We start from the raw sequence: 72,089 nt of genomic DNA on the forward strand, positions 1-72,089 counted from the left end.
CTTCCTTCCTTCCTCCGTGCCCCATTTTTTGCTTTTTTTTTCTGGCTCCCTGTCCCCCCTCCCCCCCACCTTTTTTCTGTCTTTCTTTCTTCCTGCCTCCCCCATGCCACCACCGCCGCGGAACAGGCTGCTGCCGCTACCGCAATCGGGAACAGGCCGAGATCTCCCTGCTTCTCTTCTGCACGGGGCCGATCAACTCTCGCCGCCCGACGTCAATTCTAATGTCGGAAAGGACGTTCCGGGCAGCCAGGCAGCGATTGGCTAGCCAGAACGTCCTCTCGACGTCAGAATTGACGTCGGGCCGCCGTGAGAGTTGATCGGCCTCGCAGGGAAGAGAAGCAGGGAGATCAAAGACACGGTGCCGGCCTGATCCCCGATGGCAGCAGTGAGAAGGGAAGGGAAGCAGGTTGGGCACCAGTGCTCTAGACGAGCCGCACTCTAAGGAGAACAGTTGACCGCCCCCCCCTTGGTACGCCACTGGAGCAGCAGCGTGTCTGGCCGGCTCATTCGTTCAAAGCCGTGGGTGGCAGCTCCTTGCTAGATCCGCGCCTGCGTCTGAAGCCTTTCTGATGTTGTGACATCAGAGAGGCTTCAGATGCAGGAGTGGATAGCGCAAGGAGCCGCCAACCTGCGGCTTTGAACGAACGAGCCGGCTGCTGCTCCAAAAGGAAGAGAATGATCGCCTCCAGACCACGGGCCACAAATAAAACCTGGAGAGCCACACGCGGGCCACGTGTTTGAGACCGCTGCCTTAGAGGGAACACTGCCTAGGACCCTGGGGGAGCCCGGGCCCCCTGTCACCTCCGGGCCCCTGAATGCAGGACTGGTAGTACTGCCCTGATGGCGGCCCTGGGGGGGGGGGAAGAGGACATAGGCTGGAAGGCAGTGAGGGGAACATAGAGGAAGGAAGGAAGGGACAATTGTTGGGACTGAAGAAGGCAAGAAAGAAATCACCAGACAACCAAAGGTAGGAGAAATTATTTTATTTTTCAATTTAGTGATCAAAATATGTTAGTTTTGAGAATTTATATCTGCTGTCTATATTTTGCACTATATTTGTCTATTTTTCTATAGTTGTTACTGAGGTGACATTGCATATTTTAAAAAGTCATCTGCCTTGACATCTATGCCCTGTCCTTGCCTACCACTAGACCACCAGAGGGGAGACAGGGTACAAAGCCTGTCAGGGAGGGGGGACATGGTACAGAGCCTGGCAAGGAGTGTGGGGTTGGGTGCAGAACCTGGCAGGGAGAATCTGGTTTAGAATGTTTTTTTTCTTGTTTTCTTCCTCTAAATTTAGGGTGTGTCTTATGGTCAGGTGCGTCTTATGGAGTGAAAAATACGGTATATGTCTAAGTGAACTCATATGCCTGCAAATAATAATTAATCCAGCTATGTACTGCTCTGCAACTATGCACCTATCCTCAATAGTGTAGTTTACAGATAGGCATTCCCATACGTGGATTCTGAGTGGAGTTTGGGAAGGACTCACTTTTGTGAGTAATTTACAGAATATTCTAAGATATATGAGCATCTCAAGTTTCAAGTTTTCAAATTTTATTAAAATTTGATATTACGCTTATCAAATTTCTAAGTGGTATACATATAAACTGTTATGAAAGGGAAGAGGGGGAGAGCTAAATGTCAAAATAGGATAGAAAGCCATAATCTAAACATAATCTCCTTAATCTAAACAAGCAGAAGAGAAGGAATCCAAAGGACAGGAAGCCAAATCAAATGAAAAGAGCATAAAAGAACTCCAAACGTGGGTTCGCATCTAAGGCCTTCTTTTACAAAGACGCGTTAAGCATTTTAGCGTGGATTTAGTGCGCACTAAATCAATGCGTGTGCTAACATCTAACATGTCCATAGGATAACATGCACGCATTAGCGTTTAGCGCATGATTAACGTGCGCTAAAAAGCTTAGCACACCTTTGTAAAAGAGGGGGGTAAGTTTCAGCAATGCACCTGCATCAAGGGTTGAAATCACAATCAAATTGATATGTCTTCTTCCTTCAATTGCCAGTTTATAGTGCCAACAAATGCAAAGGTAAAAAGCAAAAGTGCATGGCAGCGAAAATGATTACAGACACATTCTTAAATCTTGGCAGAGCTAACTTCATAGCTGTATTAACAAGTGGTTTTGCTTTTACCCTCACATTTGTTGACAGTACAGATAGACAACTGAAGGAATAAAAGGTATAATTTTGATCATGATTATTATGAATCCTGATGTACTGTAGGTGTTTTGCCAAAACACAACCCATGTTGGGTCCATCAAAACAATTGACATCTCCTTAATCTAGGCATACGCATTTACACGAGCTCTAAGGCTGCTGTAAGTACTTGCACCTAAACTCATATGCATGCATTTATCCACTTACAATAGTTTCTATAATGGAAAGAAGGTTCCTACTTTCCTTTATAGAATAGTCTCCAGCTAGGCACCCTCTAGAATACAGCTGTTCTTTTGTAGAATTACCCTCCATGTTCACCAAGTGGTCATTGTTAAGTTCTTGAAAGAAAAAATGAATAAGTATTTGAGAGAGTGATACCATAACTGTACCTATATATAGGTTCATTTCAATGATATGAAATGAAACAAAAAAGTGTCAAGGAATGTGTGGAATAACTTGTCAGTTTCATGGCTCCACGTCATTCTCTTCCTGATTAGGTTGAGAACTTTTCAGTGGCCCCTCGTAAAAGAGAACGGGTGCCTATGTTCCTTTATAGACTTGTGAAAGCGGATAGATGGCAGTGTTGATGGCAATGTTGAAATCCAAACTAAAATCCCACTTTTAAGAGGCTGCTTTAAATCCCTAACGCCGACCCACCTGTAAAGGGGCCATGTATATTTGTCACTTTCTCTGCAGTTCCCTAACCTGATTGTTCTGGTTTTCTGTCTGATTAAATTGTAAGCTCTGTCGAGCAGGAGCTGTCTCTTACATGGTTAATGGAATGTACAGCACTGCATATGTCTGGCAGCACTATAGCAATGATAAATAATTGATGCAAACACTTACACCAGCCACAGAGCTGGAATGTGTGAACCTATGTTTCCAAGATACACATATAACTTATGCATACATACTTAACTTAGCATTATGTGTTTTGGAAAGGGTCATAGTACTGCAAAATTATTGATCGTCATCGACATTTACAGCACTCATGGTGCAATTTAGCGTTACATGAGACATACCTAGCCTATTTAGAGAAACGTGTTTCCTGGTATAAACCACTTTGTATCTGATTACGATCCCATCAAGCCTTGTTTGAAGAGTACCTTCACTGAAATTTGTAAGGAAGACTACTGTGTTTTTTTTGTGTTTGTTTCAAGAAGCATTTATGGAGCTCATTGTGAAAAGAGGTGCGAGCTATGTTGAAAATTGTAAAATTTCAGAAGATGGGCACTCTTCTCTCAGCCTTTTGCATGTTCCCTAAATTTTAATTGTGTGCTTTTAATTCTGCTGTGTTTACTGTGATTTAGATTAGCACCATTTGGGGGGGGGGGGGGGTTATGCATTGTTTAGTCTGAATTTTTTATTTGTATATTTATCCTGTGTGTATTTTGTATGATGTTTAGTTGAGATCTATTTAGAATAATTGTAATAGGAAGAATAGAAATGTTTTCAAACAAAAATGAGATCCTTTAACTAAGCGGCGATATAAAAGTGGCCTTAGCATATGCTTAGGCATGTTTTTCCTGTCTGCTAAGGCCATTTTTACTGCAGCAGTAAAACTGCCCTTTTTTCTTCGTTTTAATGGTCATGCACTAATGTTAAAAGAAGAACAGACTCCACAGAGTCCAACAAGCATCAAACACAGTTGAGATGACTTCAAGGCGCTGAAGGAATCTTTTATTTACGAGTGAGCAAGACTCAACATGGTCATGTTTCAGTCTCTCAGCCTGCATCAGAAGTCTTAGGGCTCCTTTTACTAAGGTGTGCTAGCGTTTTTAGCGCACACAGGATATTACTGCGCACTACGTGGCTAGAACTAACGCCAGCTCAATGCTGGCATTATGGTCTAGCGCGCGCTATTCCACGCGTTAATGCCCTAATACACCGTAGTAAAAGGAGCCCTTACTTGCAAATACAAATGAGTCAAATTTTCAGATCGTGACATAGCCGGTGATGAAACTACAGTATCTGAAAATTTGATTCATTTATATTTTATATTTGTATTTATGTAAACCATCTAGTTGTAGATGGTATATAAAATTTTAAAATAAACATGACTTCTGATGCAGAGGCTGAAACACAATTGTGTATATAAATAAAATATTTCTTCAGTGCTTTGCGATCATCTCCACTGTGTTTGATTAGTGTATGCCATTAAAGAAATAATATTACTATTAAAAATAATTTGCGTGAGTGCACTTACTGCCACCCATTATGAAGGTGGTAAGGACTTCTGTGCAAAGCAGTTATTGCATGGTAATATAGCTACACTAATAGTAGTGCAGGAATGTCCACTCTCTGCCCCTAGATATGACCCCTCAAAAAAAAAGAAAATATTTTTTAGTGCACAGTTAGTGTGGGTATATTGGCGCTTACTGCAGGACGCCTAAGTCCCACAGTACGCTATTTAAAGCTGTGCTAGGCATACATTAGCACCTAAGGGTAAATTCTATAAGAAGCGACCAAACGTTAGGCGCCTACATAGGCACTGTTCAGTGCGATTCAAGTAAAATTGGGTGCTGTTTAGTGAATCACGCTGAGCGGCAGCTATTTGGGCACCTATGTTGGAGGCGCCCATTAAATAGGCCAGCTCTAGGCACACTTAAAAGTTAGGCGCTTAGCTGAGCACTTAAGAGCAGTGATTCTGTAAGAAGGCGCCTAACACATAGCCACGCCCACGACGAACATGCATAGCACCTATTTTTTTATAGGCCGCCTAAATTTTGAGAGGCGCCTTCTTTCAGAATCAAGTTTTTCTTGATAGGCGCCTATGCTTCAATCAGTGCTGATTAGAAAGCTTAATTGGGTTTGTTATTCAATTTAGATAGGCGCCTGTCTAGATGGGCGCCTCCGAAATAGGTGCCTAACTTTAGGCACTGGTTACAGAATTTGGGCCCTAATTCAGCTTAGTAAAAGGGCCCCTAGTATTTGTTAATGTGCTTTAACTTTACAGGAGTTGAAAACTCTTCTACAAAATGGTATGGTTCCATTGACTTTAGTGAAAGAATTACCTCTGCAATAACTAGACTTTCATCATTAGATTTTATGTTTTTTTTAAAAAAAGTAGTATGTTACTCTTTTCATGGGTTTTTCTATTCCATGGCATCAGATTGCTGCAGAACTCAGTAGCTCATTCTTACCAATTGCACTAAGGATTTTTTTCAGTCTTCCATTTGTAGTAATTGACACCATAATCCTTTCAGAGCTTGCATCTGTTTGACATATACCACCAGCTAAGCTAGGTGGTAACATTTGTCTTAACTCAAGATGTCCTATATCAAATTCCTATGCAATGAGATTGCATAGCTGTACACTTTCTGCTGTCCCTACTGTGTAAGACAAGGTGAGTGTTGGGTATCATGCCTGAAATGAGAACTAGAGGTCAGTTGTGTATTATAAAACTGTCTGCGCTCTTACTTAATTGTAGACTTCAATAGCTGTCCTATTATTTTGACGTGGGATGACCCACATCTGTTACATTTCATGTACACCCAAACTACAACTTTATATTCAGTGATTGTAAATTGCCAATATTTCACCTTAGTGTCTCATTGGGTAGCTTCAAATAAAGCGATCTGTTTCATGTTCACTGGAAATGCTACAGCAAAGCCCAGAGTATGTACTTAACCTTTTATCTTGAAGCTATTTATGATATTGCACTCTAATGCTGTGCCAGGATACTTGACTAGTCCAAAAGAAGACTCAGTTATTTGTATACAGACTTAAAAATAATTTCTGAATTCAACACATTTTTCATCTATTGAATGCTCTTCCATCCTGCTTTGTTTCTTAAATATGTTGCACTCTTTTACATTTTGAATGTTATACTTTATTTATTTTTCGATTTCTACCATGCTAAATAAACTATAAACCATTATTTCTCCTGTTCTTTCAGACTATGGGACTCGTTTTCAAAAAATAAAGACAAAAATGGCATAAAAAGACACTTCAACATCTTAATTTGTCAGGACATCCAAGTGCCGATTTTCAAAGCCAACTTTCTGGATGTCTTGCTAGGCTTCCTAGCTGCTATACATCCAAACTTCAAGGGGGGGGCGTGTTATGGTGAGCTATGGGCAGGCTTTGGGCGTGCTTAGACTTGGACGTTTTGCAATAGTAATCAAACCTTTCCCAAGATGTCCTGGATGGAACTTAGATGTTCTGAACTAGACCTGTTTTAAAAGTGTCTATGTGCTGAAAAGGTACACAAACTGACCAGATGACCACTAAAAGGATTAAGTTATGACCCCTTTCCCCCACACACCCCTAGTGGTCACTGACCCCTTCCCATCCCTCAAAAATCTGAATGAAACAGTGCATACCTTTCTCTAGAACAGTATCACCTGGTATACGAAAGCCTAGTAGAGTAGCACAGGTGTTTTAAGTAGCCTGGTGAGTGGGCTAGTGAGCCATAGAGAGGAAGACTCAAGCCCATAAGCCACTATAACCACTACATTTGTGGTGGAAAGTGTGAGTCTTCTAAAACTCGCCAAAATGTAATGATTGTTGAGTGTCTGTAGACTTCAATATTGCAATCAGGAATCACAACCTATACCGAAAGGATTTTCCTAGATATAATATGTATAATGCATAAAAATGACAATAAACTATTTTGGGCCTTAAACATAGAAACATGATGGCAGATAAAGGTCAAATGGCCCATCCAGTCTGCCCCTCTGCAGCATCCACTATCTCTTAAGAAATCCCAGTAGCCTGTCCAATGCTCTCTTCAATTCAGGCAGCCTTTATCTCCACTATCTCTACTGGGAGACTATTCCATGCATCTACAACCCTTTCTGTAAAAAAACGTATTTCCTTAGATTATTCCTGAGCCTATCACTTCTTAACTTCATCCTATGCCTTCTCATTCCAGAGCTTCCTTTCAAATAAAAGATACTCACCTCATGCACATTTATGCCACATAAGTATTTAAACGTTTCTATCCCCTCTCCTGCCTTTCCTCCAAAATACAAAAAATACTAACTAACAAAGGAGCTCAGAACTGTTGGAGGTACAGAAATCACAGACAGGAACAAGCCCTTAATTGTGTTTCATTCATGTCTATCATTGCTCCTTCTAAAGTTAGTTAGAAGCTTATCTTATAGTGTCTAAAAAGTGTACTTAATCAATTCAAAAGTCCATTTAGCAGTGCTGTAAATACTTCTTTTGTATCACTTTAGTTTGAAAAAAATTTTTTAAATACTTGTGGAGGGGCATAATCAAAAGGGACGTCTAAGTCCGTTTGCATCCAACTCGCAAGTCGTCTAAAATAAGAAACAGCCTAAGACACATTTTCGAAAATACGTCCAAAATTTTTTTTGTTTCGAAAATCGTCTAATTATACGTCCTGCCGATCTGATCGTCCAAGTCGCTAAATCGTCCATCTTTATACCACATTTCCGTCCAACTTTTCGTCCAAGTCAAAAACGCCTAGAACAAGCCCTGTTGGACGTGGGAGGGGTCTGCAAAGTGATGGACTGCACACCCAAACATGCCACCTAAATAGTGGGGTACCTTACAGGGCACTGCTGTGAACTTCACAAAAAGGGTGCCATGTCTTCTCATCCCTACAGCTTCCTTATAGGTCATGGTGAGCCCCCCAAACCACCTCCAGAATCCCCTAGACCCACTTATCTACCACCCTAATAGCCCTTATGGCTGCAGAAGCCACTTATATGCCAGTACAAAAGAGTTTTGCGGGTGTATAGGGGAGTGCACATGTTTCATTATCAATGCAATGACTACAGGGGCTTATAGGCATGGGTCCTCCTCTCTATGGGTCCCTAACCCACCCCTAAAATAGTTTAAGCTGCCTCTGTGCTGAACGACTAGGCTTTCCTATGCCAGGCGGCCAGGTGATGATGGTCTTTAGGCTGAATTTTAAAGGTATGATTAATATTTTTATGGGGTGGGGGGTTCGGTGATCACTGGGGTAGTGTGGGGGTCAGTGTTGTGTCTTTTCAGTGGTTATCTGGTGAGTTTAGGTGGGTTACGTCGATCGTGGGCTGTATAACTTTCGGTTATACATGCTGTACGACTAAGTCTATGCCGGCCCACATCCCGCCCAACCCTCGCCCTCGACACTCCTCCCAAAATGCCCTGTTTAGCTTTGGTCATTCAGCGGCACTATGAAGGCCAAGGTCATTTAGAAATACGTCCAAAACCCGTTTATATTATCGGCACTTGGATGTATTTGGGAAATGTTCGTCCAAGTGCTGACTTAGGCCGGTTTTTGGACATTTTTCTCTTTCGATTATGAGCCCCATAGTGTTTAAAGTCGTCTCCTTGCGGTGGGCTCTGATGTGTTTCGCCTGAACGGCTTCTTCAGAGAACCCACTCAAGCTGGAAAGAGCAGGAAAAATAACTTCACCCTAACAAAGAAAGATAAAAAAAGCCATTTTAGAAACGTTTAACAACATCATGTAGCACAAGCTCAGGGCACTGCTATTGGATACCTTGTATTGCTCTCTTGATCCTCTAACTTCCGGTTTCAAAGACGTCACCCTCAGCTGTTTCCCCAGAATATATTATCAACAGAGCTGTCACTCATCTATGGAGGAACGCCCACCACCCCACCTCCCGGTTTAGCCCATTGGGGACTACCGTTTGCCAGTGATAAATCCATGTTTGCTCCTTCTTCCACAGGAGAGTTGCCATATTGCCACCTCTTTTTAAGCGTGGGGCTTCTAAAACCACAAACTTTAAATCCTCCAGAGAATGTGATTGTGCTTGCCAATGCTGCGAGAGGTGAGCCCCCATTTTGCACTGGGAAGGGGAAGTCCCACCATTTTTGAGTAACGGGCCTGCCAGTCAGAGGGTGTATGCATCCCTCTGGTTGGACTTTCTTCTGGAAAGGTATAGGGGTGTGGGAGGGACATTAGGCATCTGAGCCAATCAGGGCCTTAGACCCCTCTCTGGTGCATCCCAGAATGCACCAGGAAGGGGAAGTCCCACCATTTTGGAGTTACGGGCTTGCCATTTAGAGGGTGTATGCATCCCTCTGGTTGGACTTTCTTCTGGAAAGGTGTGGGGAGGCTTAGGGGTGCCAGGGGGTCTACAGGTTTGGGGGGTCTAGAGGAGGTTGCCGGTTGTTAGGGGTGGGTTGGGAAGTTCCAGGGGTTGGCAGCAGGAGGGAGTGAGCATTCCTCCTGCCTGGCTGCTTCAGGAGTGGTTTAGGGGCTCAGCAGCATGAGGGAGTGAGCATCCCTCCTGCCAGGGTATTCGGGAGGGGGGGAGGGGGGGTTTCCCTGCTGTAGCTGCTCAGTTGATTGTGGCAGGGGGCTTCCCTTGCTGTGATCAGCTCAGCGGCCGCATCTATTTGAAATGTAGGCCAGCATTTTTCTGTCCTACATTTCAGGCATTTGTCACGGCCTTAGAGAGATGCCTAGGGCCACCTAAGTTCCCCCAAGGCTACTTCTGGGTGAAACCACGCTCACACCCAGTCTTGGTCGAGCTTAAGTGTCCCGACGCGTCTCCCTCAGTTGTGACAAATGCCTACATTTAGGCGGCCTGCCTTGTTATTTTGTTTTTAATGTGCATCCTGATTGATGCCTACCGCTGCCTACAATCGGGACACCCGTTTATAGAATCTGCCTCTTAGAATCCTCAGAAAAGGATAAATAAGCTTTTGGTGCAGGAATGTCTTCATTTCCTGCAGCTTTTGTCTTTAGCTGAGTGCTACTGTTTCTGGCTCTCTCTCCTGTGACAGGGCAAGTTCTATTATTCCCTGGCTGAAATCTAGAGATTTCTTGGGTTGCCAACTTTTCCCTGTCACAATATACATTCTATTGGTTCTGTTCTGTTTGTGCTATTATGTCATGCCACATACTATCATTCATTATCATTTACTGACACTTCCACACTTTGCCAGACATTCCATGCTGTACCAAACTTAGCTTAAATTATCATTCATAGTTATGTATTGTCCTACTAGGCCATGCACCGTTATGTCTGCCATACCATGCATCATAATGCACTGCAATGCTCTGTTATATACTGCCTTACCATGCTTTGTACTGTTAGGCAGTATAATGTGCTGTCAAGCTTTATTAGTTACTGAAGTCATACCAGACTCATAATATCACCACCCCATACTGTCATATCCTATTAAGTAATGCCATGGTTTTTGAGTACTATCATGCTCCTCTATATATTGTCCTATTATGTACGATCTAAAATGTACTGTCATGCTCTACATTATACCCTATGTTTTATTATGTAAGTAAACTTGTAACCCATTCTGAGCTCTTCTGGGAGGATGGGATATAAATCCAAATAAATAAAGTAAAGAAGACAGGGGTGAAGATGGACTTGGTCAGTCTTTCTCATTTGGAGAGATACCATATTTTTCGCTCCATAAGATGCACTTTTTCCCCCCCCCAAAAAATGGATGGAAATAATGGTGTGTCATATGCAGCGAATACCATCCCCCCTGCCCCTCTCGGTCCAGCGCTGCATTGGCAGGCTCCCCTGCTGGATGACCACCCGAGTCACCATCTGCTGCGGCAGGCACGAGCTCCGAGCGCATCTGCCTGGTCCTGCGCTGCCGCCTGAATGGTGACGTTGGTTCTCGCAGGACTCGTGGGAGCTGATGGCACCATTCGAGTGGTGGCGCAGGTCCAGGCAGGCGCGCTCGGGGCTTGCGCCTGCCTTTCACTTCCGCGGCAGATGGGGGAGCTTGCCGATGCAGTGCTGGACATTTGGGTGGTGGCGCAGGACCAGATTTTACAAATTTTGCACTTTATTTCTGTTTCAGTTGATGTGTGAAACCTGGCACCACCCATATGCAGAACTATCAAAATTTTGAGTAAAATCAAACAAAGAAGCTTGCAGTAATGAGATTTCTCTTCATGAAGATTTAGATTGGCTCTCTCAAAATGCTTTTATAAAACCCCTCTGCATTTTCTCCACCCGTGAATACAAAAATCCCCCCAAATTCTTCAAGGGCCAGTTCATAGAGCTTAATAACTTTTCTTAAATGTGTAAACTAGAAGAAATACCCTTGATAAATCAGTTTCAAGTATTTCAGTGTTGAATTTGAAGTTGATATACAATATAATTTTATTTTATTGTTATTCAAAATTGTTTTCATAGAAATGCAGAGAAGTAATGGCAGATAAAGATTATATAATATTCTATTTAATCTTTCCAATCACATGGAGTGGATGGAGGAGTAACCTCATGGTTAATGCTATAGTAGCTCCTCATGACCCTGGGCAAGTCATTTAAACCTCCTCTACTTCTAGGCTCTATAATCCCTTTCATAGCCATGGTTTCTTGAATTCAGATACTATCCTCGTCTTTGCATGTCCATTAGAGATGTGCATTTTCCAAAGCTGAGCAGAAAACAGAAAGACTTCCCTGCCTGCCCTGTGCCCTCTCCCTACCTGCCTGCTAGCCACTAGGCACTGCCCTGTTCCCTGTCCCCGCCTACTACTAGACCACAAGAGGGTGGACAGGGTGCAGAGCCTGGCAAGGAGTGTGGGGTTGGGTGCAGAGCCTGGCAGGGAGAATTTGGTTCAGAATGTTTTTTTTTTCTTGTTTTCCTCCTCTAAATCTAGGGTGAATCTTATGGTCAGGTGCGTCTTATGGGGTGAAATATACGGTATATTTGTCTTCTCCTAGGTTAGTGGAAATAGTGCTGGGGTACGTGCCTATTCTCTCCTCCGAATACTCTTTACAGTATTTATAGAGTGTTTTTCCACTGACAGAAAATATAACAGGATCTACAAACTGATAGTGATCTGTGATTTACATATTCTGCTGCTGTTATCACAATGCTGATTATTTCTGTTTTTGCTTAATAATTGGGTTTGAAGATTATTCCATTAATTGAAAAAAAAAAAAAAAAGCACACATCTTTTTGATCAAACTCTGTTTGCAATTTATGGAGTTTAACTTTCTGGGAAAGAAACTGCAAGCAAACAGAAATTGGCAGCATCCTCTTAAACTATGTGGCCCCCACATTTTCTTCTCTGGGAGGGTGACGGATAAAAGGAATTAATTCCCAGTGCAGGTGAGGAAAACAAACACAGGATGAGAGTTCAAGAGAGCATACGATAAGCTGAAAAGATCCCTGCTTACAAAAAGTGAAGGGAAAGCCTTAAATGAACTATGTCAGTGGCACTGTACTGGAAATGAAACGGTGGTGATCTTACCGACTGTCTTATGTTTTAATGTTTTATTTCTGAGCTGCTTCTTTCTTTTTCTTTCCTTTTGCCTTTTTGCTTGTTTGTAGGCCTCTCCCTTTCTCTTTGTGGCTTTTCCCCTTTTTGGCTTTTCTTCTCTGCTTTTAGCCCCACCCCCATACCATACCATACCATTTTTTTATCCGGCAAATTTTGACAAGGATTCATTGCGGCTTACAATACGATTCCTGAAGATTATAGTACAGATACAGTAGGGTCCATTGAGTACAACTGAATGTGGATCATGCAAGTTATAAAGAAAAGAAGTATGTCTTTATTTTCCTGAAATTGTAGTAATAAGAGATCTGATGCAGACATAATGGTAGATTATTCTATATTTGGGGCTTTGGAATTCAAAGGTGGGATCAAATAATTTTTTCTGGTGAACTTGTTGGGGAGCAAGAAAGGGTAGCTTGAAGCGCTGTGTTGTTCTGGAGTTAAAGAATGAACATGTAACCTTAAGGCCTCGTCTATTAAACTGCGCTAGCAGTTTCTAGCGTGGGGAGCCATGCTGAATGGCCCGTGATGCTCCCGACGCTCATAGAGTTCCTATGAGCATCGGGAGCAGCGTGGGCCATTCAGCGCGGCTCTCTGTGCTAAAAACTGCTAGCACAGTTTAATAGAAGAGGGGGTTAGTATCAAATGCAAGTCCCTGTGAGTTCTCTCCATATATGGTTTTGTGGACCATGCAAGCAATCTCAAACCGAGTTCTATTTGTCATTGGCAACCGGTATAGCTCTCTCAATAGTGGACTTGGCCTCTCAAAGGGCTAGATTTACGAAGCCTACCTTTGCTGGGTGATCCGTGGCCAATCCGTTTACGAGTCTTCTTGGGCGACTGATTCAGCAAACCTCCTCATGCAAATTAATGCAATCGGAGGCACGTCCACACAGTCACTAAACGGATCGCTGCAGAGTGATTGGGATGCATGAGCAGACCATCTTATTTTCCTGTAGATGGTCTGCGCATGCGTTGGCTCTCAGCACAAGTGTGAGAGGGGGAGGGAGGGGGGATCGAGGAGACTAGAACTGTCAGTATAGGACGTGAAGGAGATTAGCCGGGGCTGGTGGCGAGAAGTGCAGCCCCGCTTTTAACCCGCTGCAGAACTTGGGAAGTTGGAGGGGAGGAGGTGGTCATCAGTTGGTGAGGCTTGGGGATCCCTACTAGCTACAGCAGGGGAGATGTTCATTTTGAGGGAGCCTAAGCTCAAAGTGGGAGGCCCAAAAAAGCAGTAATATTTACCCTGACTGATCCTCCACGTGCGCCGTGGACAGCTGATGCAGCATCCCCGCTATGATGAGGCTCACCTCTGAAGAGGCTCACCGTAGCTGTAATAGAAGTGAATGGGAAAACCAGGAGCATGCATCCCTGCTTATCAGAGTGGGGATGTGGAAGCCTGTGGCTGCTCCCACTGTCAGCAGTGCAGGTGGAGGATCACTCAGTCAGGGTAAGCATTACTGCTTTTTTGGGTTCCTCTCCACAGTGTTCCTTTAATGAAGGTTTATTATTATTATATACGTACATCTTCTATATTAGTGATTGCAAATTTGGGACCTGCTCAGCCTTTTTTTTTTTTTTTTGCTCATCAGCTAATGTTAGTGTTTGTGCGGCCCCAGAACAATTTTTTCATCCAATGCGGACCAGGGAAGCCAAATGGTTGGACACCCCTGTTCTACAGCCTGAGGCAACTAAGACTGATCCGACCATACTTCAACAATCACAACTTCACCATCCTAGTCCAAATGCTTGTCCTATCACAACTAGATTACTATAACTCATTCTATGCTGGCTTGAGCTCTTCTCTAACACACAAATTATAAATGATTCAAAACATAGCAATCAAACTGATTTTCAGATTTAAAAAAAAATAAAAATACTACCACAAACTTAACTGGTTACCTATATAAGCACGTATTACATTTAAATTATCCTGCATCGTGTTCCATACCCTCCATGCCTACTCCTCAGAGCAAATAATTCAACTCTTCTCCAATTCCCACTTCACTTCTACCAGGATCAATGAGAAGAACCTATTAATGCTCCCCTCAACCAAAGGAGTCAGAACCTAACAATGTTCCCCCTCAACCAAAGGAGTCAAATACAAATGTATCCATAATGCCCTATTCAACCAACACAGCCACCAAAACTTGAAATGGTCTACCAATTACCATTAGGACCAAACCAAATTACCTCAAATTTAACAAAAAATTGAAAACTTACCTCTATCAAAGCAGAAACAAGTGGGTCAATTGGGATGTTTCCAAATGAATGACTCTACGTTGCAGGCATTTTGGTATAGCGTACTATACCTTCTTCAGGAGTCTATACCAGATTATAAAACAAACAAATGTGTAAGTAAAATAAAATAGCAATCAAAAATATAACAGCGATCAAATATAATAGCGATCAAAAATATAACAGAAAGACATAAAAAGTACAGGCAACGACTCTAGACTGTAAGCATTTCAGTATGACATACCTCAATAATCTGTAACGTGATCTCTACTACCAGCCCACAAAATCTTCTACAAACTTCATGATAATACTCTGTCACAAATTCTTTTCTGAACTACCACAAATTCTAATAAAAATGTATGTTATAATAATGTATAACAATGTATGTAAACTTTTAAACTTGTACTCAAAATTGGTAATTATCATGCCATTCCCCATAATAATATATGGGCCTCTTCTCATATAAATTGCCTTCAACCTGTTTTGGATATGAGCGATTCAGAAATTCAGATTAGATTAGATTATTTGAAAATGTAATGTTGTCAAATAACAAAAACCGTGGAGGGGCATAATCGAAACGTCTAAGTCTGTTTTCGCCTAAGTTGCAAGTCATCCAAAGTCAGACACAGCTTAAGACACATTTTTGAAAAATATGGCCAAAATATTTTTTTTCCAAAAATCGTCTAACTATACGTCCAGCTGTCTGATCATCCAAGCTGTTAAATCATCCATCTTTATACCACATTTTCGTCCAAATATTCATCCAAGTCAAAAACGCCTAGAATAAGCCCTGTTGGACATGGGAGGGGGTCATCAAAGTGATTGACTGGACACCTTTGCTTTTTAATATTTTTTTGGCTCCACTACTGACACTATGCCAATCCATTGGATTTCATGTTTTTGCCTATGCCGATGATATACAATTACTGCACCCATTAATTAATAACAACATAAAAGAAATTTCGGCTATTAATGAAAAACTAGAGCAAGTGCATAATTGGCTGGACAAAAACAGATTAGCTCTTAATATTAATAAAACTAATGTCATGCTTTTTCCCTGGAAGGATAGTTTTTCTCTTATTACTCCTATTTCAATTTCAAACGTCCCTCTACAATTAGTTAAAAATATAAAAATTTTAGGAGTAATTTTTGATAACAAACTTAACTTTCACGATCATATCAGCAGTATTGTGAAAACTACCTTTTACAGATTGCGGAAAATTCGTTCAATTTCTAAATTTCTTTGTCCTAAAGCACTAAATATACTTATTCACTCTCTGGTGATATCTAAAATCGATTATTGTAATTCCCTATTTAAAGGAATTGCTTTACAAGAAATAAAACGACTACAAATCATTCAGAATGCATCAATTAAATTAATAACAAAATCCAAAAAGTTTGATCATGTAACACCACTCCTTAAAAAGGCTCACTGGCTTCCTGTTATGCACCGAATTACGCATAAATTATGTACAATTATTTTTAAAACTTTATATAATAAGACCCCAGCATTTTTATTTAGATTACTTATCCCTTATTCTGCAAAGAGAACCTTGAGATCTAGCGAACAAAATCTTTTATCCATTCCTTCCCTAAAAATTATCAATACTAGGAGACAATTTATCTTCTCCTGTACGGCACCGCAAACATGGAACGCCCTCCCTATGTTTTTACGGGAGGAGAAAGAGTTTGTAAAATTTAAAAACGAATTAAAAACTTTCCTTTTTAGAGATGCATTTGCAAGTTAATCTTTTATTTTATTGCTTTGCTTATTTTATTCCCCTAAATGTCTTATTACCCTTTTGTATTTCCCTTTGATGTCTCCTCTTTACTTTACAAATTGTACTTCATCCCTCCTTTCCTTTTGTTAAACAATGTTAATTTTTAGTATAATAAGTTTATTTATTAATTGTATGAACTGTTTTGTTACCTAAGCTATGTAGCTTTTTAAATGTTCACCGCTTAGAAACTTTGTCTAAAGCGGTTAATCAAGCCATCTAATAAACTTGAAACTTGAAACTTGAAACCTAGACATAGCACCTGAATAATGGGGTACCTTATAGGGCACTGCTGTGAACTTCACAAAAAGGGTGCCCCATAGACGTCTCACTAAAGCTCCCGTATAGGTCACAGTGAGCCTCCCCAAAACACCCCTAAAATGTACTATACCCACCTGTCTATAACCCCAATAGCCCTTATGGCTGCAGGAGCCACTTATATTGTAGTACAAAAGGGTTTTGGGTTTTTTGGGGGAGTGGACATGTTTCACCATTAATGCAGTGATTACAGTGGCTTATGGGCCTGGGTCCTCCTCTCCATGGGTCCCTAACCCACCCCCAAGATGACTTAAGTTGCCTCTGTGCAGCTCTACTAGGCTTTCCTATCGCAGGCTGGCAGGCTGCCAGGTGCTGATGTTCTGGAGGCAGATGTTTAAAGTTGTGATTATGATTTTTATGGGGGGGGTCGGTGATCACTGGGGTAGTGTTTGGGGGTCTGTACTATGTCTTTGCAGTGCTTATCTGGTCACTTTATATAGGTTTTTGTGACTTAGACCATGTTTTAAAGTCACAACGTCCAAGTTCCGTCTAGGCTCTGTTATAAAACTTTTGGTTATACATTCAGTACGACTAAGTCTAGCACGTCCCATGTCCCACGTCCCACGTCCCACCCAAATCCCGCCCTCGACACGCCTCCTGAAATGCCCCGTTTAGCTCTGGTAGTTTAGCGGCACTGGGAAGGCCTAGGTCATTTGTAAACATGTCCAAAACCCATTTCGATTATCAGCACTTGGACGTCTTTTGTTTATGATCATCCAAGTGCCGACAGGCAGTTTTTGGACGTTTTTCTCTTTCAATTATGAGCCCCCTAAAGTATTATTTGAACAGAACAGTTCAAATGGCATTTGAACTTTTTAGTGTCAGGAATCTGTTAATAGAGAAATTTTTGTTGTAATCCTAGCATTGTATTTTTACTTCATGTGTAAGGTTAGAAACTGTATTTCAAAGTTGTCAGAAAAACAAAATGTCATGAAACCTAGGCCACTCAGAAAAGAACAAACTAGTTTGTCTGTTGCTTATATGGAAAATAGGCAAGCAATAATGTATCCCATCCTAGTTGTGTGGCAGAGTTGTTTCAGGAAAAAATGGGACCCCAACATTTTTCCAAATAGCCCCAAAAATTTCCTGCTGTAGTAGAAACTTCTAACTGAAACTTGAGACATTTCTGAGAACTTTAATTTTTAACAGGATGGAATGCCAGGTATTGAGCTTGCAAAACAGTTGAACTCTTATGCTGGCTTTTACAAAGCTGTGGTAAAGGTTTGTACTGCGGGCCAGTGAGGTAAATGCTCCAATGCTTATAGAATTCCTATGAGCGTTGGAGCATTTATGCGGCCTGCAAAAGAAACCTCTACTGAGGCTTTGTAAAAGAAGCCCTTAATTAATGAAACCCCAGAGGTGCTGAAAATTTTGTGTGTGTCAGGGTTGAAGGACAATACTTTGAACACAAATTATGAATTAACTAAAATAACCCATTATATTAATGTATTTTCAAAGTTCATACTAAATATTTAAACAATTGCAAGGTTTTTTGAAGCTATGTAAGTTGTCCCATTTTTTGGGATACCGTGTACAGTACAGCTGCTTTTCTGATTCTTGGCTTCTGATCCTGCATGATGTTCAATGTCTATAGATGTTAGACATGGCTCTGGGGTAAATCACCCATGAACATGTTTTAGTTTTGTAGAAATATTTTTATTGTCTGCTTTGATAATTGACTTACCTACCCAATAAAGTCATTTAGGGCTCCTTTTACAAAGGTACGCTAGCGTTTTTAGCACACGCACCGGATTAGCGCGCATTATAGCACGCACTAGCCGAAAAACTACCGCCTGCTCAAGAGGAGGTGGTAGCGGCTAGCGAGCACGGCATTTTATTCTGTGCGTTAAGGCCCTAATGCACCTTTGTAAAAGAAGCCCTGAGTGAATATTTACTCCTATTCATAAAGATTGTCACTCTTATAATTCCAAGGGGGGTCTATTGATTCTCTTTTTCTCATCTGGTATTTTCTGACATTTTATAGTGATTGCTATAGATTTTTGCAAATTCAGTAGTACAAACATCTACAAGAGTGCTTAATTTACTTGTCATTTGCTTAACTAATAAATATGTCAGCCATTTCCTTCCAATCTCTCAGGATCTTATGGACTTACTCTCAAAGAAATGGCATCCTGATGTTAACGTAGAAGGAATTCACAATTACAGATGTGGAAGATTTGAGCTTAGGACAGGGGTGTCCAATGTCGGTCCTCAAGGGCCGCAATCCAGTCGGGTTTTCAGGATTTCCCCAATGAATATGCATGAGATCTATTTGCATGCACTGCTTTCATTGTATGCTAATAGATCTCATACATATTCATTGGGGAAATCCTGAAAACCCGACTGGATTACGGCCCTCGAGGACCGACATTGGACACCCCTGGCTTAGGAAATCCCATACTAACTAATGATGTATGGAAGATTTCTTAAGAACAGGCTCAAAAACGATACTTAGAGTACTTCAGTAAGGGAGTCTTTTATGAAAGGGGGTGTTTCTATGTTATGATAGCATGGTTGTTTAGTTATTCCAGGGGTAGGCAATTCCGGTCCTCGAGAGCCAGAGCCAGGTCAGGTTTTCAGAATATCCACAATGAATATGTATGAGATGGATTTGCATGCACTACCTCCTTGAGATGCAAATCAAACTCATGCATATTTATTGTGGATATCCTGAAAACCTGACCTGGCTCCAGCTCTCAAGGACTGGAATTGCCTACCACTGAGTTATTCCATAATAAGGGGTGTTCACTATCAGTGCATTTTGGTAGGTTCTTTTTCTTTGCAAGCAAGTAGGATTTGGAATGATTTAGCATTACAGATTAGATTACAAACTTCTTATATTTATTTTCATAAGCATTGGAAGACTTTATTTTGCTAATATTTGATTAAGCATGGCATTAACCCAAGCTGTGTTACTTTTGACCTTTAATGTGCATTAAAGGGCATTAACACAAGCTGCATTGTTAAAAAAAAATAAAATAATGCCAGTAAAAAGCCACAACCCAATATTCCCAAGCAGCGTATTAAAGAGGCCATCTGTACTGTCTCATTCCCCCCAATCAAAGACTCCCCATCAGGGCCCTCCCAATCAAGACCCTGTAATGGAGACCTGTGAAGATCCCCATTCCCTAATCAGGCTCCCCCATCATTCACCCACCTTAGCCCCCCTGAGCCTACCTTCATTCATCCAGTGGGTTCTAGAGCAGAAGGGATCCCCAGTCTCTCCTTCCCTTGCCAGCACTGCGTTCATAAGGGGCTGATTTTTTTTTGCATCTTGAAAACCACCACTCTTATTGCCTTAATCTATGTTTGTGTCTTTTACCATATATATATATATAATTTTTTTTAAAATTAATTTTGTTGTACCTTCCCAGTAATATTTTTCTGGTTTGCTCTTTGGTAAATCACCTTGGACCTTTTGGGTTTTATTGGGTTATAAATGCATAGATTAGATTAGATAAAGTGTCAGTAGATACATCAGCTTTTAAGTACCCATAGCACTATTGTAGAAAATGAGAGCCCTTTTACTAGGGATAAAACTCTGTACAGCTGAAGGGGTTATGATACGTTCCATTCTATAATGAAACAGACATGTTCAACAGAGAAAATACTGATCAGTATATAACAGAGAAACACCTCAACATATATGTTCAAACTTGTGTATCTTCAAACAAGATTTCCAGGAATAGGGCCATCATATATTGTTGAGATATAAGTTTTAAAAAAATGCCCTGGAATTAAATTACAGACTCTAAAAGTTATCTCAAAAGCATTTAACAGCCATTTGAAGATATAAATAGAGAGACACTGGGCTCCCTTCAAGGAATCCCCCTTATGTCATTGCTCTTCACTGAAAATCTTTGGTCACAGACATTCAGTTTTCAAATGGACAGCGGACAAGCAGGTTGATGGATTCTCCTCAACAGGCAGTATCGCTTGAGCAAAATGCGTTTCTCATAGCCTGATTTCTGTATCCTCTCACCCTCTTGCATCTAAAGATTATCAACAGCAGCAGGATTCTCTTTTCTTTCTCCTCCCTGCTAGGATTTTCTTTTTTGTAATTTTTATATCCCCAAGGTAGGAGAGAGGGGTACTGGGCTAAAATTGCAGGGAGGGACATTTATTTACATTCTTACATGCAGGATCAGCCTGTAAATTTTGTATGCAGGGGGAAGAAAGTATACTAGAATTGGGCTGCAAGATTCTTTTTGGAATCTTTATGCAGGGAAGGAGGAGTGTGTCTGACTCAGACCTATATGTGTGAGCGAAAGGGGTCCTCACTGGCTTGGTGATCTTTTTCAAAAGGTTCAATTAGCCATGGCAGATTTTCAGTTCTATCTAGCAAAATTTAGTTAGGGAACATAGCTACACTGGGCTGAGAACATGAGGAACTGGCAGTTGAATATCTGGGACAGACTCAGCCTACTGCGGGTCACTGGGTCACAGCTTAAAAACCACAGAGGATGGATATCATCTTGAACATCAATATCGGCACACACAACGTAAAAGAAAATCAAGCGAACCCTTAATGACCAGTTCACTCCACAGAAACCAGTCAACTTTGCTTTGCACGAAGCACTAGCTAGAGCCCAACTGACTGCATTTCAATCATCCCTGCCATGCACAGTGTCTAAACAAAATCTTGAATGAACAAGAATGCTTTCAGCTGCCTTTTAAAGGAAGGTATATCAGCCCTTCAACCTTAAAGCTATAGGCAGCTTGTTCCACTTGGCAGATCCTGCTCTTGAAAAGTAATATAACTTTGTGTTTTTCTTATGGATGAAATTGAGAATAACTGGGTCCCTTCTGTGTGCAAGAAGAAGTAAAATTTATAGATCTTTAATACCAAATTTGAATATATCAGGGCATTGTTCTTTAACACCCTGTGAATAAACAATAAAATATTATATTTGACTCTGTTAAAAACCAGCAACCAGTGTAAATTAGAGAACAGGAATGGTGTGCTGCAGTCTACAGCCATGCAGCAGAAATTTGCACCAGTTGTAGAGCTTTGATGCAACATTGCAGAAGACCGAAAAATAGTGAATTACAGTAGTCCAGTTTGGTTAACACCAATCTAAAATCATCAATTGATAACAATGGCTTGAGCCATGTCAGTCAACAGATCTGAAGAAGTCCAAGCGAACCATTTTGATTTTGGTGAAAGACCAGAGCTAAGGAAAATCCCAGGATTGCAAACCTGCATTAAGATTTTAATATGAGCATCCTTAAGCTTAAATATTTCTCACTAGTAAATCCAATATTGTTGATGATTAAACAGTAGAATAAAATAATGAAAAATTCATTTCTTAATCTGATCAATATATTTGTTAAAAGATATGGGTTTTAAAAACTTTTTATGAAACATCTGGTGATTTTGATTCAATTTAATATCTAAGGGTAAACTATTCCATTCTTTTGCTGCTAGATTGCAATATTAAAAACAAACAAACAAACAAAATAATTCTTTAAATCTAATCCCCTTTCAAAATTGAAAAGCTAAGATGAGACCATTATAGGATTGACCTACTCTTCTAGCAGACAAAATACTCACTAAAGGAACAATATACTGTATATTGGTACATGCCCATGCAGTATTTTACGAGTCAAAGTAAGTAATTTAAAATTTTCACAGGATGTAAAAGGCCACCAGTGAAGGCCACGTGTTTTGTATTCATGAATTTGTTTATTCATGTAAAATAAAGAGTAACCCACTTTTGCTATTCACGCACATTTTCACTTATTCATAGCCATTGCAAGTGCAAATGAAAGTGTGTTCTCATGAGGGTGAAAATATTCATAGAGCTGTGCACTAGTATTGTTATTCTTAAAGATTGTGCATACTGTCCTTCTACAAACATTTGAGGGAATTAATGAAAGGGCATTAAGGGGCTGAATCTACAAGGCACTCAAGTTAGATGGTGGTAGGCATCGCACCACCGCCTAATTTAAGTGACCAAACCTACCTTATAAGTCCCCAAAACAAAAAAATTAGCCATCTGCCGGCACCTCCTTAACCAGTACTCTAATCATGGCTATAGAGGTGCCTAAAGTCAAAGAAGGCATGGCTAACTCTTTTCTGGCACCTGTGTTTGACTTGGCCAAAATTTTGTAACCGGCCGATGCATGATTGACATGTGACCAGCACCAGTTTTGGAGGCGCCAGCCTATACTGGCACCGGTTGCAGAATTTGGCCCTAAGTGTGTTAGTGCACGCTAACATGTTAGCACGAGCTAACCACTAAAGACACCCATAGGAAAGACGCCCATGGCTTGTGCGTGCTACTGTGTTTAATGCCCTTTCATGAATTCCCCCCCATAGTGTACAAAATACATTTATAAAATGCACAATATAATTAAGCTGTTCTTTACAAGAAAGATACATGATATGATGAGTCTATATTGTTAGACACCAAAAGTGTGCAGTGAACAGGGTCACACAGGAACTTAATCCCTTTTTTCTCATAGGATCAATGGTTCCGTATTCACATTTTTGGTATTCATGGGGTTTTCTAGGAACCTAACCCCAACAAATAGCAAGAATACAATGTACTATTTAAGGCTATATGTAGCATCCTCACTTAGTGTTCTGTGTAGTCTGCAGTTTCTTTCTAATCTTGTCTGAAGTTCCCACATAAATTACTTTACAGTAGTCTAATTGCAACAGGATATAAGCTTGTACTGAATGAACTGAATTAACTCAGGATATTTTGTTTTTATTTCCTTAAGGGTAGGGCCTAGATTTCCAGATACCCCTTCTCAGGATTCCAATTACCAGGACTCTTTGCTTCTGTTCTTCCTTCTAGAAATCTATCAACTCTCACCCCTTGGAGTTTCCACCATTCCCTATAAAGATTCAATTGTGTAAAATATAGATTTTGTCACATCTTAGATCTTTTTCACTGTTGTGGGCTTTGAGCTTTGATGGTGTGGACCGTTTATCTTGATTTATTATCCTTTTATATGCTTATGAAAAATAAAAATAAAGGAAAAACAATAAATCACTGTCAGGCATATTAGTAAAGGAAAGAGATTGAATAAACCACTATGACTCACTGAAGAAGTAGGAGAAAAAGTAAGACTAAAAAGAATAGAATTCATTTTGTAACACTCATAAAGTCCCCTTACTAATAATAGTGGTTGCGGAGATTTCAGTCTCTATAGCAGAGTGACAATGAGAAAGGCTATGTGAATGGAAGTATCTAGAGAGGAAGTATCAGTGATGTAATGAGATACATAAAATCCCTTATGAAAGAAGGGAATGTGTGAGTCCTTGGCCAGAGTGCCTGAGATTAAGGAAAGGAGATTCATCACTGTTTGTTAAGAGTCTGTTTTCCGCAGACCCCTGGGAGAAGACTCAAGGATTCAAGTTTTGAGGAGAGGTTCATTGAATCAAAGAAACAAGACAGTTCCATGAATTGAGAGTAGGTCTCTTTTTTCTAGTTTATAAAAGAAGCCCAATGACGTGAGAAAGGAGTACCAAAACATCTGCTTGGGATGAGTGAAGACAATGAGTAGGAATGTAAGAATGCAGTAGATCAGCCAAATATGAGGGTGAGTTGGAGATGAAGATTTTGTGGACTATGTCCTAGAGCAGGGGTGCCCACACTTTATGGGCTTGCGAGCTACTTTTATAATGACTAAGTCAAAATGATCTACCAACAATAAAATTTAAAAAAAACACAAAACACAATGAAAGGCAGAGAAAATGTTAATTATTCATATTCCGGGTTTTTTCAAAGAGGTCACGGCAGATGACTCTATACAATGTCACCTCGGTAACAAAATACAAAAATAGAGAAATACACCCCCTCCCTTTTTACTAAACCACAATAGTAGGTTTTAGCACAGGGAGTTACGCTGAATGCCTCGTGCTGCTCTCAATGCTCATAGGCTCCCTGCACTAAAAAACGATACTGCGGTTTAGTAAAAGGGAGCCATAGTGCAAAATATAAACAGCAGATATAAATTCTCAAAACAGACACATTTTGATCACTAAATTGAAAATAAAATCATTTTTCCTACCTTTGCTGTTTGGTGATTTCATGAGTCTCTGGTTGCACTTTCTTCTTCTGACTGTGCATCCAATCTTTCTTCCTTTCTTTCAGCCTCCTGTATGTTTCCTCTCCTCCAGACCTCATTCTCTCCCCCAACTTTTTCTTTCTGTCTCCCTGTTCCCCCTTCTTTCTGTCTCCCTTTCTGCCTCCTTTCTTTCTTTCTTTCTCCGTGCCCTCCCCCAAGCTACTCGGTTTTCTGCCACCGCCATCAGGGAATAGCCCCCAAGCCACCGCTGTCCCAAGCTTTCCCTGCAGAAGCGTCGCGCTGACCAGCATTCCGCTCCCTGACGTCAATTCTGACGTAGGAGAGGAAGTTCCGGGCCAACAAGGCATTTCTCCTCATTCCATCCAGCCTGAGCCCCATCTCTCCTTGATCCAGCATTTCCCTTCTGTGTTTGTCAGAATTACCATTCCACCTATTTTCCAGCATCACCCTTCTTTGTGTCCATCTCACCTATATCCCTATCTCACCACTTTTTCAGAATCTTCATTTGTCTCTGGCCTTGTCTTTACCCCATGTTCACCATTTGCCCTTTCAATGTCTTTATCTCCCCCCCCCCACACTTTTTCAGCATTACTTCTATGTCTCTATTTCACCTTCTCTTCATGTCCCCTCTGTATCTCTATCCTTATTCAGTAGGTCCTGCTTACCCTTTCTCTTCTTTGTGTCACTATCTCCATTTTCAGCTTTCCCCCCTTTTCCTTTGTTACTGCACCCGGTAGCCAGAATCTTTCCACCCTCCCTCCACTCCGGCCCAGCCCAGTATGAAATATTTCCTTTTGTTTCCCTCCCCTCTCTCTCTCTTCTCCTCCCTCACCCACGAGTCCTGCATCTGGCCCTCTCCCTTCTACCTGCACCTGGCAACACCCCCCTGCTCCGCGGATCTCTTCAGCAACTCGTCAGCAGCGGTGATCAACACAAGCTGCCGACATCGAGGCCTTCCCTCTACGAGTCCCACCTTTGTGGAAAAAGGAAGTTGAAACAAGCGGGACTCGCAGAGGGTAGGCCCCGACGTCAGAAGCTTGTGTCGATCGCTGCTGCTGAGTTGCCGAAGAGAGCCGCGGAGCAGGAGGTGTGGCCGGAAGCAGGTAGAAGGGAGACGGAGATAGGAAGGCTGTAGAAGCTCTGGAGCATGACACCGACCCCGGCCAGGATGATTTCTTTTTCAGGCTGCTGCTGCTGCCGCTGCCACCCCCCACCCGAAATGACAAAAACAGCCTAATGCCTGCGTCGGCGTCTTTGAGGTCGGGGAGAGGAAGGCTGATAGGCCCGGTAGATCGGGACGGCAACACGAGTCTATCACGGAGCCCGGGATGGGCTCTGCGATCGACTCACGTTGCCTTCCTGAACTACCGGTTGATCGCGAGCGATGTGTTGAGCACCCCTGTCCTAGAGAATGACATGGGGAAAAAATCTGTCCCCATCACTGCCCCCTCCCCGGACCACTGTCCCCTTCACCACCCTGTCCCCTCTGTCCCCTTCACCTCCCCGTCCTTGCCGCCCCTTCACCGCCCAATCCCCTCAGCATCCACCCTTCCCTCTCGCCACCTCACCACCCTTCAGTGGCCCGAGAATCTCCCTCCTTTCCCCTTACCTTCGCGGCACTTTAGTAAAGAAACTTACTGAAGTCTGCGAAGCCTGCCTGCCTGCAGTCACGTGTGTGTGGGCGGAAGCTTCTCCTCTGATGCAACCAGAAGTTGCGTCAGAGGAAAAGCTTCCTCCCAAACACACGCGACTGCAGGCAGGCTTCGCCGGCTTCAGTAAGTTTCTTTACTAAAGTACCTTGAAGGTAAGGGGGTGGGAGGGAGATAGATTTGGCCTTAGGTAGGGAGGGGGCCGCGCACCTTCCTTCCCTTAACTATGGGGACAAGGCTATTCACTGCTCCACGGGGCAGTGGATGGCCTTGTCCCCGTGCCCGCAGTGAGCACTTTTTCCCCCCCACCATTTCGGCCGGCTACCCGCAGCTAGCCGCGGGTAATTGCCACCGTGTCATTCTCTACTATGTCTCAGATTTTACATGTGATCTTAGTCCAAAAGCTAAGAAGCAATTCACAAAACAAAGGAATTCTTTAAATGAAGCACCCGTTTATTGAACTCACCCAGAGGAGTAATAAGATGTATTCTTCTATTTGCTCTGTAGTTACTCCTTTCATTGATGAAACAGCCCCTGAAAGGGGGGAGCACTCTTAAAATAGTCATTTTATAAAAATATGAGTGAAAAAATTCCAGATGAATGGGTAACGGGGGAAGGGGGAAGTTGCAATACTGTCATTTGATATGTTCTGACTGATTTTCTTATGAGCACCATTTCATAATTTAGGATCAAACAACCTTTGTAAACCAACTGCAAAGAAATGACATGTTTCAGTGTACAGAGCTTTACAAAATGATATTTGGGATTTGAACTTTGTGGATATCCTCTAGATTTGATTTCTTGCAAATAAGTGACAGATTCATATTTAGAAAAAAAAAAAAATCTAAAGCCTCTCATTTTTGTGCCTGCTTTTATTAGGTTTGTCTTGCTTCAGGCTCCAACATATCAAAGTTATTCTGACACTGCATTTGAAATAGGTAGTCTGACTTCCATTAATAAATGTTTCTCAGTGCTTGCAGTTTGCATATTTTACTTTATGTTATAACAATAGAAAAGACCCTGAATTTCAGACAGACTTTTAGATGTATTCATAGTTTTTAACTTAGAAACAAGAAAAAAGAGCCACAGTGGGCTCAAAGATCAATGACAGTAAACCAAAATGCTCAAACCAAATGTTTCACTACAGTACTGTTCCTATTTAGGGGGTCTTTTTACAAAGCTGCAGTAAATGTACTGAAGCCTATATGAATTGAATGGGCTTTGGTGCATTTACCTGTAAACTGTATATTATGTATATTGGTATTAGATCCTTAGATGTGTCAAGTTAGGATAAAAACTTGTACCAACCCCCCCCCCAAAAAAAAACAAAAAAAAACAACAACTTGTACAGTACTATAACTATGGCAAATTGTAACCTGTTAACTGTATATTATGTATGTTAACTTGTAACCCATTCTGAGCTCTTTGGGGAGAATGGGATAGAAAATGAATTAAATAAATAAATACCACAACAGCATTGCTACTGTAGCTTTGTAAAAGGGGCCCTTAGAGGTCTGTTTACTGATCTGCATTAAAAGCATGCGCTGATCTGAGTTTTTAATGCATATTATTGTCACCTATGTGACTCACTATTTAATCAAATCTTTGCAGATAATTCTATGAAATGGCACCAAAATGTGGGCTCGACCAAGAAGTGTGAATTCTGTAGCATCATCAAGGTGTGCCTAACCTGTTATAGAATAGTAGTGAAAATCCGCTTTGGCATGTTGAAATTTAGGTGTGACAACTGATACCAGGTCAATGGCAGGCATAGAAACATAGAGCATGATGGCAGAAAAGAGCCGGTGGCCAAACAAGTCTGCCCACTCAAGAACCCTCCCTCCTTGAGAATCCATCTTTTAAGCATTCCTCTGGAGCGACCCCACCAGACGGTCCCATCGTCCCTTGAAGTCGAGTGTGGTACTGGCCTCAACTACCTGACATGGAAGACCATTCCATAAGAAGTGGTCCTAGCATACCATTACTTGGGGTTTTTCCTGAGCACTAAGGCCATTTGTAGTAGTAGTAGTAGTAGTTATTGTAGAAGCTCTATTCTTGTTTTGGAGTCTAAAAACTAGATGTTTGACATCCATGTTGTATGCATGTCCAAATCCCAATTTTACAAAGGTAGGATATGGGCATCTAATACTGAGGTCATCCTTATGACAAGGGGGTGTGTTTTGGGTGGGACTAAGGAGGGCCTAAAGTATGGACATCCAATTACGATCACAGAAGTTTCAAGTTTATTTAAATATTTGATTGCAAAATCCAAATCCAATGCGATTTACATTTAGTTAAAAATTAGGATAAAATAAAAACCAAGACAATTAGTACTATTTTAATCAAATAATATAGGTAATGAAACAAGAGCTGGGGAAGGTTACCCACTTAATTTTCACTTAGCAGTACAGTGTTCCCCCGGTCGTTCGCGGTCGACGGTCGCGGTCCCAGTCATTTGCGGTATTTTCTGACCGCGAACCGCCGACAAGGAGAGAGCAGCGGGAGAGGCAGGAGAGACAGAAGCAGCGGGAGAGCCAGAGTGCTGCGAATGCAGGAAATCACTTGCGGTATGCTCCAACCGCCTCTTCTTGCACTAAGTCGGGCCTTATCCAATCAGGAGCTGTGTGTCAAAGCAGCTCCTGATTGAATAAGGCCTGACTTAGTGCAGGAAGAGGCGGTCAGAGCATACCGTGAGTGATTTCCTGCACTCGCGGCACTCCGGCTGCTCTCCTGCTGCCCTTTCCCGCTGCCCTCTTCAGTCTCCCCCATGAAAAACTGTATTTGAAGTTTTTCAAGATTCGCAGGGGTTTCTGGAATGGAACCCCCGCGAATATCGGGGGAGTACCGTACTCCTAGTCCACTGTAAAATAATAAAATTTAAATGTATCAGTTAAAAGCGTCCCTAAAAAGCCAACTTTTTAGAAGACTTTTAAACTTACTAAGTAATTTTTCTTCTCTTATGTTGATCGGGAGCGAATTCCAAATTTGAGGGGCTGTAACAGAAAAAAATCACATCCCTCCTTGAATAAATGAATTTTAGTGAGGGGACTACTAGTAAAGATTTTTCATCGGAAGGGAAAGGGATATCCAAGTCTATAAGATGGACGTTCATATTTAGACCTGGTACTTGGCAAATCCAGGCTACAGAAAGGTAGCAGTTCTCCCCGAATGGAGATAAAGGAAGTCACAGTAGGTATTTTTCTGTCTCTGGAGTGCTCGCAAGTAAGTAAAAAAAAAAAAAAAAAGAACCAAAAATGATAAAAAAAACACAAAAAAAACCTGCAGTCGAATCTGAACCAACAACCATTTGTGACAAACTGACTTGGACGTCCACATTCTGAGTTGGACTATCTTTCTATAATGCCCCTCCAAATGATTTTGGATAACTGAAGGGATTTTTCAGAATAAGCCTAGAAATCTGATTGTTCATAAAAATATTGTCTTGAGATATTCTGAAAATTGTACTACATGGCATTTTGAGTGGTCATTTTAGTTTATACTAGTTATAGCAAATCATATGCAGGATAGAAGGACATTTGGCAGGGCAGGCGGTACAGGGAAGTCCTTATGTTTTATACGTAAAGATTATGGAAGGAGCTTGAATATGAAATAGATTAGAGAATGACACGGGGACAAAATTTTTCCCGTCCCCATGAGTTTTGTCACTGTTCCTGTCCCTACCCCATTCCTGTAAGCTCTGCTTTAACTGCACAAGCCTCAAAAATGAGGACAGAGCTTGCAGGAATGGGACAGAGACAGGAAAAGAACTCTTCAGGACAGGATGGGGAAATGAGTTCCTGCAGGGACAGCGAAAAATGTGGCCCCGTGTCATTCTCTAAAATAGATCTCAAATAAAAGGGTGCTTGAAAAGAGGGGAGATGATTAGATATTGATCAAAAAAAAGAAAAAGTAATATTTGTAACAAATTCACTAATTTAGGTGTAGATTACCACACATTAACACACTTTAATGCTCCTTATTTACTGCAGGTCCCTTTTAATGCAGTAAAACCGATTTACTAATAAGAGGTTTTAATGGCAATAGTGCTCTATAATGCTATAGAACAGTTTAATGAATCTAACAATAGATCACAAAATGTATGGAAGAAAGTAGATAGTAATATAGGAAGATAACGTTAATACCATAGTCATGATTTGGAGCTGTTAGACTGTGACACATTAAACCAACTCACAATACCCACTTAAAACAGGTAGTGGTGGTTTGCTGGTTGCACTTAATACCAGCTGAAGAGGTAACATCAAGTGCAGCCATGTTATCAGCAGCACAGTAACGAGGTCGTTCTGGCAAGAAGGAGTTTCCTGGTGGCCTCTTCCTAGTCCAATTCCCCCTCAAGTCACAACCCTTCAAAAATTCCCCTCCAGTCGGAACCCCTCCCCCCTTCCAAGCCCAGTCATAAAACTCTGCCCTTACCACAGAGATCAACCCAACCTCCACCCTGACACCTCTTCAGAGACCTGCTTGGGTTTTTCCCTGATGTTGTAATGACCCAAGATGGGAGTAGCCCCCATTTGATCTCTTCCTGGTTTGCTACCATGTTCAAAGAGACATGGATGATATTCTAGTAGTACTCTTGAACTATTATCACTAGGGATCTCCTTCCATATAAGGAGAAATGGATATGTGTTTGTATCTATTGTATACATGGGTATCATGTTGTTGTTTTTTTTGTGTATATGGGTATCATATTTTGTGTATGTATATATGTATGTGTATGTTTTTGTTTGCGAGCCAAGGAATCGAGGGTGAAATACTCACGTGGATTAAAAACTGGCTGGCGGATAGGAAACAGAGAGTGGGGGTTATTGGACAATACTCGGACTGGAAAAGCATAACGAGTGGAGTGCCGCAGGGTTCGGTGCTCGGAGCCGTGCTGTTCAACATATTTATAAACGATCTGGAAATTGGTACGACGAGTGAGGTGATTAAATTTGCAGATGATACAAAGTTATTCACAGTAGTGAAGACGCGGGAGGATTGCGAAGACCTACAACGTGACATAAACACTCTCGAGAAATGGGCTGCGACATGGCAAATGAGGTTTAACGTGGATAAGTGTAAGGTGATGCATTATGGTAACAAAAATCTTATACACGAATACAGGATGTCCGGTGCAGTACTTGGAGAGACCCCCCAGGAAAGAGACTTGGGATTACTGGTCAACAAGTCAATGAAGCTGTCCGCAATGTGCAGCGGTGGTGAAAAGGGTGAACAGAATGCTAGGAATGATTTAGAAGGGGATCACGCCGTTGTACCGGGCCATGGTACGCCCTCACCTAGAGTACTGCGTCCAGCACTGGTTGCCATACAGGAAAAAGGACACAGTGCTACTCGAAAGGGTTCAGAGAAGAGCAACCAAAATGGTTAAGGGGCTGGAGGAGTTGCCGTACAGTGAGAGGTTAGAGAAACTGGGCCTCTTCTCCCTTGAAAAGAGGAGACAAGGGGGGGACATGATCGAAACGTTCAAGATAATGAATGGAATAGACTTAGTAGATAAAGACAGGTTGTTCACCCTCTCCAAGCTGGAGAGAACGAGAGGGCACTCTAAAGTTAAAAGGGGATAGATTCCGTACAAACGTAAGAAAGTTCTTCTTCACCCAGAGAGTGGTAGAAAACTGGAACGCTCTTCCGGAGGCTGTTATAGGGGAAAACACCCTCCAGGGATTCAAGACAAAGTTAGACAAGTTCCTGCTGAACCAGAACATACGCAGGTAAGGTTAGATTCAGTTAGGGCACTGGTCTTTGACCTAAGGGCTGCTGCGTGAGCGGATTGCTGGGCACGATGGACCACTGGTCTGACCCAGGAGCGGCAATTCTTATGTTCTTATGTATGTGTATTTGTTTGTTGTGTGCATACTTGTCTGCTTTTGATGTGTGTGTGTGTGTGTATATATATATATATATATATATATATATGGATTGTATATATATATATAGAGAGAGAGAGAGAGATTGTATAAGTCTGTATGTGTATCCGTGTGCATGTTATTTGTGTTTATGAATGCATATATGTGAATGTGTGTGTGTTTTTATCTGTGTATATTGGCTCTGTTTGTGAGACAGAGACAGGCTGAAAGGAGCAAGTTCCCAGCTGCTCTGTTTTATTTTAGCAAAGCTTCTATGCTGCTGAAGTTGAAACTGCTTCACGCAGAGAAATGCATGGCTAATTTTTTTTGTGGAGCCGATTATCTCCAGAACTCACAGTCCAATCTCATCCATTTTTAACTTAATTTATCTTGTATCAGCTTTTTTGCCCCCATCCCCAGATCAATGAGTTCTTTTACTAATGTGCAGTAAGTTTTTACACTTACCAGGACTTAGATGCAAAAGCTAGTGCATGCTAATTGCAAAGCTGTGTGGTAACTGCTGGGGGTCTATCCAGCATTTTTCCTGCAATACTACACAGACAATTTACTTTTGTTAGGTGCCATCGACTCATGTTCGAGTTCTAGCGACTTGATGAAGTAAAGATCTAAAAAGAAAGGCAATTTACTACACTGTTCTAATGTGCAGATGTGCCTAACAGTACTACCTCTTGAGGAGGTGATGAGTTCGCACTCACTACGATGCTTGGAAATGGACAGTTTACACCCAAGTCTTCACCCACACACAGCCGAGTCCATGCCCCATACCAAACTAAGCCAGTGGCATAGAATTTTTAGCACAGTAACCGGTATTAGCATGCGGTAGCTATTATTATATAATAAACATAATAGTAAATGACGGCAGAAAAAGACCTGAACAGTCCATCCAGTCTGCCCATAAGTTATACCCATTAAAAAATACGATTAGATTAACTTGTCTCTTCTTTGATATTTCTGGGCCTTAGACTGTAAAGTCTGGTAGGTTCCAAATGCTGAAGTTGCCATCCGAGCTCACTCCAGCTTATCCAACCATCCCATTGTTTGCAGGATATCTACCTTAAAGTCTGGCCAGTAACATCCTCATGTTCCATGTTAGTGGAGTTCACATTGAAGCCCACTCCAGCCCATCCTACACCGAATCATCATATATGGAACACAGACCATGCAGGTCTGTCCAATACCGGCCTTAGTTCTTTAATTTACATCCTTTTCTAATTTACATCGTTTTCTAAGTAGAGATTCTCTGTTTTTATCCCACCCTTTTTTGAATTCCATCACCATTTTCCTCTCCACCACTTCCCACACTAATTGCTTGTTAGAGATTAGGTGAGTGAGTTTAAAGTTATCAATGTGAATTACCATTAAGATGGGTTATTTTACCAATTAACTCCTGCTATTTAAAAATGAAACCCAGTTACTAATAAACCAGGTTAATAGTAACATGACCTGTCTTAATGGTAGCCAAAATTATAACTCTTCCCACCCACCCCCACCTCGCCATCCCCAATTAACCCTTAATGGAACACTGTAGTAAAGTGATAACTACTAATTCAAAGACAGACTTCCTTCCCTTCCTTCTGCAATTTGCAGTCAATGCCAGTGGCATAGTTAGGTGGGGGCAAGGGGGGCAGTCTTCCCTGGGTGCCATTTTGGTGGGGGCGCCGGCACACTTTCTCCTCTTCGCCTCCTTCTGCCTCTTCCCACTTCTCCCCTCACCACGCGCGTGCCCCCTTCCCTTCCCCTACACCTCCAGTTGTTCACCGCTGCGGCTTCAACGTGTTCCTCACGACCATGTCAGCTCTCCCGCTGATGTCACTTCCGAGTGCTGCACATAGGAAGTGACATCAGAGGGAGAGCCGCTGGGGTCGCGAGGAGCATGTTGAAGTTGTTACTCGTAGCTGTGAACAGCTAGAGGTACGGGAGAAGTGAAGGGGGAGCACGCGCGGCGGGGGGAATCAGGGAAGGAGCGGAGGGCAGAGACGAAGGGTGAGGGGTGGAAGCCTCTCACCCTTGCTATGCCACTGGTCATTGCAGAATGGACCATCTAATAAAGTAGCACTTTTCCTATAAGCTGCTTTTTGTGTCTTTTTCTTTATCACGAGTGCCTAATGGCAGCCATGTTTTTCTTCTCATTTCCAGAGTGAGGCATGTGTAAAGTGGTGCGCTGCTTTATTTACTACTGCTGACCCAGCTGAAACCCTTGGGAAGAGGATATCTGAGCTGCAGAGAGGATGAGAAAGAGTTACAGCCTAGAATTGGGATAAGGGGCAAATGTAGCTACAGGCTATGATTTAGAGGCTGTAAAAGGCTGGAAGATGTTAGGAAAAGGGACATGGTATTTGGACAGTGGCATTTTTATTATTGTTTTTACCATAAGGCACACTTTTTCCACACCAAAAAAGGGGGTGGAAATAAGGGTGCATGGTATGGAGCGAGTACCCCCCACCCCCGTTGCCTTATCTCAATTCCATTGCCCTCCCTTGCTGGACGCAGCTCCCCATTGCCTTATCTCAATTCCACTGCTCTCCCTTCCTGGACACGGCTGCCTCTCCGGCAGCAGAGTGGAGCACGGGACTGTCTGCCTGGTCGGCTGATACATAGTAACATAGTAGATGACGGCAGATAAAGACCCAAATGGTCCATCCAGTCTGCCTAACCTGATTCAATTAAATTTTTTTTTTTTTAATTTTTTCTTCTTAGCTGTTTCTGGGCAAGAATCCAAAGCTCTACCCGGTACTGTGCTTGGGTTCCAACTGCCGAAATCTCCGTTAAAACCTACTCCAGCCCATCTACACCCTCCCAGCCATTGAAGCCTTCCCCAGCCCATCCTCCACCAAACGGCCATATACAGACACAGACCATGCAAGTCTGCCCAGAACTGGCCTTTGTTCAATTTTTAATATTATTTTCTGATTCTAGATCCTCTGTGTTCATCCTATGCTTCTTTGACCTCAGTCACAGTTTTACTCTCCACCACCTCTCTCGGGAGCGCATTCCAGGCATCCACCACTGCAGCTGCCTCCTCTTCTCTAGCCATAAAAAATATACAAGGGTAACCAATTCAAACCGTTGGTATGATGGAGTGACTAAAGTGGTCAATGGAACAAAATAAAGTCACTGCTAAATCATTAAACAATATACTTTGTGCATTCAAAGACTTATTGTGATACTTAGAACTCTGCTCAGAGACATGAAGGCTGATTACTCCGCCTCACCTACCAATCATTGCAGTGTTCAAAAAATAGTTTTTTTGTAAGGTTTTCAATGAATAAAGTGCTAGCCTTGAAAGCTATGCTAACACTACAGACACTTCCATAATTTTTATATTTGTGAAGAATAACTTAACTTTGAATAGTGACTGGTTCCGACGTGCACGTTTCGTTGCTGCGTCAGGGAACCGACAGTACAGCTGGATTTAAAGCTGGAGGTGAAGTCACATGCAAAAGAAAAGATGGCTCGCTCAATAATACGTTTCTTCTGAGAGTGGAAACACTCTCAGAAGAAACGTATTATTGAGCGAGCCATCTTTTATATCATTACTTCTATATCATTACTAATGACTGGTGAGTTAATTCAGAGCGGTCTACATGAGCCTCTGTAAAGGTGCTACAATACATGAGCTGCTGTAAAGGTGTTATAATACATGAGCTTCTGTACAGATGTTACCATACAGAGTTGCATAGAGCTTCTGTGAGGTATTATAATACATGGGCTCTGTACTGAAATAAAGGGAGTGGTGTTGCAATACAGAGTTATCAATACACTATTTTTACACACTTTCTAAGGAGGTTGACCATTTCAACTAAATATAATCTATTTATATGATAATTTCAGTTGCAGTATTTGAGAAAATGATAGTTTTTAACTGTTTCTTTTCTAACTTTAATTCCTTTGGTAGGGCATTCCACCATGTCAGGGCTATTACTGAGAACTTTCTTGCCCTGGTGCTTTTGTATTTGATGTATTTGAAGGAAGGTATTTGTAGGAATAACTCTTGGCTCAAGTGCAGAGCATGCCGGGGTGTATGGTTATTTAGTCTGGCAGCTAGGTATTGCTGTTCTGAGAGGTGAACAGTTTTGTGTGCTAGCAATAGGATTTTGAATTTCACCCTGCTCTCAATTGGGAGCCAGTGTAACTCTTTCGGTAGTGGGGTGGCACTCGTCTGTCTCAGTTTACCTAGTAGAAACCTAGCTGCAACATTTTGTACTGTTTGGATCTGTCTGATCATGTATTTTGATAAACCCAGGAGGGTTACATTGCAGTAGTCAAAGATTGTGAGTACCAGGGTTATTACTACATTGGACATGGCGTGATGGGAGAGGTAGGGTTTCAGTCCTCTAACCCATTAGAGTTTACCATAAGTATTTTTGACCATGCGTTGGATCTGCGTTGTCATGTCTAGGCTGTGGTCCAGCCATACACCTAGGTTTCTCACCCCATTCTTGGACGGTTCTATGGTATTGCCGTTTAGTGTTATTTGGAAGCTGGGGCTGTTTCCTCCCCATTTGTTTATGAGAAGTAGTTCTCTTTTTTGGCTACTAGGCCTTTTGCTTGAAACCATCCAAAGGTTTTCTCTAGGCCTATCTTGATCATGCGTTTAGTCATTGCGTCCCGTGTCCTCAGCAGTATGATCAATTGGACGTCATCTGTATAAATGTAGCATTCCCATCTCAGATTTATGATGAATTTTCCAAGTGGTTGGAGGAAGATGTTGAACATCATGGGTGACATGGTGGGTCCATGCGGTACTCCTATGACAGTTTCTTTCCAGTTGCTGGTATCCCTTTGCCATTCTACTCTTGTTAGTCTTTTAGATAGAATTGATTCTATCCATGCCATGGCTTTTCCCTTAAGGCCTATTTCTCTGCAACGTGATTTTAGCAGCTGTGTTGGACTAGGTCGAAAGCTGCCGATAGGTCTAGGAACCCTAGCAGCATGTCTTCACCATTTGCCTGGTGTTTAAGGACGGAGTCCTGCATTGCTACTAGCATGGTATCCGTGATCAGGTGTCTTCAGAATCCTGATAGAGCTTGGTCTAGTTTGGATGAGTTTTCCAGGAAGTCTTATATTTGTCAGCATGCTAGTTTGTCCACTAGTTTGGATATCCATGGCTCGTTTATGACCGGTCTGTAGTTGGAAAGGTTTTCTAGATCTTTTCTTTATTCTTCGGTATGGGTTTAATGATGGAGAGTTTCCATTTAAGTGGAACTTGTCCACACTGTAATGAGTCATTGATGAGGTCTGTGAGAGGGGAGAGTCCAGGACTTTTGAGCTCTTTCATCAGCTGAATCGGGCAGGTATTGAGGGCCCAGTTTCTCTCTTCTCAATAGTTTCTTTACATGGAATTCTGTGGGCTCAAACTCATTCATTTTGTCTCCAGTTTCCCCTTTGTGTTTGTCTATACTGTAGATATGCTGTAATTTAGTCTGTTGTCTTCCTATAGTTTTCTTATTTTCTCAGTGAAGAAATTGCTGAATTCTTTACTGGTTAGTGAGCATTTGGTATCAGTCTCTTTCTGTGTTTTTCCTAATACTGTATAGCAGTGGTCTCAAATTCAAACCTTTTGCAGGGCCACCTTTTGGATTTGTAGGTGCTTGGAGGGCTGCAGTCTTATTAAAGAAATTACAATTTGGCATGAGGTAAAATTCTTTATAGTTTACAAATCTTTCAGAGGCAGGATAGCAGCAGAGGGAATGTGCTGCTGAGGACGACGGCAGCCTGCAAGGATCGCTACAGCACTGGCATTGCTCTGTAGGCTGCAGTAATTATTTGAAGGTAAAAGCGGGAGGCTAGGGGGGAAGCTGGAGGACGTTGCAAAGAGCGGGCAGCACTAGTACAGACTGCAGGCCGCAAAATAGTACCTGGCGGGCCGCGAGCTTGAGACCACTGCTCTACATCATTCTCTAATCTAATCTACAATTTGTGAATCGCTCTATGCCTATATAAGTTCAAGGCAACATACAATTCAAGTGACAGGTAAAATCAAAAGAAGAATTAAGAGTGAGGAGAGAGTAAACAGGAGGGGGAGAGGGTGAAGAGATGAGTAGACAAAAGAAGTACAGCTTACATTGGATGAGGGAGAGATCTTTGAATTGGTCAGGCTGATAACTTTTCAGTAGCCCCTTATAGCATTGGGATTCATGCTCTACTTTGGGCACATGAGTTATACCAATTGACAATAGGTATAAATCCTAGCATGCAAGTTGGGCATGGATCCTCCAAATTATACCCTACCCATGCCCTTCTATGCATATCCACATGGAAACACATTCTATTCTATAAATGAATGTGTATGTTTTTGCACAGATTTGCTGTTTCTGCCCTGTTTTGACACCTTGCATCAGATTGCGTTTTTGTGCCAAAAATTCAGCAGCACCATATATAGAATTTCCCTTAGTATGTGAAAATCAGTTTTATTTTCTAACATTGGAAAGGGAAATATTTTTGTCAACCTGCACTGTGTAGCATTTAGTCATGGTGTTGTGCATATTCCTTTAATGGACGATAGTTCATTTCATTCTATTAAGTTTATATCTGTCTACTGTCAAGTTTAACCAGTCAAAATTGACAATTTTTTGAATCGCCAGCTGTTCAGATCATCCTTCATTGGTTCCATTTTTATTTAATTCATACATTCAACCAGTTGGCTTGTGTAATTGCCAGAGGATCATAATTGAGATTGAACTCTTTTTCTTCTCAAATATCTAGTATCGTTAAATTGGGATTTTATGCATTGCATCAAATACGCGCTTTAAAGGCCCCTTCCGATATACCCAATAAAGGTATTGGGCATATCGGAAGAAACATTACCACCTATAGTGAGAATGTAGTATGTCTCAATCCTACAAGTAACACGGGGTGACCAGGAAAGGGGAAACGCAAACACTTTGGACTTGATTCATTTTTTGGAGTCTTCATTAGAAGTGGTAACTCAGAGACTGATGTTAGTGGTCACTTTTACCCTGAAAATAGACCACAACATGCACAATGAAGCACACATGAAATTAGGAGGCTTTTCTAGCCTATGATTGAGTTCTGGTCCGAGTCAGCAGCGTTCATTATATCTGACGCCTTGCTTCTGAAACCTTTTCCTCCATAACCACTATTTATGCTGATCTCTCTGATATGAATCTGTGGCTGTCCTTTCCATTATTGTAGGTTTTTCCTGTTATTTGGTTTGATTATTATATATTGCAAACTACTTGTTCTGTAAGTTAACTTCTATGTGGTTTACAATGAACCTCCACCTTTTACAAAAGCGTATCACAGCTTTTTAGCACTGGCCATGGCGGTAACAGCTCCAATGCTTATAGAATTCCTATGAGCGTAGGAGCTGTTACCACAGTGGCTGGCGTTAGAAACCATGCTACGCCTTTGTAAAAGGGGGAGTAGGTGGGTAAATATCCACAGCAGTTCATGTAAAATAATTAAACCAAACACTAAAATATAAACAAAAAACATATTATGAATAAATAGATAAGAATAATGAGGCCTTTATCTGTTTCTGAAATTTTAGTCTTTTTTACTCCAGAGTTTTAAAAAGTAAACTATTATGTGATTACAATATTATAATTAAGTAATTTAAATCCTCAAAATACATCATATGTCTTATTGTATTAATAATTGGGAGAAGGATGGGAGAAAATGATTGTTTTATGTATTACTTGTGTAGTTAATAGTGTGTTTTAAGCAGTATTTTATGTTTAATTAATTGTATTGCACTGTCGAAGTTTGAAAATCAATAAAGACAAAAAAAAAGTAAACTATTTCACAGCTGAGGATCACATATCGGAAATACATACCGTATGACTGAGTAGAGTCTTTCTGTAAAGGCAATAAACCATACTCAGAAATCATGGATATATCATGACTTTCTGAGGTTAATTTTCTCTAAATATTGCACACACAGGTTTTATCTTCTTTTCAGAGATACATAGGGGCATTCTCAATATGATGCCTAAATCTAATTTTGGACATTTTAGGGGGAAATGCCAAAAATCCTGTAGAGAAAAAGCCATTTTCAAACTAGAAAAACTTTCAACTTTTTGTTTCAAAAATGGGCATTGGTTAGATGATTTGAGTTCAGTGCACCTATTTTTTTTTAGAGCGATTTTCAAAACAATGAAATCAGTGGTGTAGTAAGAGGAGTGGGGGGGGAGGGTGTCTGCCCCAGGTGCCATCTTGCTAAGGGCATGGTCCTCTCCTCCTTTCTTCCCCCCCGGTTCCTCTCCTTTACATCAGCCTTGGCGTTCTCTCTGACGTCACTTCTGTGACCTGCGCCTAGGAAGTGACGTCGGAGGGCGAGCCAACTCCGATGTGGGCATGTTGTTCACACCGGAGAAGTTAAAAGAGCTACGGGGAAAGGGAAGGGGGCAGGTGTGCAATGGGGGTAGTGGGGGAGGGGCGCCACTGCCCCAGGTGCCGCTCACCCTTACAACACCCCTGAACAAAAGCAAAACATTCAAAGGAAAACTAAAAAAAACAAGCCATTACTATTTTGTGTGTGTGTGTGTGTGTGGGGGGGGGGGGGGAATGAAAACAGCATTCTTAGACATCCCAGCAGAGCAGTGGGTCATCTCGCCAACCCACCAAAAACCTACCAACAGTACACCACAACAATAGCCCTTAGGCCTGCAGGTGTCACCTATATATTACTATACATCTTCATATTGATGATTTGTCCTTTTTGAAGGCTTCTTAATTTCTGGCTATGTCGTCTGATTTGGGGTTGCAGCAGCATGTTTCTTTTCTGACTTACTAAACTGGTCATACATTGAATCTATTGATATTTCATCTTTATTCTTCTTTTCATATTAGTAATTTTTTTTCATCTCTTGTCTCTTGGTCAGATCACTTCTTAGTTCATTTTTCAATTTTGTTGCTTGATGATTTATCCTCCAGTAACCATCAAGGATATTGGACTCATCATCTTCACCGTCTTGACTGCTCCCAGGTTCCACCTTTGTTCCACCTAGTATACAGTAGGTATAGTAGATTTTTGGTGATTTTGGAGTGCCTACACTTTCCACCACAGCTGTGCTAGTTATAGTGCAGGGGTCTCAAAGTCCCTCCTTGAGGGCCACAATCCAGTCAGGTTTTCAGGATTTCCCCAATGAATATGCATTGAAAGCAGTGCATGCACATAGATCTCATGCATATTCATTGGGGAAATCCTGAAAACCCGACTGGATTGCAGCCCTCAAGGAGGGACTTTGAGACCCCTGTTATAGTGGGATATGGGCCTGGGTCCCCTTTTCTGCAGTCCACTGTACTGACCACAAGGCTGCTCCAGGGACCTGCTTACTGCTCTAATAGGACTGGCCATAACATCTGCAGCTGTCGTACAAGATGGTTTGTACTGTTTGTTTCACATCATTGAGGGGTGAGACGGGCTTAGTGACCACTGGGGAACTAAGTGGAGTCATGCCTTAATCCCTCTAGTATCGTCTGGTCAGTTTGGGCACCTTGTTGGTAATTAATCATTATTGAGGCAGGTCTAGCCTGAAACATCCTATTTTTGCCCTGAACATTTTTTTACAATGTTCCATTATTGCAGAAAACGTCCAGATCATAAGCCCACCTTATTCCCATCCAAAACAAACCTATAACATGCCCCTTGAGATTTTAATGCACTACAGATCACCTGCATAGAAAAGTGTGTTAAAAATGGATTTTAAAAATAGCAATTTGGACATTTGGGCATCTGGGACACTTTTTGCGACTCTTTGGATTTTTTTTATTTTTTCTGTTTTAAAAATGAGCCCCATTAAAATACTGAGTACATTCCATGTTAGACCTCTGTTGAAATTGGGAAAAGCCTGGGACCCTTTCCTAACTACAAACCAGTAGTGCCAACTGAGCTGCTTGAATTACTCCCTTTGTGTGGTTACAAATTGTTTGATATGTCAATATGTTTAGATTACAGGGTTGCATTTTGTTTGGAAGGTCCCTTTACAGGGGGGTTCGGTGAAGGGATTCTTGTTTTAGGTTGAGGTAACTGGGGTCTGTAATGGTAAAGAGATCTGAAGTTATTAGGGGAAACTGTGGGATAGGTTTAGGAGGAAAAGTTAAAAAGAGGAAAAAGGGGAGATTTATTTTTGCATATTTATGAGTATTTTAACCTGTTCTGGCCTCTTCTGGGAGGATGGGCAAGAAATTTGACTACATAAATAAATTAATAAGTGTATTGAATAAGCAGGAGCAGAGGAATTGCCTAATGGTTAGAGTAGCAGGCTGGAAACCCAAAGGCCTGGATTCTGATCCCACAGCAGCTCTTGGTAGCCTTGGGAATATATTTATTATTAATAATAATAACTTTATTTTCATATACCGCAATACCACAAACAGTTCAGAGCAGTTTACAGAGGAAGAGACTGTATACACACAGCAATATTACAAAAAACTTTCAAAATTACATTAACATGGTGAGATTAATCAAATTTTTCCTGGACATGTTTTGGAAGTACATCATGGTAGAAATGGAGTCAGAGAAATTTATCAAAGAGATACGTTTTGATTGACTTCCTAAAAGTTTGGTAAGAAAGAGTGTTTGAGATAAAGTTGGTAAAACATTTATTCCATTTGTCTGCTTGGAATGATAATGTTCTATCAAGGAATCTCTTGTAGATACAGCCCTTCAAGGATGGGAAAGTGAACAAGTAGGTACTACATGTACAAGCTGTGCCTGGAAAATCGAAATGATGAGATAAATTGGGGATGAACTTGTTATGGTTTTGAAGCAAAGGCAAGCAAACCTATAAATAACCCTTGCTTCCATGGGCAGACAGTGTAGTTTTTTGTAATATGGGCTTACATGATCCGATTTCTTGAGGTCATAGATGAGATGGACTGCAGCGTTCTGAACGATCCTCAGTCGTTTGATGGTTTTCTTAAAAGATCCCAAGTATATAATATTGCAGTAGTCTAAGATACTTAGGGCTCCTTTTATCAATGTGCGCTACGGGGGTTAGCGCGTCGGACATTTCATCACGCGCTAACCCCCGCGGCACACCAAAAAATTAACGCCTCGTCAATGGAGGCGTTAGCGACTAGTGCGGCAGGCGGTTGAACGCGCAGTATTCCGCGCATTAACCGCCTACCGCAGCTTGATAAAAGGAGCCCTTAAGATCAAAGATTGAACCAGCAGTTGAAAATAGAAGAAGTCAAAATAGTGTTTAATGGAGAAGGCAATGACAAGCCACTCCTGTATCATACCAAGATCAAGGGGTGGGGGCTCGCTCCCTTACTCACTCATTGTTTGGTCACCAGGAGTGTTTGACTTGAAGATACATTGGATATATTGAAGTTTTATCAATAAACACTGAGCTCACTTGCTATAGGGGTACACTGGCTAGACCAGTTTTCAGATGGCATATGACATTTAAAACACTTGTGGCCTCTTCTTCATGGCTGTTAAGAAGAGAATAACATCCAGTGACCAACTCAGTTATGGTGAAGTATCCACAAAGAAGTGAATAAAAGGTGTTCTCCAGGAAAATCCTAGCTGGTAGTTTAGTGAAATCAAGACCAGAGAAATGATGGGGAAGGGGTAGGAGAGCTCAGATGCTAGTTGAAATTTCCAAGCCAAAATATCCCACAAACTTATTAAGTCAAAACACTGAACAAGGGCATAAAGAAAAGACAATTTGAAGCTCTAGACTCTTTTGAAAACATTTAAATAGTCTTTTTCTATTATTGTAGTTTTACTTATCTTAACAAAGCAGAGAAGGTTCAGAATTAATCTTGTGTAAATTATAGAACAAGAAAATAAGGTTTTGTAAATCAACAGGCATTATTAAATGCTTATTTGTGTTTACTGACGGTTGTTGATTTAACAAGCTGCAGATGTACATGGAAGTATCAAAGGAAATATATTGATTTTGTTTGTTTGAAGATTAGCACATTCCTTTATAAAAAATTTAATATCACACCTGTCATCAGATTAATCCATGGCGGTCCAGTGATCATAGCAATTGGTAACTTGGGATTTCATTTTTAACCCATTTTAATGAGGAGTCCGATCTCCTGATGATGCAGTGCATATTTTTGTGGTGTACGAAGAGATGACTTGCGGTGGAAAAACCTTACAGAAAAATCTGTTTTCAGTAAGCCAAAACTTGTGATTTAGTGGTGTTTGTCAGTAGAGAAATTGCTTGCAGTTTCAAATACACAGGAATTAGTTTTGATTTGACTTATTGAATTTGTTTCTGTTCTGTACTCTTTATAAGGGGAAGTATTTTTAATAAAGCATTTTCTGCTTGTAACACATGTTTTTCATATAGAATGGGCTCTTATCAGTTTATGCATGGTTACGAGGGGGGTGCTGAAAAGTTATCAGCCCAACCAACCAACTTCTTAAATTCTGAGCGTTATTTTGCCATTGTAGCTGAAAAGAATGCTATCTTATTTCATTAAGTGCCAATTTGCAAAAATGAAATTCTGTGTTTTGGCATTGTTTCAGATCATCGCTTGAACCATATCCATGTCATTCTCTTGGTTGTGCTGGAGTCCTTGTGGACAAGCCCTGCTAAGTGGTTTTACCTCACACTTTTTTGATTATATTAAACATATTTTGTGAAGTGATTTAAACAGCACATAGTTTGTGGCTATCAGTATCTAGAAGGAAGAGAACCAAATGATTAAAGGTTTGGATCGGTGGAGCAGGCACTAAAATGGCATTGTGCTATAGGAAGAAAGTACAAGTCTGATAGTTCTCTCCTAAGATATTGGGAGTCCTTTTTGATTCCTCTCTTTCCTTTAAGGACCAAATAAATTCCTTGGTCATGAAAAGCTTCTTTAGTTTGTGAATGCTGAGGAAGGTTAGACATCTTTTTCATCACCATCATTTTTCTATCTTAGTTCAATCAATTATATTATCTCGTCTTGATTACTGTAACACTATTTACCTCGGCATTACAAAAATTTGTCTTCATAGATTACAATTAATTCAGAATACTACTGCGAAGTTGATCTTTGGAAAACGTAAATTTGACCATGTGACCCCTTTGCATCAGAGTCTTCATTGGCTCCCAGTTTATTTTAGAATTAAATTTAAATGCGCTTGTATTTCTTTTAAAATTCTACATGATATATTTAATCCTCTTATGCTTTTATTTTGAAATGTTTACCAGTTCTCCTTTGCAAGAGGAATCCAACAAATTAAACTCTCCCTTCCTTCTGAAAAAGGGATTAAAGAAGTCAAGATCTTCAGTCAATCTTTGGTCTTTAAACTCTCTCAACTCTGGAATGATCTCCCCTTTTTTTAAAGGAGTTCCAGTTCATTTCAATTTTTCCGTAAATCTTTATAAACTACTCTATTTGCCAAATATTTTGAAAATTAATTCTTTTGAAATTTTGCTATTATCTTCTATTTATCATGTGTAAATCATTCCCTGTTTATTTAAAACCGAGTCGAGCCTTCTCAGAATGATAACTCGGTATACAAAGTTAAGCTTTAGTTTTAGTTTAGTTTATTTGTACTTAACTTTCGGCACCATAAGTCTTGAGTTGGCGTCAGTAGGCACATTACAGAGATGGAATAGACATTGATGTCCTGACTGGAGCTGCAAGTCTAAAACAAGTACATATAAACAGACCGCATTGCACTTGATCTTCCAAAGCTATTGATAGAAAACCCTTGGGACAATCCTGAAACAAAGGTGGAACCTGGGAGCAGTCAAGACGGTGAAGATGATGAGTCCAATATCCTTGATGGTTACTGGAGGATAAATCATCAAGCAACAAAATTGAAAAATGAACTAAGAAGTGATCTGACCAAGAGACAAGAGATGAAAAAAGATTACTAATATGAAAAGAAGAATAAAGATGAAATATCAATAGATTCAATGTATGACCAGTTTAGTAAGTCAGAAAAGAAACATGCTGCTGCAACCCCAAATCAGACGACATAGCCAGAAATTAAGAAGCCTTCAAAAAGGACAAATCATCAATATGAAGATTAAAGCCACCCATAATCAATAGATTTGAATAAGTGATAGAAGCATCTGACAAAGTCTGATAAAAGTGATCTCAATTTACAAAGGACAATGAGAGAAGACAATAAAATGTAAGGATACGAAAGGGTGGCTGAGTGGCCACCTTTACCAAAAGAACCTTAGAATAAGAGAAATTAATACCGGTCAATACTGCTATCCATAATCTATCAGAAAAAATAAGTGCAATACTTCCACCATGCTGAGAACTTCTGGTTTGGAGAAAATAGAGTATCTAGGAGGGAGACAACTGAACAGATAGCACTCTTCACCTGGCATGAGCCATGTTTTGATAAGTCTTTCAACAAATAAATCTATGATTAAGAGAATGACATCATAATTGTAGTTCAGTGCTGCGCCCAGTAGAACTGGAAGTAATAGGGCAAGAACTCAAGTGTCTTACCTCCCATAAACATAGGAGTTGAAAAGTCATGATGGCCTATGTTCACAAAAAGCGGTAATAGGATGAGACATGGTTAGCATAAGCCAGGTGACAAAGAAAGCCCCCCCCCCCCCCACAAAAAAAGCAAAAACATTGAAAAACAGAGACAAATATACAAGAAAAGAAACCGAACCAGCAGCTTACCCAAACAGCATAACCTGAAATACTACCAGTAGCTTGAAATTATAGTTACACTTCCAGGTGTATTTAGGGAAAGGGGATGGGACTTCTAAACTGTGTTTTTGTGGTAACACATTCAAGGTGGTTTACCGGCACTTTTTTTGTACCTAGGGAAATGGAGGGTGCAGGGTCACAAGGAGCAGCACTGGGATTTGATCCCACAATCTCAGGGTGCTTATGTAGCAGCTTTACTACTAAGCCACACCAGGGTCATGTGATGCTGTGAGAGCAAGGGGCTAGGCGGCAGGATGCAGAGAGGCAACCAACATTTCCGGATGTGTCTGGTGATGTATAATTATACGTTAAGCACATAAACTCACACACTTATGCCATATGGCTTGCATATGTGTCTATTTGTAAGTGCATATGGAAATATCTACCCAATTAGACTAGTGATGCCTACTTTCTTTTTAGACTATGTGCCAATCAAAAGTACCTTTTTAGAATTACAACATTCAAATTTTGTACCTGTCTTGACTGGAATTGTATTTGGGCGATTGTGTTGTGGATGTCATCCAATTGGTTTATATTAAATTTAGAGAAAGCTGAGATTACTTTTATTAATCTTGGTCTTGAATATACATGTCATCTGTGAATTGATAGCCATGTCTTGCTATTTTCACTAAAGAATTGATACTTAGATGTCATCGTCGACACTATGGTATGTTTGAAAGCAATATTAAAGCTATCAACAGAAGTGCTTTGTGCAAATTGCAATTCTTATGGAGATTATAATCTTTTCTGTGCCAGATAGTTTTAGAACTGTGCTTTAGACCTATTGATTACTGTAATTCTGTATTCTTTGGCCATCTGTTAACTTTTTTTAAAAGCTTTGCATAGCTTATCTTCTTTCTGGCTGCTTTCAGTATAATTACTATTCACTTGTATTATATGCATTTCACTGGCTTCCCATTATTTATTTATTTAAAAATCTATATACCGTATATTATCTATACAGTTTACTTAAGGCTCCGTTTACGAAGCCGCGTTAGCGGCTTTATCGCACGCACATTTTTAGTGCGCGCTAACCCCTGCGCTAGCCAAAAAACTACCGCCTGCTCAAGAGGAAGCGGTAGCGGCTAGCGCGGCTGGCAAATTAGCCTGCGCTATTAGGTGCATTAAACCACTAACACGGCTTCGTAAAATGAGCCCTTCATCACAGTCATAAATGTTGGACAAACAAACATTTTAACTAATTATAAAAACTGTACCATAAAATTTGATCATTAATCAGATGATACATTAGCAGGTACAGTGGTACCTTGGATTACGAGCATAATCCGTTCCGGGAGCATGCTCGTAATCCAAAATGCTCGTTTATCAAAGCGAGTTTCCCCATAGGAAATAATGGAAACTCGCTTTGATAGGTTCCCACCCTCCAAACCCCCCCCCCCCCGAGGCCAGCAGCGCTGCTCCCCCCCCATGAGAACCGGCATTGCTCCCCCCGAAGGCCCCCCGTGAACTGGCACCCCCCCCCCCCGCAATCCGGCACCCCCCCGCCGCCATCAGGCACCCCCCCCCCCGCTGCGACCTGAGGTCCCCCAACCCACCCGAACACTCTTCTTACTTCAGTGTAGCCTCCACATCGGCACCGGCACCAGCATGTCCTGCTGGTGTCCGAAGATCTGCTTCCTGTTGTCACGACCCTAGCCCTAAAGCTGGACTCGTGCCTAGCCTTGCTAGGACTAAGGTCACCCCTAAAATACAAAACACTAATGGAAGAGGTAGGGTAGTGAGCTGTAAGAAAGAAATTACTGACTGCCCCTTTAAGTCTGAAAAAATCCAGTTGCAGGGAGTGGAGGTTGATAAGAAGAACAGCCTGGAACAGCCTCTGAGACATACCTCTCCCTCTGCTAGTCCCCAGCTGAAGGTGATAAGCAAGAATGCAGGTAAACCTAAGCAGGCAGGACAGATAACTCCTCCCCCTCTGAGAACAGGGCGTGGAAAGTTGTGCAATTTAGAGGCTGCCCCCAGAAGGAGAAAGTCAGTCTTTCCTGGGCCAGCTGGAGGAGAAGATCCTCCTGAGGGAGCACTGGAGTCCCAAGATATAGAAATGACTGAAGCTGATACTGACCTTGGGACCAGCCAGCAGACAGTACCTGAACCCATGGACTGGACACAGACAGAAGGATTGCCTGAAGATTCCTGCATGGACTTGAGTTAAGTGGCAGTTCTGTATGGACTATAAGATAGCAGTGATAAGCTAATGGGATGCTGTTCAAGGTAAACTGCCTTGGGTCAAGAATGAGGCTAGTACTGCTATGTTCATTTGGAACAGAGAAAAAAAAAAAACGTTTGTTTTGTTCCAAACTTTGAGTGACTGAATACCTGAAGCTTATGAGCTATGTTTTGGCTGGGTTAAGGTACCTGAGGGAAGTAAGCAACTTTGGGGAGAATCCACTTACCATTTGGGTGGGTTAGTGGAGCCATTCGTGGCATTCTGTTTTGCAGAAAAGTTTAAAAGGTGGATTCACTTACTCCCCTCCCCCCACATTAGCTTAGCTAAGCTGATTGGGAACAAGCCAGCAGAACTTCAAGGCTTGGATATAGCACTAGTAGGAGTGCTAGCTTTATTGTTGCAAGCCTAGTGGAGTTTCATGGCAGCAGCATTTTTGGTGTGAACGTTATTGGAACCAGCTAACAACAATGACTTTTGGACTATGTAATGTTTTCTTTACTTACCTGAGTTAAGGTGATAATTGAGCTCTTTTCTTTTTGAGTTCTGTTGAACTTTGTTTAGTGACTGGACTTTCCTTATTAATGGTGGAGTCAGGACTGGCTGTACATAGACTCCCCCATGTCACAATAAAGTGCTTTATTTTGAACTAGGATTTGATTTTCTTTTGTGACAATTATGGTTCCAGTTTTATCAAAGCTGTTCCAGCAGGACTTCCTACTTGAAGGAAGCACGTGAAGGTTGCAATGAAGTGAGCAGAGTCTGGGGAATACTGAAGACACAGGTACTGGCTCTGTTACACTGTGCACAGATCTTCGGGCACCGGCAGGACATGCTGGTGCTGGTGCCGGTGTGGAGGCTACACTAAAGTAAGAAGAGGGTTCGGCTGGGTAGGGGGACCTCAGGTCGCGGCGGGAGGGGGGTGCCCGATGGCGGCGGGGGGGTGTCGGATTGCGGGGGGGAGGGTGCCAGTTCGCGGGGGGGGGGGGGCACTTGCAAATCGAGGTGCGCTCGGTTTCCGAGGCGCCGATTTTGCAAATGTTTTGCTCGTCTTGCAAAACACTCGCAAACTGGTGCACTCATAAACCGAGGTACCACTGTATTTACATTATGGGCGCTTTTACTAAGGTGCGCTAGCGTTTTTAGTGTATGCAGGATGTTACCACATGCTACGTGGCTAGAACTAATGCCAGTTCAATGCTGGCGTTAGCATCTAGCACGCGCGGCAATGTAGCGTGTGCTATTACGCGCATTAATGCCCTAACGCAGCTTCGTAAAAGGAGCCCTATGTAAAATCTCAACTAGCTGGTGAGTGAAATTTAAGTGTCCCACAGTGGCATAGTGAGGGTGGGAGTTGCCTGTGGTAGTGGCATCCCCCTGCCCTCTTCTCCATCCTTCCCCACCCCTTGCCACATATGTGCCCTTTCCCTTCTCCAAGTAGCTCTTTAACTTCACCAGTTGCCTATGCTGGACTCAACTCTCCGTCTGATGTTTATTTATTTTAAACATTTCTATACCGTTTACAGCTAAACGGTTAACAGAATGTACATCCATTGTTTTAAAAACATAATAAAATAAACATACAAACAAGCGTTAAAATTCATAGCTAAAAAATACTAACATAACTTTGCATAAAAACAGAGCTTAAGAGACATGGGTAAAAATTAATAGCATATCATAGATACAGATTAATAGCGTATCTGTAGATCATAAACAGTTTATCAGGTTTATCCAAAAAAAGATATGTCTACAAGAAAGCATCAACAAATAACTGTGTTTTAAGAAATTTTTTTAAACATACCCCTCTCACAACAGTTCCATATCTACCCTACCAGGGAGTTCCAAATTTTAACTCCTGCACAACTAAAGGTCTTTTTGCCAGTATCGACCAACCTTGGATTCACAGTCATCTTCAGTAAGGCCAAGTTCTCAGAACGCAAAGATCTTTTTGGAATATAACTAGATATGTTATTTTTAAATTCTGGAATATTTCCGTACAGAAATTGGTGACAAATCATTAAAACTTTGTACTGTATTCTGAAGGCGACTGGTAGCCAATGCAATTTTTGGAGATGAGGCGAAATATGATCTTATTTAGCCAAACCCATTATCAATCTTGCTGCCACATTTTGTGTATCCCACTTATCCTACAATTCTGTTGCTTCCTGGTCCTGCAACTGGTTGGAGGTGCTGCTCATGCCAGTGAAGAGTTGGAGACATGGGTGACGGGAAGGTATGTGTAGGACGGGGAAGGGCTGAAAGGAAAAGAGGTGCCAGTGCTCCACCAATATGGTGCCTAGGATGGTCCGCCCCCAGCTCCCCTTACTATGCCTCTTCCTCAGTTTTCATGGCCCCAACTATATTCATTGTGTTCTCCCTGGCCCTAATCTTATAAGCCCTATTCACATTTGATACGTGCATAAATCAGCACTTAAATGTTTTATCTTGCCTAAATGTTTAAGTCCCTATTTACAAAGCCTCAATATGTATATAATAAACCTAAGTGGGTGCAAATAGCAAGGAGGTGTGGCCTGTACATGTTTGGGTAGAACATTGGAATGACAAGTTCAGACATGTAGACCCTGATTCTATAAACAGCGCTTAACAGAGAGGCACTGTTCAGCATAGTTGTCAATCAACTGCTAGGCATCTTTTATAGGATTGCGCCTAGTGGCGCCTGACTTGACTCAGGCACTGGTAGGCGCCATAATGTTAGGTGCTGGTATATTAGGCCAGAGTTTTCCTGGCCTAATTTACCAGCACCTAACACAGATGCCTACCGATGCCTAAATCAATCTCTGCCCCTAACCATGCCCATTTTTTAGGTAGGAGCAGATAAGCACCACTAGGTGCTTTGCCAAGTTATATGCAGAACTTAAATTTATTGTTTTCTTTTTAATTTGGCTTTTAATGGCAATTTAAATCACCACACCAATTAAGCCAATTAAAACATTTTGAGTTCAGCTACCGGGAGGGGGACCTATCAGAATAGAGAGGCTCTCAAAGGGCACTTCAAGTGTAATGCTTGTGTGTATTATGGTTATGCCATGGAATGTGATCAAGTGATGGTAAGCGATTTCAGTTGCGAGCCTACATGGATTATAACACCCAACAGGTAGTATATGGCATTAAATGCCCTTGTGGAAAGTGGTATGTGGGCCAAACTAGAAGGAAAATTAAACTCAGAATTGCTCAGCACTTGAGTAATCTGAGGCTTGGTAAGGTTGATATGCCATTGATTAGCCACTGGGTTGAGGCGGGTCATCAAGTGAGTGATGTCAGGTTTGTAGTACTGATTCATGTGAATTTGAATAGCAGAGGGAATGTGACTGATGCGTTATTACATAAAGAACAGCGGCTGATCCATCAATGGAAAACTGTTGAACCAGCAGGATTAAACAAGGAGGTGGAGTAGCATGTGTTAAGAACAAGCTCCGAACCACATAGGGAGGAGCAATGACAAATCGGCCGAAGCCTTGGGGGCCAATCGGCTAGGTGCAGGGGGGGGGGGGGCGAAGGGGGGTAGGATAGATTAGGGTGAGCGGAGGGGAGGTCGCCCCTTTCGATCCGGCTTCACACGAGGCGGACGCGGCTTCCCCTTTCCGCTCACCCACTACAGCAACATTTTGTCTGCCTCTTAACTTACAGGAGCTCTCCCGCAGAGATGGAGCCTGGAAGGGCGTCTTTGGGGCGCCTCCGGCTCCTGTGTCCTGTGAGCGACTGGCCTGGAACGTGGGAGCCGCCCTGGGGAGCGGAGGGGGGATCGCTGCAGCATGCCTCCTACTTTGCAGGTTGTCTCCCCATGTGCTTCACGTGCTCACTCTGCTCCCGGCGTGCACTGGCTCCTACGGAGTCACGTCGCACCCACCCCGACTCCTTATTGAACCGCGGCATGCTAGAGCCCGCCGAGACTCTTCCTCGGTTCCTGCGAGGTTAGAGCGTCTCAAAAGGGCCGCCGCATACGCCACGGGAATGGGGGTTGTGGGGTGGTGCGTCTCGGGAGGCCCAGCACCTTGAGGGCTGCACGCCACAGTGCAGTGCCAGCTTGCACTGAAGGGAAGAAGCTGCCGCTGCTACATAGGAGCAGGAGAATCGGGCCCCGAACATGCCTGCCCTAACTGCCTGTATCGCCGGGGGGGAAAGGAGAGTATGGCTGCCGCCGTCTCATCCGCTCATCGTGGCTGGCGTCCTTCCCCTCCTTGAGCAATCCGGCTGTGTGCGAGGGGGGATTGGGGTTTCCGACCTCTGGCGGCCGGCTTCTCGGCGCTGGGGGGGGGGGCATTAACAGGGTAGGGACACTGCACAGGCGGCCTAGGAGCGTCGCTGGCCCGTCTGTGCCGAAAACCGCTGTGGCCGGGAGCTCCCATCCGGCCGCGTGGGCGTGGATCGGAGTGGTCTTCGGCCTGGTAGCGCCAGCCGACTACTCCTACTCACTGCGTCCGGCGGTGGGGAAAAGAGGGATTGGGGTCTCCGTCCTCTGGCGGCCACGCGGCCGCGGTCTCCGACGGAGCCCTTTGCTGTGTCCCAGCCGCTCGGGCGCGTGTGATCGGATGGGGGTTTTTCTTCGGACTGTAGCACCAGCCACTTATTGGCCCCAACGCGGCCTGTTTTTCTTTTTTTTTTTTTCTCTTCTCCTTTTTCTTTCTTTTAGCTGCGAGGCCCATCTCTGGCCGTGGCGAGACGGCGGTCTCACCCGCTCCGCGTGGCTGGTGTCCTTCCCCCCCCCTGAGCACTTCGGCGGGGAGGAGGGGGGGATTTGGGTCGCTACCTATCCATAAAGTTCATGCAATGAATCCCGTTAATTAAAACATGAATATTTAAAATGGTTTCCATAGGCAACAGCAATATCTCACCAGAAGCAGAGAGAGAGAGAAAGAGAAATTTAAGAAGGAGCAAAAAAAAAAAAAAGACCAGAAAACAAAGTTGTGTTGACCAAAAAAAAAAAAAAATAATAATTGGCTGGTGTCCTCGACTCCACTCCCCAGCCGCGGGCTGCGTCGGGGCCAGCGGCACCGACAATCAGCGACCGGCGCTCAAGGCCAACGACTCCCCTCCTCCTAGGCCGCGGGCCGCGTTGGGGCTAGCGGCTCGCGGCACCGACTGAATCTGACCGGCGCTCCGGGGCGGCACGCCCCCTGGCCGCGTGTGCAGCGGCCCAACTCCCTCTCCGCCAGGACTCCCCCATCCGGCAGCTGCACCAGCGTCTCGTGGGGAAACCGACACCATTCCGAGACACTCCGGTTTGCACCTGCCGGAGGGAGGACGCAGGAGAGGAAATTGTGCACAGTACAGAAACTGCAAATACCTACGGAAACTAAATATATTAGTTACCTGCACCGAAGCGAGTACATTCAGATTCATTTTATATATATTTCTCTTCTTGGAACTCATAGTTACAAAATAATAGTTAATTTGAATTTTAACCCTGGCACCTTGGTTTAAAGTCCACTGCATTCAGCTGCCCCTCTGTACTAGAGAATGTGTCGGCATAATTTAAAAATTATAAAAAAAAAAAAATAAAAAAAATTCATGTCTATACATATGCCTGGATATACGTCCCATGGACCAGGTACAGGGGTGGGTACACTTTCAGAGTGGGAACATGAGAGTGGCCATACAGGGTCGGACCAATGATCCATTTAGCCTGGAGTCCTGTTTCCACAGTGGTCTATTTGGGTCACAAGTATCGGGAGGGCACCCAAATGGTGACAGTATTCCGTGCTGCCAAATCCCAGGTTTCTCCATGTCGGTCTCAGTGGCAGCCATGAGCTGTTCCTCCAGGAACTTGTCCTAATTTTCTTTTAACTATAGAAAAGTGCATTTGCACATCTGCCTGTGTCCGACGAGGCAGATGGCGGTTGACCGCTCTGGGCACCCGGGAGGCTGCCAGCCGCGGCCACAGGTCTCGGCACGGCCATTGCTGCTGTTTCTTTAGGGACAGCCCCGGCTGCCGTGGGGAAAACGTTGTTCCGACCCCTTCCATAGCAAGTGGAGGGATCAACAAATTTAATTATCTTGACAATTCCCTGCATTCGGTGATTCCCCTATTGCTATCTGAGTGTAATTCTCTCCATTCTGTGCTTTCCTTATTGCTACCTGAGTCTACTTCTCTGCTGCAATGCGCTGGGCAAAATATAAGACCTTGCCTTCAGGGCTGTGAAGTTATGCTTCACGGGTTATTTCTAGTCTTCCCATCTATCCAATCAGCTAATTTAATGATCCGATAATTCTTATCATTGGGATGAGAAATATTAAAAGCATTTACCCTTCCAGTTATTCCAATTAATGAGACAGCGATGACACTGGACTCATCACATTTCTTCATTCAATGAATTTTCTTTAACTATAACTTTCTTATTTCCGGAATTATCTTATTGATAAATTTCTTATTTCCGATAATTTAACTATAACTTGCAATAGGGAATAGCTGTTGCAACTGGATTTGACTGCCGACAACCTACAAATGTACTGTGTTTTCCTTATTAATTTTCTGCTATATAACTTTACCTCATAAAACAAGGAAGACACTAGTTGGAGGCCGCTCTGTTTTCCTTTGACATGACATGCTGATATACAATCATGTTTCCACTCTCCTTAGGCCGGTATCATTCTATAAGTATTTCTCGACAGCACAAGTCACGATCCATGCCGCCGTGCCGAAGAAGCCACCAGCACCAAAGAGGCGCTACCACCGCGGTTTCTATGGCCGTACGCCTAATAAATTCCACACTAGTTGAAAACGCTTGTGTAGTGTCTTTGTTTTCCGGACCAAGGGGTAGAGCACCAAGTGCTGAGTGCACGATTTGTGAGGAGGAAAGTGATAGGAAGAGATAATTTAAGTAAATGGTGTTGAGCCTATATAAGGCAATGCATGGTGGGAAGGTATAATCTGTCTTTAGGTTGGAGGAGGAGAGAGTTGCTATGGAGATTTTGAATCACATGCTGCTGCTGTTGTGATATGATAAAATGAACTATGATAAGGTAAATTTCATTCATATATGTTGAGATAGTTATGTATAAGTTAAACTGTAGAGTATTAGGATAATAAGCAGATGGAACCACACTAGTAAATTGAAATTTATTGCAGAGGTGAAATAACTCAATGACTGAAGCAGTCGTAGCTCCTGAAGGCGCTGATCCAGCGAAACACAGCCCTGTGTTGGGCCGACTGAACAACATGATTGTAGAGTCCAATGGTGATATCAGAAAGCATAAACTATAATCATTGTGGTTGAGCAACATGAGACTGTGGTAACAATTTACAATACAGCATGAGAACGTGTGATAATTTTAAAAAAAATGGGACAATGTGGTGTTGAAAGGAACTAAAACTGAAAAGGCTTTGCTCCAGTCCAGGTATTCTGGCCCAATGGGGTATTCCTGTTGAGCTATTTTATAAAGAAAACAGTTGTGTAGTGTGATTTGTTCACAGAGAGTGTGGTTTGGTAATATGTTATTTAAATCAGTGTGTTATAAATATATTTATTATGTGGTAATAAAAAAACAAAACATGATAAGTGCAATAGAAGGCTTCTTAAAGTTAGTAGGTAACTATATCTTTCTTGAGATAAGGAGACCAGAACTGAACACAATACTCCAAATGAGGTTGCACCATGGAGCGCTACAGGGACATTATAGCATTCTTAGTCTTGTTAACCATACCTTTTAAAATAATTCCTAGCATCCTGTTTGCTTTTTTGGCTGCCACTGCACTTTGGGTGGAAGGTTTCATTGTATTGACTACGATGATACCCAGATACTTTTCTTGGGTGCTAAACCCCAAGGTGGACCCTAGCATCTGGTAACTGTGAATCACTTTGCATTTATCCACATTAAATTTAAACTGCCATTTGGATGCTGAGTCTTCCAATTTCCAAAGGTCCGCCTGCAATTTTTCACAATCCGCATGATTTAATCATCTCACTCGTCATTCCAATTTCAATCTAGCAATCGGCCTTAGAAAACAGAAACAAGTTTGGATTATTTAAGCAACTTGATTCTGAAAAGACAAAGAACTTTCAAGCAACATGCCCAAGTTCCTTATCATAGGTTTTATATTCAGTCTAGGTTTATTTGAGACATCCATGTAAATGTGTAATCAATTATCGTTCACATAAATTTGTTTTCTTTGAGCCATCTCAACTGACAACCTTTCTTTCAACTTCATGTTTGGAGAAAGATGGAACATGAGTGCTAAGTTTAAGAAAGGGTGTACTACCTCAGTCAACTAGTATATCTTTGTAATTCAATTCTTCTTATTATTTGCCCATCATCCACCTTGGATCCCATTTGAGGACTTGAGTAGAGATTTAAGCTTATATTTGATGTTTTGATGTTTTATAATGTCTATTTACTTATTTTCTTGCTGAATTTCCTTTCTGTACAAGTTATGCTTGATTATATTGAAAATTCAATAAATATATATAGAAATATTCAGTCTAGGTATTGGAGTTGCCAACTTATGACTAGGCTGAACTCCCATCTGTTTACTAAATAGCAAAATTTTGGATTTGTCAGTATTCAGTAAAAGTTTATTGGCTGACATCCATTTTCTTACATATCCCATATAATGAGTTGCTCAAGCAGCTACATTTTCTCCTGCAATCTATACTCTCACCCTATGACTTTTATACAGTAATACAGGTGATGGTACTATCGAGATTAGACTACTGTAATGCATTATATCTTGGAGTAACAAAATCAAGAAGCCGGGCACTACAGTTGGAACAAAAATGCAGTGGAACGCCTTGTGACAGGAACACCTAGACATGCCCACATTACACCGTTATTGGTTGCCTGTGATGTTTAGAGTATAATAGAAAGTGTTGACAATTCTACATCAAACATTATAGCATACCATTCCAATGAACTTTAAGGGGGGGGGGGTGGCCATTTATCAGCCTAGTTGGTCATTGAGATCAGAAAATGTTGCACTTTTGAAGAGCAATGTTCGCCCAAGATATGCAGAAACTGATGCAACTGTTCTTTGTTGTGCAAGGGTTAAATTGTGGAATTCATTGCTAGGTCAGTTGAGGATGCATGCTGGCAGTGGGATTTAAAAGACTGTTAAAGACTCAGTTATTTGTAACGGCATTCTTATGAGGCATTGAAGGGACTTCTAGAGTGAAAACAGTACAGGCACAGTTTTAATTGTATTCTTTTATTTCACTATGTATGTTTTGTTTTTGTAAACCATTTAGGTATAGACAGTATATAAATTTTAACATAAATAAATAATAAGGAAGAAGAATTGAATACTGTCTGCGTACATCCAGTTTAAGTCCTTTATATTACAGTCCTGTATAGTGAGTTGTTCCCTAGCTGACACTCTGCTATTGCTGCTGTCTGTCTCTGGAGATGTTGATGAACAGACGCCAGAGGGTGGTGGTTAATGGAATTCGCTCAGAGGAGGGAAAGGTACATAGTGGAGTGCCTCAGGGATTGGTACTGGGACCGATTCTGTTCAATATGTTAGAAGATAAGGTTATTTAGTTAGTTAGTTAGCTAGTTTTCTATCCCGTTGTCCCCAAAGAGCTCAGAATGGGTTACAGGTTAAACATACATAGTAAATAGTTAACAGGTTACAGGTTACATTTACACAGGATTTGTCATGATTTCAGTACTAATTTCTGATACGGATTTTTCCTAGCTAGACACATATTAAGGGTCTAATACTAATATACAGTTTACTGATTGCAGTATACCATGCACGTTTTCCAGTTCAAGTTTTATCCTAATTGACACAGAGACAGTTTACAGGTTGGATTTGCCATAGTTGTACAAGATTTTTATCTATTTATAGTTATAATACAAGATTTAGCCTATTTGCGGATGATACCAAGATTTGTAACAGAGTGGATACCCTGGAGGGAATGGAAAACATGAGAAAGGATCTGCAAAAGTTAGAAGAATGGTCTAACATCTGGCAACTAAAATTCAATGCAAAGAAGTACAGAATGATGCATTTGGGGGGTAGAAATCTGAGGGAACCGTATGTGCTGGGAGGTGAGAGGCTGATAAGCACAGACGAAGAGAGAGACCTTGGGGTGATTGTGTATCTAAACAGTGTGATACGGCAGTGGCTGTAGTCAGAAGGATGCTAGACTGTATAGAAAGAGGAATAACCAGCAGAAGAAGAGAGGTGTTGATGCCCCTGAATAGGTTGGTGAGGCCGCACTTGGAGTATTGTGTTCAGTTTTGGAGGCCATATCTGGCAAACGATATAAAAAGACTTGAAGCAGTCCAGAGAAAGGCGACAAAAATGGTAAGGTATTTGAACCAAAAGAAGTACAAGAAGAGACTGAAAGACCAAAACATGTAAACTCTAGAGGAGTGAAGGGACAGGGGAGATATGATATAGACATTTAAATACTTGAAAGGTATTAATATAGAACCAAATCTTTTCTAGAGAAGGGAAAATGGTAAAACTATAGGTCATAACTTTGGGTTACAGGGAGGAAGACTTAGGAATAATGTTAGGAAATTATTTTTCATGGAGAGGGCGGTAGATAGCTTGAATGCCCTCCCGAGGGAGGTGGTGGAGAGGAAAATGGTGATAGAATTTTAAAAAGTGTGGGAAAACACAAAGGATCTCTAATTGTAAAACAAAGAAATTATATAAATTAAAGAACTAAAGCAGGTATTGGACAAACTTGTACGGTTTGTGTCACATATGTGATTCGGGTAGGATGGGTTAGGGAGGGCATCAATGGGAGCTCCACTAACTTGGAACATGAGGACATTATTGGCCAGACTCTACGGTAGATATCCTGCAAACAACGGGATGGTTAGATAGGCTGGAGTGAGCTTGGACTGCAACTTCAGCAGTTGGATAGACTTTAGTCCATAGCCCAGAAATATCAAAGAAGAGACAAGTTAACTTAATCATGTATTTCTAATGAGAACAACTAATGGGCAGAATGGCTGGACCGTTCAGGTCTTTATCTGCGGTCATTTACTATGTTACTATAAGACACTTTTCAATTTCCTTTGGCTCCTCCAGATAGATCTATTCACTATTTCTCAGTCTTCTCCTTTGAAGTTAGTGCTGATGGTCTGGTCTCCATTCCAGTATCCACCATGGATCATTACAGCAGCTTGGTGGGTTCTGACACTGATTCTTTATTCCTTTTCTTCCCTTGCACATTGGCTGCGTTAGTCACTTGTTTCTCTTACTTAAATGGTGGAGTGGCCAGGGAGTAAAAAGCCAAAGTCAAAACTTCTCCCCTGGGCTGAGTATTTATATTGCCTTGACTTTCCCTCCGAAGAGCTATGACCTGCCAGTCAGGCAGGAGAGCTAACCCCCTGGTCTGGAAAATATAGGAATTTTCTATGTCAAAATTTCAGCAGGTACTATTTCTGGTAGACACACAAGAGGTCTCTGCTGAGCACTTTATAGAAGCAGAACCTGAAGTTAGTCTTTTTATGTTCAGCAGTACGTCACATAGCCTTCGGCAGACATAAGTATAATTCATTGGCTGAAGTCTGTTATATAACACAGAGTAAGCCTTATGGCATTTTGAGACCATTTTTACTAGGATGGTTACAAATGTATTATCTCTGTCCTTTTTGAGTTCTGGATATAGATGTTAGAAAGATGAAATAATTTTCCTGTAAATAACCAGTTTATTTCAATATTTGTACCTGAATAAATTAATTTTCAAGATATAATAAACTTTGCCTGTCCATTTATTTACTCAGTTTCCTTTACACAAAAATAGAGTACATAAATACAGCCAGTGGTAATATTTTAATGTCTTCTGACCTTGACATTCAACTTCTTCTGCTGTTGGGAGACTGAAATTACAGAACCTCTTCTCAGCATGTAAAGGTCCAGAGTTGCCCTTTTGTCCTATTTAGAATGAAGAAGAATTTGAAAGGCACAGCAGAAAGCTCATTTGTAGTAATAGTTAGTGATAAAGCACCATAGAAACTCAGAGGATGGTAACAGATAAGGGCTATAAGGCCTAGTTTAGTTTATTTCTTGATTGATATGCTGATTTTCAGCCTAAACAGTAAACTCCAAAGCAGTTTAATGTAATAATAAAAAATAAGGAGAAAGAGAAAAACAGACTTAATAGATGATGTCCCTTAGGGTGCTCTGATGAGAAGGGGTGGGGGCTGGGGGTGGCACTTTGACGTGGGCAGTCTGAAATCCCCATATAGATATTTAAGTGCTGAGCCTTATATAGCTATGTAGCAGAGTGGTTGCTACCGATGTTATAGATATCTACATTTCTAAAACGGGTTCTCATTTTAGACTTAGCTGCCCAGAGACATTCAGTTCTAGGTAGAGACTTGGTTGAGACATCCAGACTTGGACATCTCAATTCTAGTTTGTACATTATATGACAAATCCCTTTCAAAGCAGGATAATGACATTTTTGGGTTAAGTTTCAACTTGCTCACTTGAATCCACTTGAGTCAGGACAAACATCTAAGATTATGAGTGTTCTGATGAGAGATCAAAGAAAGTGACAATTAGGATTGAGAGAAAAAACCAAGATGGCGATGGAGAAGGTCGCATAGTTGGAGGCTCCCCGCTCTAGGCTTCTAAGACTAAAGTTTCCTAAGGCCTACCCTGTTTGGAATACCTTTTTTGGGATATGCCAAAGAGAAGAGAGAGGCAGAGGATAGTTCCTCCCGCTTCAGCTGCTACTTCAATGCCGCGGCAGACAGCAATCACCACCTTTGCTGTGCCTGTTATTCAGGGCGTATCCGCTGCCAGGGGTGGGCAGACCCCGTCTTGGACGACGAGACATCATTGAGATGGCGGGACCAGGAATCCCTCCATGGCCCGGAGGAATGCAGGACGATCTGACAGTGCAGTGGAAGGCGTTGGGAATTTCTTCACCAACGGCACTGCTAGCTTCTCCTCTGACCCCGGAAGGACTAACACTGTAGAGGAGCGCGTCTCGCATGGAGGATAGGGCTCTCAGTTGGCATTGGGAGGGGTGGAAGACTCTCAGAATATGGAATCGACTTCAGCCTCAGGAATTTCTACCATTCCATCCCTAAAGCCACTTGTGAAGCCTATAATCGTGGACATGGATGCACTCTGGGGAGCTATTGAAAATCTACATCAGGTATGCTCCCTATTTATTGTTCCTCTCATTGACTCCACAAAACAAATAAAAGCTTTGGAGGAAAAACTTCAGCAACATTCAGGTAGATTAGATCAAGCTGAAAAGTCAGTTTCTGAAGTTAAAAATCAATTTGGTCAACATTTAAAAGATAGAAATATGCTAATTAGGAAAATAGAAAATCTGGAGAATGCAAATCAGAATCTCAATTTGCGCCTTTTTAACTTCTCTGTCTCCAGATTTATTCTCCTAAGGAAATGTTTCAACTATTTTTGACCTCAGTCTTGAAGTTTTCAGAGACAAATATGCCTCCACTCCAGAAACTGTATTACCTTAACCTAAGTAAGGAAGAAGTAGTGGCTGAAGAACCAATTGAACTGGACATTACAGGATTCCTGGAATCTTCCCAGGTAGAAATTAATACTAGAGCCACATTAGTGACATTTGTCTTTTCTCAAGACAAAGAAGCTATTCTTCGACTATTCTATAAAACTGAAAAAGCTGTTTTTTGGCTCTAAGGTTGCAATATTTCCAGATGTTTCTAAATGGACACAATCTTGACGAAAGAAGTTTTTAACCTTTCGTCAAGCTGTTTTGAATTTGGGGGCTACTTTTCAACTGCGCTTTCCATTTAAATGTTGTATTTCCTATCAAAGTAATTGTTATGTTTTCTATGAACTGGAACAATTACAATTTTTCCTGGAAGGCAAGGCAGTTTCCAGAAAACCAGATAGTGAAGCCATTGTCCAGGAACTTGGCCGAACATAAAATTTGATTTGATTAACAGTCTCCATATTTCCTCTTGCCTTTTCTAGGTTCCAACTTCCCTTGGTTGTGACAGGTTTTTTCTCCCTCTTTTCTTTCTTGTGGACTGTATTGTTGTAACTAAGATATGGAAAAATTTGCTTCCAGGAGTTTATATTCTAATTTCTTATTCAAAGTTTGTTTGCTTTGATGTAAATAAAAGACAATAAATAAAATAAAAGACAATAAATAAAAAAAAGAAAGAAAGTGACAGAATGTCATCTGTAAAGAGACACACATTAATGCTTAAGCTTTGGATGAGGATAGCAAGAGGGGACAGGAAACAGTTAATGTCTGTCTAAGTTAGATTGTAAGCTCTTCTGAGCATGGACCATCTATAAATGTCAAAATATATAGTGCCTTTCAGTGCTATATAAGTGATTAGTAGTAGGCATGGAAGCAACATATTGTTTCCCTGATGACACATAGCCAAAGTGACAGAAAAATTATGATTAGTCAGATAAGATAAGAACCATTGTAAACTAGGCCTCTAATGTCTAGATCAACAGATGTTTGCAGCATAAGCAAAGGTTCTACTAATTCAAAAGCTGCCCCAAGATCCAAAGACATTGTTAATGCTTTGGGCATAATCTAGATGGCACTGGATCTCATTTATTAGACAGGTTAGAAGTTACTCTATATAATAACATGGCCAGAAATCTACTTGTTTAGGGTGAAGGATATTGAGGCACTCAAAGAAAATATGAAAATTGTTGATATACAACTTTCTCAGGATCTTTGAAAAAGAGAAGATTAGAAATTGACCAATAGTTGTTCACCTTTTCAGGATCTAAAGAGGGTTACATAGTAAGTGAGTAAACCATTGCATGCTCTCAGGTTAATGGAAATATATCTGTTCAGGGCTATCACTCACCAATATCAAAAGAAAAGGTAAAGGCCTGGTATGAGGGAGCATGTAGGAAGTTAAGAACATAATAATAACCTTACTGGGTCAGACCAATGGTCCATCAAGCCCAGTAGCCCATTCTCATGGTGGCCAATCCAGATCATTAGTACCTAGTAAAAACTCAAAGAGTAGCAACATTCCATGCTACTGATCCAGGGCAAGCAGTGGCTTCCCCCATGCCAGTCTTCCTTAATAACACTCCCTTACAGGTCATCTTAATAGTCTAGATACTGCAGTGTATAGTAGGGAAGGCATGGTTCAAGAAGGAATACCAGCCTGCTGATCCAGGAGGGCAGGGACCAGACTAAGACAGAGAGTTAAAATCCCTGGAGGAGTAACAGAACAAGGAGATCCTCCAGAACAGGAAAGGAAGATCCTCCAGGGGATTCCCAGGAAGGGCTGCAGTGTGTAAAGATGGGCCCAGGAAAACAATCACACAGGTGAAGTCAATCATCAGAACCACTCTGAGAACCCCCCAGCCAACTCCCCCAATAGCCCTACACTTAGCTGGAAAAATATGTCCATAGATCTTGCTGAAAAATAGGGGGTGACACAATCATCCAGACACCTCAAGTTAAATTGAGGATGAAAGTTTACATCAAGAAAATGACTTTTATGTTGAAATTAATATCAAGCATAAGTTGTTGAGGTAAATCCAAGTTCTCTAATAAATCCAAGGACAAAGCAGAAGACAACTCTACTATTCCCAGTTTCATTCCTGGTGCAATGTCATAGATCCCAGTTAATAGCAGGTTTTCCTTTCACTTTTATACACTTCTTTGGCTGTTGGGGGGGGAGCAGAATGAAGGACTTGCTCTGTTAAAGCCAGTAGGAAGTCGAACATCAGCTTTTTTTCCCCATTTTTTGTATTCATTACATTACATTACATTAGAGATTTCTATTCTGCCATTACCTTGCGGTTCAAGGCGGATTACAAAAAAAGTTATAGATGGAGGGTTACAAAGTAAGATCACATGTCATTTCCAAGAGTGGGGCAGGTGGTATCAGTGAGTTAAGGAGAAGATGAGAAGAAGGAAGGTACTCGTGGTATTAAGTCTTTTTCAGGGATTTCTTGAAGAGTATAGTTTTTATTTCCTTTCTGAACATCTTGTAGTCTGGGGTTGTTATCAGTAGACTAGCGATTTGGTTATCTAATTTTGCTGCTTGAGTGGCTAGTAGGCCGTTGTATAGTTTTTTCCGTTTTATTTATTTAATTGGGGGGGTGTGAATGGGGTGTGTGTTTTTCTATGTCTGGTTGAGGTAGTTTGGATGAGGCGGTTGTTCAGGTAGGTTGGGCTGTCTCCGTTTATAGTTTTAAATAGTATACAGTAGAATTTAAATAGTATTCTTTCCTGTATTGGAAGCCAGTGTGAGTTGACGTATGCCTCTGTAATATGGTCGTGTTTCCTCAATGAGTAGACGAGTCTCAGAGCTGTATTTTTAATTGTTTGTAATTGTTGCAGGGCAGGGGAGGTAGAGAATGTTGCAGTAGTCCAGTAGGCCTAGGATTAGGGATTGTACTATGAGCTGGAATTGTGTTCTTTCGAAGAATTTTCAGACTTCTCTAAAGTTTCTCATAACTGCGAAAGATTTCTGTATTGTTTTATTTATTTGTGGTTGCATAGTGCAGCATCTGTCAATTGTCATACCTAATAGTTTTACAGTGGTTTGAATGGATAATTGATTGAGTTGATTTCTAAATTGGTTATGGTTGGGACTTTGTTATTTTCGAGGAGGATGAATTTTGTTTTGTCAGGGTTAAGTTTCAGTTTGTTGTCTTCCATCCAAGTCGTTACTGTATGTAGTGTTCGGTGTAATGTATCTGTCATTGAGAGCTTTGGTTGATCACAAGGAAAGAGAATGGTGATGTTGTATGCATAACTATATGAGGTTAGGCCTTGTTTGTCCAGGTAAACACGAGGGAGGCAGTATATAGGTTGAAGAGAGTAGGGGAAAGTGGGGATCCTTGTGGTACGCAGCAAGGTTCGGATTTTTCTTTGTTCGGTTTTACTTTGTATGTTCTGGATTTTAAGAAACCTTCAAACCATTAGTATACTTTATCTGAGATACCTATTGTGTCCAAAATTTGCAGTAGGATGTTATGGTCTACCAAGTCAAATGCAGCCGTCAGGTCCAGTTGTATGAGCAGCATTTTTTTTTCTAGTGCTGAGGTGTTGTCTTGCTGTGTCGATAAGGGAGCCTAATAATGTCTTTGTGTTGAAGTTGGTTCTGAAGCCAGATTGCGTGGGGTGGAGTATGTCATGGTCTTCTAGATGGTGAGGAGTTTGGCTACTAGTCCTTCTGTTAGTTTGATATATAGAGGTATTGAGACAATGGGTCTATAGTTGGATGGTTGGTCCCGATTTTAGGCAGCTGTAGGCGTCCTACAGCTGTCTAATCAGCCAATCGGGATACATGTTTTTAAAAAAAATGCTCCCCAGGCAGGCCGCCTATATTGAAGGCGCCTCCGGGAGCCTAGGGAGGCCCGCAAGACGCCTAAGCTCGTCTAAGGGCCTTAGGCGAACCTAGGCAGCCCTATGCATCTCCCTAGTAGAGGAAGAGACGCTTAAAATGTAGGCCAGCAAAATGCTGGTCTACATTGTAAGTAGACACGGCCGCTATACTTATGGCAGCAAGGGATCTCCCTGCTGCAATAAGTATAGCGGCCACGGTCATGGCCGCCTGTCCCATCGCCGGCAAGAGGATGCCCAATCCTCCTGCAGGAACCCCCCGGAACCTCCCTCCCCCCCAAACTGGTAATCGCCGGCAGGAGGATGCCCAATCCTCCTGCCGGAAAGCCCGACGACCCGATGACCCCCCCAAACTAACCTCCCTCCCCCAGCTAACCTTTAAATGTTGGTCAGCTGGACAGGTCTTGCTGCCGTTCATCCGACAGGCCCGCCTCATGGAAATGAGACGGGCCTGCCCCTTCCCGGCCTATCCCCGCTAAATCTAAGGCCTTATTGGCCCAGGCTTTAGAAGCCTGGACCAATCAGGCCTTAGGCATAGCAGGCCGCCCATCCCCACTAATCCTAAGGTCTGATTGGTCCAGGTGCCTAGCAAGACCCGTCCAGCCGACCAACATTTAAAGGTTAGTTGGGGGAGGGAGGTTAGTTTGGGGGGGGTCGTCCGGCTTTCCGGCAGGAGGATTGGGCATCCTCCTGCCGGCGATTACCAGTTTGGGGGGAGGGGGGTTCCAGGGGGGTTCCGGCAGGAGGATTGGGCATCCTCCTGCTGGCGATGGGACAGGCGGCCGCGGCCGCTATAGTTATTGCAGCAGGGAGATCCCTTGCTGCCATAAGTATAGCGGCCGCGTCTAATTTAACCCAATTCTCTAACCGGCGTCTGTACCATGGACGCCGGTTACAGAATTGGGGTTTAGTGTAGGACCGATTCTGTATAGTACACCTCTCCTGGGCGTCCTATACAGAATCAGGGCCTTAGGGTCTTTTTGGATCAGGGTGATGATGATTTCACTGAGGTATTCATTTCAATTATTCATATTTATTCCTTGTGGGAATTCCAGGCATCATTTCTTTGAAACAATCTATGTACACACCTAATAAATAACCACTTGAAAATTGCCACCCCCTAAATACACGTACATGTACATTCTACAGTACATGTAATTTTAGTTATATTTAAGGGAGATATTTTTAGATATGCATAGATTGTATTTCCAAGTATTCTTGTATTATTAACCTTATAAAATCTACGGGCTCCTTTTACAAAGCCGCAGTAGCGGCTGCTGTGTGGTATTCGCTCCAACGTTCATAGGGATTTAATGGGTGTTGAAATGTTTGACACATGGCAGCCGCTGCCACAGCTTTGTAAATGGGGGGAGGGGAACATCTATAGGTATTTTATATCCATGAGAAGTTATCACACACTTTCGCTATGAAAGGTATTAGGCCCGCATGTAAAATATTGCCTCCTGTAAACAGCTGCTTTAAATTAATGAACACAAAATAAATGTCACTTATTCCTGAAATGCCCATATTTTGCATAAGTGGTAGAGTTTGATTGTGTTAAATGTTTAATTTTAGGAGATGGGAGAGGGAGCAGCCTTTGACCAGATATGGCTGAGTCATTATATATTTTGAAGGAGAGGCATCACAAAGCATAAAATTAGCCTCTTCTCTAAGTCTCTCATGCATTTTGATAAATTTTAAATCCACTTTCCGATAGGAATGTGAAGAATACTGAAATGACAACATGAAAGCAGCCTTCTTAGTTTCCAACTGCAACAAACTTTCATGATGTGGTCTCGTTAGTCATAGCAAAAAGAGAACTGGAACAAATTAGTCAGCATGCTATCTAAATGTTGTCCAAATTAGAGTATTGTTCAGGAAAACATTTCTCAGTCAGGCATTTGAGTGCAAGGCAATTTACACATTCATATAGCACAAAACAACCAGCTGGGTTAGTTTGTAGTTGTAAGTGCATCAACTTCTATGCATGGCCTGTGAGCAAAGGGCAGGTAACTTTGATCTTCAATTGTTACAAGATATCGAGACTGAATACTTATGAGATGTATTGACATCCAGTGTAGATATATCTTGTAGACTCAAATGACTTGTAACCTTTGAAGACTGGGGGCCGGATGCCCAAAACTTTCCAAGTGTGTTCCGATAGTCGCTACACCAGTTTGAGTGGTTTAGTGACTGACAGAATTTGCCAACCCAATTTTCAAAATGGCTTACCGTGCAGTTTTCCGTGTGGTCATACATTTTCCAATTCTGGCATGCAAACAACCTCTTTACCAGGTGGCCCATGGGGAAGGAATTGAGTTTTGGTGGCCCTGCGGCGGAGGCTTCCAGGTATGTGGGAGCCCTCTAGTTCATCCTCCAGAGGAGATTTACAAGAAGGAAGATTAGCAGAGGTAAGAAACCTAATATTTCATTTTTTGGTTCAATTATTCATTTGTTTCCTGATATATCACAAGTGTCACAAAGAAGGAGGAAGGACTTTTTGGAATTTTGGCCTAGAGCCCTGGCTCAGGGTGCCACTTTTATATTGAAATGTCCTGCTAAATGTTGTGTTTCTCTTGGTGATAAAATTTTTCTTTTCTTTGAACCAAAGTAATTGTTAGATTTTATCATGACCAGAGAAGGTAGAGGAGTCCCTTTCCATGAACTGGCTCCTGGTACTTGCTCCCAATGCTGCCTGCCATGGACTTTCAGTAGTTTCCTTTTAATTTTCTATTTCTTTGACCCCATAGTTGATTTTGGACTACATAATGATTAGTGTTCTGGCGGTTATCCCACCTGTGTATATTTTTTTTGTTTTCTGTTTTAATTTTATTGTGATCAAGTAACATGTTTTACTTGTCTTTATGCTTAAATTCAATAAATGATAATAAAAATTAAAAAAAGAAAAGAAAAAAGGCCCAAACAGCTGAGTTGCAGGAGGCTGCTTTGGGGCTTCCCCTGCTGCTCAGCTGTTCGAGCTTCTCCAAACCGGCTCTGCGCATGTGTGAGAGCCAGTTTCTAAGTGAGCGATCGGATGGGATTATGACTTTTCCTCCACAAAACTCATTTGCATGGGAAGTCGTTTGAACATTGATCGCTGTTTAGAAATTGGCCAAAAAACCAGCCCACAGCAACCCGCACGGTCTTAACGACAGTGTTTAGTGCATCTAGCCCTGGCTTTGCCTACTCTGGATGAAAGTGTGGATTGAGTGGCTCCTTTCCTTTGTACTGGAAAGTAATATTTTTTGCTCTGCAAATTTATGTAAGAGTATTGTTGGAATACAATCTTTAATGCTACTTGGTAGGATTTTGTGAAGTTCACTAAGATAAGATGTGATAGAGCAGGCAGGATGGTATTGCAAATAAAGCACACTAAATTGTATCTGATTATAAGATATCTACAGACCACAGTACATTTAATTATCTTTTTCACAAATCTCTTCAGAAGGCTATAAAGAATGAATCATGAGAGTTCCCGAGACTGGTAAAAACAATATGCTTTCCCAATGAGCAGGCAACCCTTGCCAAGACATTTTATTATCTTGTACCTTGATTAATACAGTTGTAATTTGGAAATATTAACATAGTGCCTCTTTCACTTTCAGAGCTTTGGAACAGATTAGGCACCAAAAACTGATGGTCAGCTTTTCCACCCTAGAGATTTTAAAGCCTGATGGCTCATGCAGAAAGTTACCAATATGCTCATATGTGCAGTGCACATTACTGACCGAGCAGTAAGGGGGGTGGGGGGGGTTAATTTGTGCTGGACATTCATAGCATTAAAATGAATGCTAATGAAGTTGTTAAGTCTTCCACTGCAGTGCACAGAAGAGAACGATAGCTTTTGGTATGTGCACTGTATGAGAAGTTTTTCACCAGATCTACTACGCAACCTGAGAATACTTCTTGATGCAAATGATTCACTCTCTTGTCACATCTCTCAGGTAGTCTCCGACAGCTCTGGGAAAAATAAGCTATTTTTCCGAAACCGACTTTACCCAACTTCTCTATGCCTTCGTCCTGTCCCACATGGACTATTGTAACAAACTATTCAACAGACTGAGAGCAAAAAAAACCCCTCCAGCGCCTACAATGCATACAAAACACGGCAAGTAGACTCCTGAAAAACCTCCACGCCTGTGACTCCATCTCATAAGCACTATCATCAACCTGCTGGCTACCCATTACCAAACATTGCATCTTCAAGGGCCTAGTAATAACATACAAGTCTCTATACAACATGACACCCAACTACATGTCAACCAAACTTCTACCATATGTCCCAAATAGACCACTCCACTTCTATTCCATCCTCCATGGAGCTCAGAATGGGTTAGAAGCCAATATTCACAGTATCTTACATTGGACAGTCCGTTTGGCAATACAATACAATATACTACAATACAATACCATACAATACCATATGAATTCTAATGTTCACTGTACTAGATCCACTCTGGTTGTTAACTGAAGATGGAAATGACCATATGTTAACTTAAAGACCAAATTGTGTGCGAAACTTGACTGTATTTCTAACATTACTGTACAAATGTAAATTCATAATTTGTCTATGCTTTATGTATGTCAACCTTGTCACCCATTCTGAGCTCGTTTGGGAGGTCGGGATATAAAACTAACCAAATAAATAAATAGGACAGCATAGAAGGGATGGTTGAGAGGATGGCATGCTATTTCTGTAGTTAAAAATCTTTCTCTCTCTCTCTTTTTTGTTTGCCTGGCCAGAGCAGTATCTGTAACTTTAAGTCACAATCGGGAAGTAACAGCAATAATGTGCTTGTATCCAAATGAATATGATAATGCCAGCCCCCGTCTGTGGCTGTTGTCTTGCGCATAAGTTTTAGCTAAACAAAAATTTTATGTGCAGGAAATTTTTGTGAGGCTAATTTATGTGCAGAATAACAAGCCAAGATGTGTGCTGGCACTTTTGATTTCTTCAATATGCGCACAAGAAACTGTTTACCGCTGAACCTTTGTGCACACGTGTCCGACAGGCATTCCTTAATTAGTGCAGGGTTTTTCTTTTCTGTGTGCATAAACATGCATAGAATTAGCTTTTTGCATGGTGTAATTGTAAGCTTATGGTAGAAGCCATATGCTCAGTCATTCACACACAGCTCTATCACATGGTTTTCTGAATCAACCCCTGATTGCAAAGCCCGCCATACCTCATTTTCTCTAGGTACACACTAGAATTTATGTGCACCACTTTATAGAATGCGTTTAGAAAGTTGTTATGTAAATTCTAATTAGCTCCAATTATTTGTATTCTGCCTTCATACAAGGTGGATCACATCACATACATAATTTAAAACAATACAGATGTAGAAAACACTCATACTACATACTACAAGATTGTCAGTGTAACATATATCAATGAGAACTTTATCACATTAATCTTTCAAAAGAGAAGACCAGCTGATTGCCAATCTAACAAAAAAGATGCTACTTCAACAGTTTCTTAAACTGACACAAATCTTTCTGTTGTCGAGATTTAGAAAAGGATGCAAAAAGAACCGAAAAAAAGACCCGGCGTGGATAACTAAAGACGTGAAGATAGCAATAAGAGACAATAAATATTCATTCCGGATATGGAAAAAGGACAAAACTGGGGAGAACTGGAAAAAGCACAGGAAGCATAAAAAAAAATGTCACCTCGTAGTCAGAAGAGCAAAAAGAAAATATGAAGAGAAGCTAGCCAGGGAAGCACGAGATTTCAAACCATTCTTCAGATATGTTAAAGGG

This window comes from Geotrypetes seraphini, chromosome 1 (assembly GCF_902459505.1).
Source record: "Geotrypetes seraphini chromosome 1, aGeoSer1.1, whole genome shotgun sequence".
Classification (NCBI taxonomy): domain Eukaryota; kingdom Metazoa; phylum Chordata; class Amphibia; order Gymnophiona; family Dermophiidae; genus Geotrypetes; species Geotrypetes seraphini.